Source organism: Gambusia affinis, linkage group LG01 (assembly GCF_019740435.1).
Source record: "Gambusia affinis linkage group LG01, SWU_Gaff_1.0, whole genome shotgun sequence".
In the NCBI taxonomy this organism is placed as follows: Eukaryota; Metazoa; Chordata; class Actinopteri; order Cyprinodontiformes; family Poeciliidae; genus Gambusia; species Gambusia affinis.
In genome coordinates, this window is record NC_057868.1 from 23,585,296 (window position 1) to 23,646,243 (window position 60,948).

Here is a 60,948-nt window from a genome sequence, read left to right on the forward strand (position 1 = left end):
AAAACATGAACCACCTTCTTCAGATCCTTAAAGGAGAGATAACGCTTTTCTATCTCTGGAAGTCATTGCAGACCTCCATAAGTCTGGTTTGTCCTTTGGTACAATTTCCAGACACTTGAAGGTCTAACACTCATCCATTCGTACGGTTTTATTCTGCCACCATGGGAATGTCCAGCAGTCTGTCCAGACAGGAGACATGTCCTGTGTCCCAGAGAGGAACGGCTGTGGGTGGGAAATGTGTCAAATCAACACAAGAACAAAAGCAGAACACCTCCTGAGCTGCAGCTGATGAGATTCTATTATTCTGTACTGACATGGGCTGAAAAGCCCTTCAGCAAAGAAGAAGCCATTACTCCCAAAACAACACAAAAAGTCAGATCAGAGTTTGCCAAAGATACTAATCAATGGAGAAATGTCCTGTTATGTCATAAAAGTAAAATTGAAGTGTTTGCTCATGATGATGCTGTGGGTAAAGGTGTGCTTGAGCAATGTGGCCTACAGAGCTGACTCACTTCCTGTCTGGAGGAATAAGACTAAGTTGCAAATATCCAGTGCTAAAAAAACCTATGTAAGCTTCTTAATTTGAAAAACTTAAACATAAATCATTTTTGCAAACCTAACGGAACAAAAACAGAAAGCTTCGTCTGTGTTAATGTCAAACAACTTTCAAGTGTAAATGAGACGAGGGATATGTAAAAATAATGGAGGAAAATAATCTGAAAGCGTGAAAAAAACCCCCCTAAAATTTCAGGTTCTCTTGTGAAAAAGTGAGAAAAAGAGACAAAAATGACAAAATGCTGATGAAAGCCAGAACTAATCTGTGATGGAAAGAGGAGCGTGTTAATTGAATCCAGTGGTCTGTATCTGGTGAGCATCTGTATAACAGCATCCTGTTCTATTACAGGATCATCTCACATGCATGTGTCTCTTATTAGCCAACATTAACTGAAGGAAAGGTCATTCCATTAACTCACATTTTGCTCCAGCTGGAGATGTGTTCATATAAAGGCACTAGGCTAAATTTAGCTTGCTTCCTTTCTTATTTGATATGACTTGTTAGTAATTTTGCTTATAGATTATTTTAATTGTAGTTAATTGTGAGTGGACAAAACCTACATCCTGCTGCAGTCCTATTTTATAAATATTTCTCGTACATGTGCTGCTGGTTAACCACCAAATATCAGAAAAAAATGGGCATTTGGTTCAAAATTGTTTGGATAAAATTCAAAATTCAAAGTCAAATTTTTTTTCTTTCCAAGCATGAAAAAGCTGCTTCTGTGGCTGCAGCCGTTTTCAGTAGGCTTGTTGTAAATAGATTATGACTCAGTGGCTCTGGTCTTCAGTGCTGTGCCCATGGGGGACTGGGCTGCTTGATACCAGAGAGTTGCCGGGTAAAAGGTATGGATAATATTTCACCAAGGAGGTATGACTTGCTGCAGAGCAAAGGGATGGATGGATGGATGGATGGATGGACGGATGGATGGATGGATGGATGGATGGATGGATGGATGGATGGATGGATGGACGGACGGACGGACGGACGGACGGACGCTCTCAGAGTTAACAGTAAATGGAGGCTTACAGCACCAACAAATAGTTGACGTGAATAAAGTCAGCACAGGAAGCTTCTTCAATACTTAATGTTATCATTTTATACATATAGAATCAAACACTTTCAAAATGCATTCGGAGAGCAGAGTGCACCCTGAGAGCCTGTGAGGATCTGCAAACAAGCAGAGGAAGTGTTCCAGATGAACCTGGATATTCCTCAGAGACTCTTCTGGATAAATTGGGAGATTGATTTTTTTATTTTTTATTTTTATTTTTTACCACTATTAGGTTTCCATTAACAGCACAAAGATGCAAAGCAGAGACTTTTGTCAACCTCAGACGTTTTCTGTCTGCGGTGTACCGTTGTATTTTAAATAGTTACTAGTTAGTCAATGTTAATTTTAGTCCTTTAGTAACCTTTCTGAAGTTTTACATCTGATGTATAATAAAAATTCAGTTATTCCATCTCTGTTTATTTGCCACTTTGCCACTGTCCATGATGCACAGCTCAGTACTAGAAGTTAAGATGTGAATAGGTAATTTTTCAATTAGATTATTGTGCTGATTATTTTCATGCCAGGTCTGAATGAGCCCTCTGAGTATTTTCTATGGAACTTTTTGTTCTGCTCTGTCACAAAACCAGAGATCTTAACTCAAGCCAACATAACAAAGTAATAAACAAATACCGGGTTCTTCAAGTGGGTGAAGAAATTGCACTGCAAAACTACAAAATCAAAGTATTTTTGGTCAAATTTTTAATGCAAACGTCAAAATACACTTAAAATATAGGAGCATATTTTAAGAGAATAATTCCTTATTTTTTATTTTAAATGTGTTAGTTACTGGTAGATTATTTCTCTTTAACAAGACATTTTTCCCATCTATAAGTGAAATGATATGCCAGTGGATCTAGCATCAATATCAATATCATCAATATTGAGGAATTATTGAGTTAAAACAAGCTCTAATATCTTGCTGAAAAGTTACTTGTGACATCGTTTTTTCTTATTTCAAGAGTGCTAACATGTTTGCACTAGAACTGTCACTCAGTTCATAAAGTGAAACCCAAATTATATAAATTCTTTACACATTAAGTCATTTTCTCCCATGTAATCTTCAGTGATCATGGCTTACAGATAATGAAATCAGGACCTTTCTCTTGGGCAGAATCAGATACCTTTTGTTTGTGTTTCTCAACAGAAGGCTGTACAGATATTCTCGGTACCACTGGAAGCTACACCCAGCCGGAGGTCACCACTCTGACCTAACCGAGGAGGAGGAAACGTGAAGTCTGCTGTCCGATCCCTGCTGTCGAAAGAAACCGCAGAGCCACATATTGTACATCAAGATGAATCATTCCTGTTTCCTCCTGTAACATATCTGATCAACAGTAGATATGTACAGTCATATTTGCGAAGCACTTTGCATGTATTGCATGACCTAACATGGTACTAGAGTTATACCAGATACACTTACAACGAACTGGACAATATAGCTCCTTCTAAGGGCCCTGAAGCCATTTTTTTCTGTCTATTTATGAGCTACAGGCTCATAAAACCATCAGACAGTTTCCACCTCCAAGGGGAATTGTTCTATTTCCTTTTTTTACAGCTCAAAGTGGTAAAACCCCAAATTTTACTATTCCTGTTGCGAGAATCATTTTCCTCTAATACAGCAAGCATTACACAGTAAAAATCTAAATCAGAGTCAATTAAAGAAAGAGGAAAATAGAAGCACCAAAGCTATGTAAGCAATTTTGTTCTTCTTCTTTCAGCATGGCAATACATCTTATTCTAAAATGTGATATTACATAAGTAAATTAAGTAAGAGGTCAGCTGGCCGCTAACTAACTAACTAATTTAGGTCTTAAATCCAAGCAAGAAACTTAGTAAAGAACTTTGGATTTGTTTAAAATAATTTACAATACAAATAAAAACTGTCCTCACAGTGACTATTTATTAGTTTGTGATATGTAGTTAAAGCTTTTTTATTTATTTATTTAGATAGGTAGTCACTGGGATAACAACCATTACAGAAATATGAGCACACACACCTATCATGGGGATTTCATCTATTATTCATTTTGGATTTTTTATCATTTATTTGAACTGTTATGTTTTTTTGGTAGAGTGACGACACAGCATACAACTTTAGTTATTTCTAAAAATAAGAATTAGGAGCACAACTATAAATTTATTTGGGCTTTTCTAACCACCAGTAGTCAAAACTAATACAAGCAGCTCTAATACATTCATGCAGCACATCTAATATTTTTCTACACGTCTTTTAGCAGATAAGTCGCCCTTTTCTGCATCCATCAACAAGCTCTGGGTTCCTTTCTGGTACAGAATCAGATTTTAACTATTTTACTGGCTTGAGGTTGAAAATTTTAAAGGAGTAATTTGCAAACTTTAAACTTTGACACAGTTACGTTTTCCAGAGATAATATTAGACTCTTTTAATGGTATTGACAACAATGGTATTGAAAATGTCTGAGTTATTTTTAAAAGTAGAGTCAATATCCAGACACAAAATTAAAATACTAATATTAAGGCGGGATATCCAGCCAGAAACACTTCATGCCTGTTGATGGCTTCAAAAGGTGGAGGCGTTTATCTGAAACTTAGCATTGATTATTGAACCAAATCATTGGAGTTGTATGTTGCCTTATCATTTCACAGTTCAAATAAACCAATAAAAGCCTAAAATAATACTATGGTGATGATAGGTTTGAACAGAGCCGTAGGTGTTATTGAGACACCTTTGAGCATAGATTATCATATTTTCCGCTGTTTGCCTTCTGCTGTGTCACTGCCTTCTAATTCTGCAGAATGTGCAGATCTGCCCAGAAACAATGCTGCTTAAGCAACATGTTAACTTGTAAATGCTTATAAATTAGGACAGTTTGACAGAAGCTGGAGAAAATAAATCGGCGGAGCAGTATTGTCTGATCATCATATTAGCTCAGTGCAGTCGATGCATCGTTACTGGTTGACTCTGGACCAAAATGCAGACTCTATTAGATTAAGTGGTAGATTTTCTGTACGTGCTGGTAAAAATACATACGGTACAATGCCATCGGTTCCGCTCGTGCCTCATGGTGAGTAATGGCGTTTAGATGTCTGTAATGTAATCAGCTTTTGTTTCTCGCTGCTTCCAAGCCCAGAAGCAGCAGGAAAAAGAGTTCTTTACCCGTGTTTATAATGTATTCCTCATGCTCTACCATAGTGGCCTTATGTTTAATAAAGCAAAAGGGAAATTAATTTATGTCCTTAAACTATTTCTATACTGATGCTGATGTCTGTAACGTATAAGCAGCTGTAAGTATGTAGCACAGTACATGATAGATGATTAATTACCTGTAAAGTCTGTTTATGCATCATAAAATAGCTGTTAACCAACAATGAGAGATCATTATTTTGAATATTCACCTTTTTACCCTTATTTGTTGTATATATTTGACGTTATCAGACAAGCACACTGCACATCTGTTCAACATTTGACCTGAACTGATCAAAAAGGAAACTGTGGTGAATTTTAGCCCAGTTTAACTGTCAGATGTATGTGTGTGTGCGTGTGTATGGGAGGGAGTGTGTGATGCTATACCTCCTAGGCATGTATTTCTATGCAGAAATTCAAATAAAACCCATTTCCTCCCCCTGGTGTTGAAGATACGTTGGTGTCGTCTCTGTTTTTGCTCCTCATAAGCAGAGGAGTTTTTCATCAGCGTTTTCTGCTGTGCAGCTATTAATAGACGAACCAGCAGACGGCTCGTAGCGCCTGCTCGGAGCACTGCAGCGGCAGTCGCAGCTGCGCCTCCTGCTCTCTCCTGCCTCCCTGATTATGTACCAAAAGGTGTAGATGGCACGCAGATCACGTCTCCATGGAGATCAGAGATGACAGGCAGCACCAATTAACGCTCGGCTACACGCGTCCCTTTCTCTCACTGCTGTTTATCACATGCAAATAAACGCTGCCTGCATGCTCTGGTTCGCTCAGACGATTCGCAAGCTTTCACTTCAGCGCGGCAAAATTAGCAGCGGATTAGCTCCTTAATGAAAAGGTTTGGTGTTCAGGGATGCAATGTGGCGCTGAGATGGAGGGAAATGATCAATGAAAAGAATAGGTTTTTTTTTTAGGAAAAGCTTTACATGAACTTAGCCAAGGCAGACAAACCAGGATGACAAAACAGAGGAATAAGCTTTGTTGGTGTAATCTTGCCTCCAATAAAGTGTAACTTGATATATTTTTTGTTTTACCAAGCATCCTGGTGAGCTTTGTGAATATGCAAAACCTGCAAGTTATTGATCAATAATTTGCAGATTTTGGTTTCCGGTTGAAAATATTTACCTCACTACCTGAAGAATATTATTTTTAATACCGTTACATTCACCAGTTTTAGAGATATACAGAGGACGAAAGAACACTAACTTTTTGAGATGGAGTAAATTATTTCTATTTTCTAAATGCCAGAATAATAAGAATGAGGTTTTTTATGTTTTTTTTTTTTTGATACAAAATCAGTCCAAATGTATGGCGGACCAAAAAGGATATAATTAAAAATAAAAGCAGGAATCTATATTTTTTGTTTTTTCTTTTCCTTACACATACCTTTTCAATAAGAAATGTATATCTTTGGGTGTTTCTTTTCCTTAAACACGTGTTTTTGTCCAGGAATTGAAATATTTCCTTTTCCTTTTCCCTACACATGCATTTTCATCAAGAAATGTATATGTGTGTTTTTTTTTGTTTTTTTTCCTCATAATTGCATTTTTGTCAAGATATATATATATATATATATATATATATATATATATATATATATATATATATATATATATATATATATATATATATATATATATATTTTGTATGGAGGACCAAAACTATATATATATATATATATATATATATATAAAGTCCCTTCTCACACACCGCGGGTGGTGATTCTTCTTCCTCTTAGCTCGGGTCCTCTACCAGAGGCCTGGGCGCTGGAGGGTTCTGCGCAGTATCTTGGCGGTGCCTAGGACTGCACATGTCTGGAGTGAGATGTCGGATGGTGGTCCTGGGAGCTGTTGTAGCCACTGTTCCAGTTTGGGGTGACTGCCCGAGGGTCCCGATGACCACAGGCACCACTGTGGTCTTCACCTTCCAGGCCCTCTCCAGTTCCTCCCTTAGGCCCTGGTATTTCTCTAGTTTCTCATGCTCCTTTTTCCTGATGTTGCAGTCACTTGGTATTGCCACATCCACCACAACGGCTTTCCTCTGTTGTTTATCCACCACGACTATGTCTGGTTGGTTCGCCCTCACCATTTTGTCTGTCTGGATCTGGAAGTCCCACAGGATCTTAGCTCGGTCATTCTCCACTACCTTCGGGGGTGTTTCCCACTTTGATCTTGGGGTTCCAGTCCATATTCTGCACAGATGTTTCTGTACACTATGCCTGCCACTTGGTTGTGTCGTTCCATGTATTCTTTCCCTGCCAGTACCTTGCACCCTGCTGTTATGTGTTGGACTGTCTCAGGGGCCTCCTTGCACAACCTACACCTTGGGTCTTGTCTGGTGTGGTAGATCTGGGCCTCAATTGCTCTGGTGTTTAGGGCCTGTTCCTGGGCGGCCAGGATGAGGGCCTCTGTGCTGTCCTTCAGTCCAGCTTTTTCCAGCCATTGGTAGGATTTTCTGATGTCAGCCACTTCGGTTATTTGCCGGTGGTACATCCCATGCAGGGGCTTGTCCTCCCATGATGGTTCCTCCGGCACCTCAGCTTCTGTTCCCCATTGTTTGAGACATTCACTGAGCACATTGTCTGTTGAGGCTTTGTCCCTGATGTATCTATGGATCTTGGATGTCTCGTCTTGGATAGTGGTTCTCACACTCACTAGTCCTCTGCCTCCTTCTTTGCGGTTCGTGTAGAGTCTCAGGGTGCTGGATTTGGGGTGGAATCCTCCATGCATTGTTAGTAGTTTCCGGGTCTTAACATCTGTATATCTGTATATATATATATATATATATATGTATATATATATATATATATATACATTTATATATGAAATATTGTCTATCTATATATATATATATAGATTTTTTTTTTTTTTTTACATGCATTTACATAAGGAAATTTTTATTTTTTGGTCTTTTCCTTATACAAGCGTTTGTTTTTTTTGTTATTGCCTCTGCTACTTTTTCTTTTACTTTTCCTTGTGCGTGTCTTGTCATCAAGAAATGTTTAAATGCAAATAGTGGGCGGTGTCATAAAGCTGCTGATTGGTTGGTTAGCTTCACACCATTTCGTGACAAAAACACGTTTAAGGAAAAGAAAAAGCAAAATATGTACATTTCTTGTTGAAAACGCGTGTATAAGGAAGAGGAAAAACAAAAAAAAAATAAATTTCTGTTTTTATTTTTAATTATGTCAGTTTTGGTCCTCCATACAAACGTTGTTGGATCAAGATGGAGTCAGATGTATTTGGGTGCTTTAAATCTCATGATGTGTTGTTTCACCCAAGAACTTTTTTATCCAGGTATTCATGATTCTCAGAAACAAGCATTTTCACCTTATAATTTAAGCTTTGTTTTTGGATAGTGGTGTTCATTCCTCCTGGGAAGTGATGATCATTGTCTGTATATGATCCTGTAGCGGTCCACCCCTGATGTCCTCTGATGCTGTCCAGATCCACATCTTTATGTTCCCAAATGATCCAGCATCTAACTATGAGGTAACTTTTTCAATTAAAAGGGACGGTTGACTTTTAGTTGACTGTCTTTCTTCAAGAAAGATTTTGAGTACTACAGGGTCCATCAAAAATATGTTTACTCCCAAGTATGTCTATCTTTTTATTCAAATCTCTTATTTTATTTAATTTAAATTTCGAATACTCCATGGTGTATTTTAAGTCTACATTCACTGTAGCTTCTGAAAAAGCTTAAAAATAGTAAAACTGTTATGAAAACGTTTCAGTAACAAAGATTTATTAAATATGATCAACAGCGTTGATACTTTGTCAGGCGTTTTTTGTCGAGCTTTTAAAAGGCGTTCATAACCTTCGAACTGTTGGAGAAATTCTGATAACAAACTAACGTGTTTGATGGGATTTAAATTTTTTACAGACACAACTAATAATAAAAAAAAATCTGTTCAGATTTGAATGCAGTCCCCTTTACCCTGATTATCCTGAAATAAAATCCAACACTCCCAATTGATGAAAGCTGTTTCTTTAAATGTAACAATGAATGAATGAATGAATTAATGAATTTCAATGTCAAAAGCACCTTTAAATTGATAAAAACAAACTGTGGTTGAAGAGGAACAGTAAAAGTTGAAGGGTGATGGAGAATCTGCCAGGGCTTGTCCTGTCATCCATGATTACTCCCTTTTATTGTTCCTGCTTGTTCCCTGCTTTCCCCCCTGCCCCCCCTCTGTAAGAGGTTGTCATGACAATAGTGAACATGGTTACCATGGAGAGGGGCTCAACCAGAGTCATTCTGCTGTCTGAGCCACTCATACTGTGTAGTCTTGACTTATCCCGAATAAACTTATGCCAGTCCTTCAGTCAATGAGGATGTAAAGTTACATGTTAATGATGAATCGTTGTTGACTGGAAACATTATTGTGAAAGCATTTAGATAAAGAAACGACATGCTGAACTGAATCTGTTTTTTTGATCTTGCTTCATGCGAGTCAATTCAAGATGAGCTAAGCTGAACGAACAAAAAACAATGTAGATGTGAAGCAGCAGTCAAAATGTCAGAATAATTTGGATAATTTTTTCAGGACCCACAGTCCAGCAGGGACAGATAGAAGAAAATAAAAGAGGAGAGAGAGCTCTGGAGCTGCCCTCCCTCGCCCAGGTTTGGTTTTTGTTCTGCAGGTCCAGCAGAAAATGTTTCAGAGCTCTGATCTGAAATTAATTGCTTCTGAAAGTTGTTGCTGCTGAACCCAGTTTACAGCTTATTAAAAAAGTTGATGACCTCTAGTGGTCCAGTTTTGCAAATTTTAGCTTTGATCATATTTTTCTGTATTCCGTATTAACTCCTCCAAAAGGTCTTTTTCCTCTCGTTAAAAGTGTACACCAGAAGGATTAATCAGTTTAATTTCTTTTAAGACATTTTAACATAAATTCACGGCTAAAAAACATTAAAATAATCCAGGTCCAAAAGCTGCAATATGACTTTAAACCACATATGTCAGGCCCTGGGATGATCTTGATTTATTATTAGAACTCTGAAAAAATGCGATCTTCGATCCGTTCGATCCTCACAAGCCCCGTTCGATCCTCTCACAACGCCCCCCCTCCGTTCGATCCTCACCCTCCCGTTCGATCCTCTGGCACCTCCCGTTCGATCCTCGCGCACCCCCACCCCCGTTCGATCCTCACAACGCGCGCAGGAAATTTACGAAGGCTTGGGCCGGTCCGCTGCACTAGACCAAATGCGTCATTTAAAAAAATCTCAATGAACATTCGATCAGTCCGGCCCTCGGCTTGTAGCAAAATTTTTTATTTGGCCCTCCGTCCATTTGACTTTGACACCCCTGCTTTAAACCATCTTAGAAGCAGTTCAATTTGGTGTCTTTCTTTGGAAAACCAGTCTAATTCCTGAGGCTGGAAATTAGGAGGCCTTGTTATCTTGAAACATTTTATAAAGCTACAAATAACAATGCACATTTAATGATTTCAGATGTACGAGCTGTATGTTTTAGAGTGCGATAAATGAAAATAATGCTAAAAAATCTACACAGATACTGTGTGTATCGCTTTGTCATTTGGGTGTGGAAAAATATCTTTTCACAGGAAAGGTTAAATCTAGGTTCATGATCACATCTTTCATCCATTTGAGTTAAGCTGAAAATACAGAGAAACAGGAATTCATGTCCACTTATCACATTCTTTCAATAAATCTTTCAATAAATAATAAATAATCACTTCTTAAATCAAAGATTCGCAAGGCTTAAAAGAAAATGGCTGGTTCTCACGTCTGACTCCTCTCCACTCTCTGATTTGGTTTCATAAAAACTTCATAAAGTTCTAATACGACCATCCTAAAATTAAAAGTCATTGAATAAAACACCAGACGACAACACCACAGGAGAGACGGAGGATTAACTTTGTTTGAAAAGACAGTCCAAGTCCCGTAAAAGACATTCTCCCCCACTTCAGAGGCTGCAGAAGCCATACTTCCCTGGGTGTATGTACGCTCACTGTGTTCCTTTGTGTTTGTGAGAGAAAGAGACAGAACACTGATCATTCCCTTTGAATGTACGACTCCATCAGCGTTGACCCCGGCGGGCAGTATGTCACACCGACTCCCCCGCTCCTGCCACCCACCTCTGCGTCTCGGCCTCTGCCACCCCCACATGATGGTCGGCTGCACACCGAACACCTCCGCAATCAGGAGTTATGTTGGATTTCATTCAAATTAGCCTCTGAGTCGCCGCTAACCAGCTTCAAAGTCTGGCTCAACTCATCCTCGGCAAAGCACAAAGTAAAGTGTGATGACAGGCAGCCGTGCTAACGAGCTATAAGCCAATAACGTCTGGCAACATCAGAGTACCGCGTGAGTCAGCCTTACTTTGCACATCAGACATTTTGCTTTGCATGCCTTTCTCTTTAGGACTGAATGCTGATATTTTAACGTTGTGCAGAAGCAAACTACTTCATGCACGTATAGCTGAGACTTTTCATGTTGGCATTTTACATCCTCAACTCGCCTGCTGAACAGAGCTGCAGTAAAGGCTCAGGGCAGGGTGGTGTACTTCAACACTTAGTGACATTTGTTGACATGCAAAAACAAGTGAGACACAGCACCTATTATTTAAACACTTCTTTTACTGATGAATTTATCTGTCTACTCCAAATCAAATCTCAGGTAATTAGCACAGGTTAACAGGTCACTTTGTGTTATGACCAAGAGCTACTTTGTCAAAGCAGGTTTAAATAATCCTGTAAAATACACAGCCACTGCAGTCTTCAGAAAGTCCATCAGTCTGTAATGTGATGTTACAAATCCAGCCATTCTGTGAAGGCCTCAGAGGTTCCTTAGAGAACATTAGAGAACATCTATTAGTTCTTCAAGACATTAATAAAACTTTTAAGAAAGAATGGCGAGGAGAGAACAGAAGACAGAATAGTTCCTGTTTAAAATTTGCCACAGAAGAGCTCTGGTCAGCCGAGATGATCATTTTTGGCCGACATAACAACCACATTGGGTGTGGGAAAATATTCGGTAAGACTTTATTTGATCTCTGAATGGCTGCAATTATCCCCTTTGATGAAGCCAGCGCGCATGAAAGGGCAAACGCATTGGAGACGACGCGTCCCATAAGACTGACATGACACTGTCATGAACATGAAGGAGTCTTCATGAATGTCTATGAATGTAGTCATGAAGTGTCATTCGGTAAATAATGACACTTTTAATGCAAAGTTGACACTTTTAATGGACTTCTAATGCAAATTTTAGGGCAACTTTGCATTAGACAACAGTCGTAAACATTCATAAAGACTCCTTCATGTTCATGACAATGTCATGTGAGTCTTATGCACACCCCTTTAATTAAAGCGTCACCAAACGTTCCAGTACATAACATGAGGTTGTAATGGAACAAAATATGAAAAAGTATAATTTCCCTGTACAGATTGAAAGTAGCACCTTAAAGTTTAGCTGTTTCATTTCCAGCAGTGTTAGTTGACCAAATGTCTTTTTCTTCTGTATTCATTTTATTTCTGGTCACTATTACTAAGTTGTTTGCTAAACAACTGGTTTTTATAAAATGTTGTTGGGTGTCAACAATTGTTCAAGACACTATATCAGTAAGATAAACATTGATGCAAGTCCTAGCTGAATTATGAGGCAGAAACATCCACACTCTTTCCCCGTACAACTATAAATTGATTCAACCTTCAAGCAGCAAAGACTTGGTCTGAAGTCTGAGGTCAGCCAAAGACAAGTGAGTTCTTGATACTGCATGAAAAGCTTCTGGACAACTTAAAGCTTTTAGTTACCATCATTTCATGTTAGATGAGATTCTTCTCAGAGTGAAAGGATCTTTTGTAAAAGTGTAGCCATTATCTCTTAAGACAGGCGGGAAATCACTCAGCCATTACCGTGTGCATTTGCTTCACTTGCCAGTCTCCTGAAATACTGGCTCCTCTTAAACATAGTTCAACAGAAAATAATAATGATAAACAATTAGGCTTTTTTTTTAACCATATCTTTATTTAGATGAACCATTTTTAAAGCAAAAACACCTTTAAAAACAAGAATGTAACTACATTAGCCCTAAGGTGGAGCCCGTACGTTTGCATAGCAACAGTTTTTTTTACTTCGTTGCGATACCAATGAGAAGGCGAACATTCACTCCTGCTCAGCAGTGGCCTAATTAGCCGCCCGCTGCTCTTCGGCTGTCACTGCAGAAAGGCTTTTCCGGCGCTACTCTCCAACAGAATCTCTGAATGGCTGCAATTATCCCCTTTGATGAAGCCAGAGTGCATGAAATGGCAAACGCATTAGAGACGACACGTCCCACACCCACTCCCAGGTAGGAAGGAAACCATTAAGGCCAAAATGCTTTTCATCAAGGAGCCTCAACATCTCCATGTTCAATGTCATGTTGTTAAATATTGATATTTCCGCTTACTAATTGCTGCTCAGTCGAAGAAAAGCACCTCTGATTGCATGTGAGTAGATTCTATGACCACACACTTTGTTTTAGGATGTGACAAGTAAAGGCAAACCTGTCGACACGGGACCAGAGCATCAGAATCTGCTGCAGAAACAGATAAATATTGATGCCGTTTGAGCTGATCACAAAGAAATTCCATTTCCATTTCCATCTTTTACGAAGAGGACAGCTTGTATTATCAAAACATGTATATTTCCAGCTTTCATGTGCTTTAAGGAAACTCTTTCACAGCTTTGTATGTCACTGTCTTTCTGAAGATAGTTTTGGTGAGACAAATAAAGCATGAGAAGTGTTTTTGTTCTCAGAAACTGTGGCTGCTTGGCAGTGGATGTCCTGGTTCTCAGAGATCTAATTGAAGCCCAGGAAGACGAGGAGCATCCAGTTCGTAAACAGCTGAGTGTTTGGAGATAATAAGCCCCAGCTGTTCACTTCTTTTATCTTCAAAAAGGGGTCAAAATTCAATGCAGTTGCCCCATTACTGTGCAGTACATCTTCCTTTCTCTAATGGGAGTTTCTTCTGAACTTTGCCCCACTCTGGTGTCAAACAGCTGACCTGAAGTTTTCCTGCTGGAGCAGGAAAAAACAAAGTGAGGCTACACAGCTGCAGCTCGTGACCTTTTTCCTACCTGGTTTTCTGCCTTTTTCCTGATAATAGACGCTGTGCATTTTCACCTCAACATATCACTACGCATTGAAATAGCGAGTTATCTGTTATGTAAACAACCGTTCTCTGTGCTGGTTAAAGTCACTTGCTAGAAGTTTGTGACAATGTGGGTTTGATGGTATAATTTGATGAGCAGGACTGACAAATAAAAAGAAAAAAAAAGAAAAACATAAAGACGAATAAAAACCTTCAGCTAGAAAACATTGAATGAGCTAACTACTCCCAATGTGAAATGACTGCAATTAGATAGGGAATGTTAGAAGATAAAAAAAAACAGTAAAATGGACATTTTAATTAACAAAACATGAGACTGCTTGTACAGGAACGGCCCGTATCATAAGACCTGACCTCATCTGGGACTGTGGCATGCCAGAGTCCACCACCGGATTTCCAGAGGGACACAGTGAAACGCCGTCTCCAAGTTCGATGTTTCTAAATGTCTTTAAAGGGACAGTATTGTGTAAAATTGACTTTTTTAAAACTTTACTTCATGTTATAATGTTATTCCCATCATAACAGCTACACCCGGAGAGTTGCCTTGATTCTTATATGCATGTATTTAATCTCCATGACAACCGTTAAGCTGTACAAAACGCCTGGGTGGACCTAGCCCTGCCTTGGAGCTGCAGTGTCAGCTCCTTCAGACTAGTGGCAGCAATTAGCAAACACCTGGTGGATCTGCACGTCTGCTGAGCTCATTACACAGATGATAAAAATGTTGTCAAGGGCTCTTGTGATGTGTTCCTGAAGGTGGCGAAAGAGATACAGGCCCAATTTTAATTAGATATAATTGAAGTTGTCATTTTTCTGACAACTGAGGGTGATGTAGTTACTTGATTTTGCTACAAAATGGCACTATGTGGCTGGAAAATAGATAATACTGCCACTTTAAATAATCAACATCAAGTCCTTGCATTTGTTTTTGTTTTGTTTCTTTGCTTTGCTTTTTTCAGTATTACTTGTAGGTCAAACAGCACTGGCCTGTCCTCTCTGAACATGTTCCGTTATGTGTCTCTGCTGTGGAAAGGAAACAGCAGCTGGAAGAGCCATGTGAGAATATGACTGATGGATCTTTGCCCACACAGACCCTGTCTGCTAGAAAAATGCCTCTAGAAGTGTGAAAGCTGTCCATCAACAGTCTTTTCTTAGAATAGGTGACGGGGCGGTGGGAAATTAGGAAGCAGCCGCCTTGGCTGCGAGCGCTGCTGTGAGATAAATATCTGTAGCAGAACCTGCAGGTGGTGTTCTCTCTCTCTCTCTCTCTCTCTGCTTCTCTCTGGACATTATCAGGTCACTGCAGTCTGTTTGTGAAGTCCTTGTGTTGCACTGTGATGGGAAATTATTTGTTTACAGGATACAGACAGGAAAGACACTCTTCTCCCTGACTGTTTTACACAGTCAAGAAAAGAAGCGTGATGTTTGACACACACTCACTCGTGACCAATAGTAGCACAACAACACTTGGAGAAGTCGTCTCAAAGTGCACGTTCAGTAGCATAACAGGATGCTACATGAACTCGGTGTTTAGTAAAATTCAAGCCATTGTTATTACACTTTCAAAAACAGCAGAGTACTAGAGTTTTATGTGGTATGCGGTACTGTCAGATTAATTGTGCTCACTGAGAGTAGCAGTACTTAAACACAGTAAAAAAAATACATTACTCAAATAAGAGCAAAAAAAGTATTTAGTAAAAATGTCACTCAAGTACTGAGTGACTCATAAGAAAAGCTGATCAAAGCCAGACAGCCAGAAAAATGTAAAGCCACGTGCAAATTCTTGTGTTTATTCCATATATGGAATAAACACAATAGAAGAATGAAATTTACTTCCACTAACAATACCTACTATTGCTGCATGTTTACTTTGCTTCAAAGTGGCTCAGCTGACAGAAAATAACATTAACACAACAAAGCTTGTGCACAAACAAGGAGTCTCACTTTGACATAAACTGTAGGCTTGTCTGCATCTGGTGCACTTTTGGTGACAGTGTGCTTCTTCTTCATTCAAAGGAGTTGGTCATTGTTGGTAGAGAAGACAGAAATTTTACTCAAGTAAAGGTAGTGGTACATTACAAAAATATTGCTAAAGTAAAGTGCAATAAAATTACATTTAAAAGTTTTTTTTATTTATTTTATTTTAGAAAAGCTGTGGATTAAGAATCAAAATCCATTTTTTCCAATGCATCATCAAGCTGGAGGATTTTCTTCAATGGAAAATTTGAGCAGATTATTCTCAGGAAAAGATCCTTTTCATAAACTTCTAAACTGAAGTGACTTAAACAGGAAACTTCAGTCTGCATTATTGTCTGATGATAAAGAGAAAAACTTTTCCAAGCGACCTATTGTTGATATTAATTAGCTTATCTAACACCCACACAAAATGAAGACTTTGAAATTCTTGTTTTATTTTGTTCTCTTTGTACTTTGAAACATTACAGTTTAAATAAAAAAAATACATTTAAACGTTGGAATAAAACAGACACACAATACACTCTGTTCAATAAAAGTGGTTATTTTAATTTCCTCTTCCCTCCACAGTGTTTTTACACTATAGTCACTCTATCCACCAAATTAGTTAAAGTTCCTGTCTTATTGTTACAGTCATACATGTCTTCCTGATTACGTTCCCAGTTTTGCGCTGGACTTGATCACAGTTCGAGTGAAAAACACAGAGAAGAGATTGCTTAAACGTCAGTGGTCCCGCTCCACCGCAACGACATTAGATTTCATGTACTGGTTTTAGATAAGCAGCAGACAACACTGAAGGAGGAGAAAAACACAGAGCGAAAAACACCAAAAACCAACACATATTTTCACTTCACACACACGCTGCTCACTCTCGCACATAAACACACACACGCACGCAGACAGGCGCTCGGTTTTTATTATCAACAACAACCACACACATAAACACCTGAAACCAACAGACACCAATGTAACAGTACCGACAGTACAAAAAAATCCAAAAAATATCTGAGAATATACAAGTATTTACAGCTCAAGTATACACCCTGTCACTCTCACCATAGATACTCAGTGTGAATTTATCAGAATGTACATCAATATGTACAGGTTAAATACATCATCTTAAATACTATAAATATAACTATATTTGGTCACATGAAGACTATTCGCACATTTAAGTAGATTTATTGGTACTATGTCTTTGTCAGCTTCTTGTTGGTGACTCAGCTGAGATGAACTCCAGAAGTTGCAGCGGACATGTGGACAAGACGAGGAGACCCTGGAGTCTTTGCTTTCAATCCTATTCATTATCAACAACAGATAACAGCTTTTTCTGCCTTAGACATCTTTGTAAACGTGAAGGCAAAATCTACATACGTCACTGGTTAAAATACCATCATCAGTGGCGGGTAGCTGGGACTGTGCTCTGATCAATATTAAACATTAGAGGGCAGTTTTATTACTTTTATTCATGGCAGTGCGTTTTATTGTGAAGCTGTGCTCTCAGTGTTTTGCAGGATGCCGGATTTAAAGTAGACAATCAAAATGTCCATTCACCAACCTAAAATTTCACTCATCGTGACACAATGACTCCTGCAGGCCCACGGTGCTGTGCTATCCTAAAATGTGCTTTGACCTCAAGCTAAAGCTGCACTTTCAGATGTGTGCCTTGGTTTCAGGTGCCATTTAGAGAAAGTGTGCCTTGTAAGTTGTCTGAAATTGTCGGAAAAAGAACCACAAGCAAATTTGATCGCTCCATTCACATGTCATAAAAAGGTATTATTATTTACCCTGGTAGATAAAGATAAAGAAAGTTTAAGGGGAGTCCTTTGAGAAACTTTAGCATTTCATTGTGTTGTAACAGGATAAGTGGCTTGGAGTCCATGGAAATGTTGCAGATGTTACAATTATTCTGCAAAAACTCCATTATTTTGGCTTATATACAACAGAAGTTAGAGCTTATTGTGACAGAATGGTAAAGAAATCATAGTTATTATTGAATGTATAGCATCTATTAACTCTACGCTGCTCTATTTTTAAACAGGCAGGTATGCCAGGAGCTCTAATTCAGCGGCAGACAGCACACAGACATACAAATCTACGTGTACACTGAGCTCCCGTGCCTGTCTGTTTCCTTAAAGCAGAGGCTCATCCACAATCCTAAACCATTCGTTAAAAGTCACGCCGTGCTCAATGAGGAGGAACATCGTTGAAAAGACAAGTGCTAAGGCTCAGAGATGCTCTAAACATGGCAGGTGTCCGTGGATCTGTGCTTGTAGAAATGACGAGGGGCTAAGGTAACCCCTCTTTCTTCTCTATTGCAGCGTGTACGCATGGGGGGTCTCCAACTATTGCACAACATATATATACACTGTTTGAATGTACATTAGAAGGGGAAATAGAGATAGAAGGAGATTTGTGATTCAATGAGCTCTGATATTATTGCTGATGCGTGATAGGCACGAAAAACTCCAAACTATAATGTGCTTGTAACACTACCAGAATCTCGCACTACATATTGTGACAGATGAATGTTTGACCACTTTTGTTTCCTCATGAAAAGTTTCCTGATACTTATCAGGTGAAGGATGATTTTTTTTTTCTAAGTCTCCTTCGATCCTATTCCCATAGCAACAATCCTCTTCAGTGAACCAGCAAAAGCACAAACTGATTCCTGAAAGCATTTTAAGTTCTGTGCCAGTCTAAGCATTGTAGCATTGCCCGCTGCTTAACCTCAGAGAGAGTTTATATAGAGATGCACCCATCTGAATTTTGTGGCTTATTTCCACTCAGATTTCAGCTAATTCCCATTTCTGTTCAAGCACAGGATATTAGCAAGTAATGGTGCTAGCATAAGAAAAACAGTCTTCCTCTTGTGGGAAGACTGCTTTTAAATTCCTTTAGGGAATTTAAACTCTTGACTCTTAAATTTCCAGGCTGTCAGTAATTCCACGTGTGACATTTCATGACTGAAAGGTATCAAAAGATTGAAACAGAGAAACATTGCAGTACTCTGTGAATCTTTCCAGGTCTTCTACATAGAAAGTTGTACAATTATTTTTAAATTCAGCTTAATTTTTGTTTTTTCTCTCTTTATTTTTGACACCTCACTAATGCTTAAATTGTAACTCACCCCCCCAGGTCATTTTTGTTGCCGATAAACTGTCTAAATAGATCATTTAGGGTTCCAGCTTTATGTTTCTGTGCAAATTTAACAGTTTTGTGCATATTTTTTCAGTTCCGTGTTATTTAGCCTAAAACCACCTCAGTGCAGATCCCTTTTGGTCAAACAGCGCTTCAGCAGTTGAATGACCCTCTTTGTTTATAGCGGTATGGCTTTTCATCACACAACCCTCCGTTTGGGTATAAAACCATCTCACTCAGACACACAGCCCCACCTGGTGGTGAGTTGGGAGTTGGAACAGTGCGGCGAACTTTGATAAATAGTTACTCAGATTTGAGATTGTGTGATTCATGTGCAACAAAGACACAGAGTGAAGTGGGTCTCCTCTGCTCTGACCACTGGTGATGGTGTACTGCAGGACAGTCTTTTGGTCTTTTGATAAAAAGTTGTTATAGGTGTCTGGAAAGTCACTAAATATAGTTTATAAGTTAACAACAGTGCTTCTTTTGTCCTGACCAAAACGCCGCTAACCCCCTCTGCTCATTGCCACACTCGGCCCGCCTTTCTGTGTCTTTTGGCTCGGACCACTTTGCCAGAATTTTTCAAAAATTGTCAGGGGCGGGGTTATGCTAATCTTCTTCCCACAGTTACAACTTCCACACTGAGAAGTGCTGTCATGGCGTGTTCACTGAGCAAAAGATCAGACTTGATTTTCAGACTGCCATATCACGAGCTGTTTTCTGTGTGCTTCTCTATTTTTACTTCTCTGGAGGTTAAGGTGTGAGGAATGCTGCAACTGAATTTTTTCCACCTTCTCTATTTCCCTCTCCTCTAGCTGAGAGGGCTTCGTTTGTAAGCGGGAGGACGTTGGAGCTCAATAGATCATAGCTCAGACTCGGGCGAGCCAATGTTCTGGTATCCAGTCTTGGTGCTGGTGCCATAGTTGGTGTTGGTCATCTCTTGGGTGCCACCGGGCCCAAGATAAGCGCGGTGGGCTGGCATAGGGGAGGGAGCCTCGCTGGGGTTCTTGCCGAGGATGAAGCGCTGCTCGTCCTGCTCCTCCAGGTTGGAGATATCCTTCATCATGCCTTTACGGTAGGAGACCGACAGCTTGTTGGAGCCGTCGGAGACCAAGTTGAAGTGGCGGGCGATGAAGACGATGGGCAGAGGCAGCATGGCGACCACGATGAGGGCGTAGGCCATGGCTAAAGCCCATGGAGGGTAGCTGTGGAAACGCTCTGAGCCCTAAAGGTAAAAGAGAAATGGTAAAGTCAAACAAAACATATTTTGGGTTAAAATCCATGCAAGTTTTTGAAAATTATGTTTAGACAAAACCCACATAGGTAGCCAACTACAATTACTGGGACCCCTGGTAAACATGTGGACAGAAAGCTTTATTTCATTAACATTAAGGAGCCATCTTGGCCCCGAGATGCAACTCGTAGCTGTACTTCTTTAACCAGCAGTGAACTTTGAAAAGTATTTCACCTCCTTTACCGTCTTGCTAACTTATGCCCTAAATATGGCAAACATTTACAACAATAATATAGAAACATGAAATCAAATCAATCCAACTGTTTTAGATGCAGGTAAAGATGGTCCAATTTGATGATAACTGTAGTAAAATACATTCACAGCAGATCATTTCCATTAAAAAGATCATAAACTTAATGTCTCTTCCCTCTGACTGTAGGAACAGCCACTGTTTTTGTTTCTCTTACGAAGTAAGTGCAGCACATAAAATAAAGACGAACAAATAGGTTAGTGGATCTACGTAAGTCGACTATTCATGCATGAGAAGGTTTGAGGTTTCTAGACATTTTTACGCATCTTTGGAATGAATACCAAGAAGACGGTAGCAAAACTTTTGACAACAAGGAAATTGTATATTAATAAACCTAGTTATGGTATCGCCTTTTTTCCCCCTAATATATTCTGTGGAATAAAAAGTGGCAGGCAGGAGGATCTGACCTCTTCCTCCACCCATGCGTTGTATCCTGCAGGACTGACAGACATCTCTATGACGGTTGCAACGATGAGCACCACCAGGATGGCTGGGGACACGTATCTCCACATGTAGTAGTAGAAGGCGTATGGTCTGAAACCAAGCATATCCTCCAGGTCCTGCATGAATCTAAAAGTTCAAAAGAAGAATCAAGACACGACAATTAGGTTTTGGGGAAAATGTTTACTTGCAATCACTTATTTTCTCACAACACACACAGTTAAGCAGTGGTTTCTAGCCACGGTACCTCTTAGTGCCATATATCCAGGCTACAGAGATGTTCTCCAGGATCACAACCACGGTGAGGGGCAAACCAGCGGAGTAGTCATCAAACATGGTGACAAAGTAGTTCCCTGAACGCTGCACAAACAGCAAACCCAGCAGGAAGGCTATTATGCAGCAAACCACTAAAGTAGACGCAAACAGGACAGAAACACGCCGTTAAAATCCGATCCCACTCGCCGATTCTGGAAAGCCAGAATGAGGACTCACCGCACAGAATCTCCTTCCGGATCTTGAAGGCGTCCAGTATGGGCGTGGTGATGCCGGTCATGGTTCCGATCATGCTTCCCAGACCCAGGTTGATCAGCATGAAGAAGAACATGACAGACCAGAAGGGGCTGGCGGGGAAATGTGTCATGGCCTCGGTGAAGGCGATGAAGGCCAGGCCGGTCCCCTGGACCGCCTGAAAGGGAGGAAGATACTGGAGATGGTCACAGCGTTCAAAGGTAACAACTGAGCTGCTGAAAAAAAAATCAAGAAAAGGACTCAGCTATCGGTTCATTAATTATATTGTAACTGGAAACATTCACTGCGTGTAAAGTAATTGTGAATTTAAACTTCCATAAAAACACACCAAAAAACTAGAAGTAATGAAAAGGAAATATGTTCAAAAAGGTATTGTTGCTCTTGCAATCCTTTTCCCTTTACCCATTTTTTATTTCTCTACTCGTATGTTTGGAAGCAAAATCATTTTTGGTGTGACCTTATTAAGTTCGTCCTCCAGGAGGCAGGGGTCCAGACCCAGCTGGCCAAAGATGTCCTCCTTCACCGTCTTGATGACTCCGTACATCTCTGAGTAATCCTGAGCTGTCAGGTGGGAAAAGTTGATGTGAGGAGGAATAAGCTCCTTACTCAGCACACCTGTGTTCAGGTAACCCAGAATCTTCTCTGTGTTCCTGGAGAGATAAAGATAGACGTGTTAATAATGAATAAAAAAGGAAATCGTCTCCTGAAGAGGGACTTTTTTTTCTATAAGACATACTCACTCGACAACACACTTCTCATTCATGATGTTGGCTTTGAAGCCCAGCACAGCGAACACCACCAAAGTGGCCAAGATGGACGTGACGAAGTTGATGACGGAAACCAGAGCTGCGTCGAAGTGGCAGTTGTTGTCCCTCTTGTTGTAGCTGGAGAACGCGATGACGCCTCCGAAGCCCAGGCCGAGGGCGAAGAAGACCTGCGTCGCTGCTTCCCTCCACACCTGCGGCTCCAGCATCTTCTCCAGCTGGTGAGAAGAGGAAGTGACGAGATTATAGACCATGTTCACTCACCACGACATGAATATAACTCTGGACAGAAGCTTACATGCACTCAGTGTGGATGTTGATTTCTGTATGAATCCTGGGCTTGTGTCGATGTGTTTAATTGTTCTTTTACTAGTAAGTTAAGAAAAAATATGCATTTTCTCTGCAAATCACTCAGAGTGATTAGACTAATAAAACAGGCGAGGTGTTTGTCAATTTATTTAAGGTCGAATCTTTAATTTTGCTGGTGTGGGGATTGGCAAAACCAATTACAATTCTCAATTTTTAAATCCTTGAAGGGTGGCTGTATCCACATTTCAACTTGAAAAGATCCAAACTAACATGACATTTATGCAGATCAGTGGATGTGAATGAATCTTCTGAAACTTTTTATCATTGAATTTTACATTATATTTACAATAATGATTCTTTTTTTTGTTACTGCCACATTAATTACAGCTAGTTTTAACCTGCAAAATGCACAAATGAAATAGCTGTAGACCAAATCTCATGCTTTAGAAATAAGTGAAAAAAATTGTTCTAAAGATCTGTCAAACATTGCAACACAGACAACATATTCAAGCGTAACTTAACTCAACTTTCACTGTTTCAACCTATAAAGAGGTCACTGCATTTACAGTAAATCGAATGTATCTGTTACTGTGTTTTGCACCCAAGAAGGTTTGAGTGTTTTTTTCAATCTGTCTTGTTTGAAATAAAGTTAGGAAAGTGAACAGGTTGCTGCAGGTGATGATAATTTGTTACTCAGAACTAAAGGGAGTGTAGCATCTGCATGCAAATACAGATTAAATCATTTCCATTTCATTCTGATTTCGTACCTTGACAAATTGACTTAAAATAGTTTTCTTTACTCATTTATATATTTGTATTTTAACTCCGTGGTTAGACATTTTGCTGAAATGTGGAATTAGTTTGAAACTTGTCATTGCATTTACAAAAAACAAAACAAAAAACCCCCCAACAAAACATTTTTAAGGCACAAACGCGTACAAAAAAAGCTGTAAATACACAAAAACATATTTGACCTCAAACTTCCACAATCAGATCGTCAATGCTGAAAAATCTCTTTAGAAATCTCCTCATTATAATAATTTATCTGCATTCTTTAAACTGTTTTCTGTTCCTCTGAACATGCACTCACCACTAGAGGGCGACGCTGCTCCTTCTGACCGCCCCGCCTGAGTATTATTGACATTTTCATGAAATTGGATCTTAATGAGTGGTGCTTGAACTATGAGAGCTGCTGACGTAACCGCACACTCAGCTTTGACAGGAGAGGGTTTATTCTTTTTCTTTCTCAGTACAAAGCAAAGTTTTGTGATTTTGTCTTTTTACTAGGTTGACGTCAAGTGTAATTAATCCTGGAGTTTCTGCATAGCGATTGCTGCTTTGGTTTGGAAAAGTATCGCCTATGCTCTCTCACCTTGGGAGTGAACATATGAGCGATGCCGTCCACCGAGCCCTTCAGCATCAAGCCTCGCACCAGGAAGCAGAAGAGCACCACGTACGGGAAGAGAGAGCTGAAGTACATCACCTAAAAGAGGGAGAGAACGTCAACCACATCACACACTGTTGCCATGGACACGCTTTTCTGAGACCTCACACGTAGAGGGAGAAGTGCAATCAAACCCACATCCACACACGCTCCCAGAGCTGCTCTGTGTTTGCTTTAAACCAAATCTGTGAGATGAGCCCAGGAGGCTAAAATCCTTCCCGCTGCATCCGACGGACTCGCTAAAGAAATGTGTCAGATCTGGACTGGATGGAGTGCAGTGATATGCTGCATGACTCATAATTTGGCTCGAGAGCACAGCGTGTTGAAGCTACCGACTACACAGTTGAATCAGTTGTTCCTTGGTTCGGCTTAAGCTTATCAATGTTGCATGTCCCTGGCTTCCATAATCTAGATGAGGTCCAAAAATAGATGCGTGTGGATGAGAGGCTTAGTATTTTACCTTTGCCCAAGTCAGAAAAGCCCTCATGGATATGGACAAATCAGTGATTAAAAACCCAAACGGAGAGCTCTGGCTGAAAGGATTTGATACCATGGTGTGTGAAGAAATAAATGAAAGGAAAGAATCTGTGTGTGCAGGCTGCAGGTTCAGCCAGAAGAGCTGCCCACCTTCCCAGAGGACTGGATGCCCTTGATGACGGCCAGGCAGACCAAGATCCAAGCCACCAGCAGGGACAGGGTCATCTTCCAGTTCAGGCCACCGGTTTCGTCGATGGTGCTGGTGATGTTCAGAGTCTGGCGGTACCAGAAGTAGGTGGTGGCTGAGCTCTTCTCACATTCTGGCTCCACAACTAGATCATCAGCAAGGAAAAGGAGACAGATTGACCTCTGGACGTCAACTGGGACAATTTACCATCCTGACCTAAACTGTTCAGCTCAGTTTAGATGAGGTCTAAACTGAGCTGAACAGTTTAGACCAGAACAATTTCTTCATGATGCTCTTTGTTAGGTGACTCCATAAGGCAGCTGGTCAGAGGTTTAATTAGGGAGTATCAGAGTAAAAAGCCAAAATACAAATGCATGGCAGACTTTTCAGATATTATGAGAGTAAGAAACCTTTTAATCACTTTCCTTGCACATCACGCTTATGTGTAGCTTGTGCTGGTTTGTCACATAAGATCCCCCAAAAATACATTGAATTTTCCTGTCCTTAACATGGCAGATTGTGACAGATTTAAGGATTATGAATAATCTTGCGAGAGCAATCTACGGCCGATTCTAAATTAGACTCCAAGGTGACGCTGAATTTCACAGTGTCAATAAGGAGTCTTGGCATCAGCTGCTGCCACCAGCTGGTCAAAGTGCCGACCCAATCAGCTGGGTCAAACCGGCTAACGAGCCTTCACAACAGAGCTGTCCGTACGGTGACCTGCAGAGCGGCCTCAGCCGCTGCAACAGCTCCGATGACTCTCTCCTGCAGAGGCTGCTACAATGCACACATACAAACATGTTCTGCAGCGTTAAGCACAGCAATGGTGGGTCTCTCTCTCTCTTTCTGCTGAGTCTAACTGCAGGACAAGAAAAAGCTCTCAAGGACCCATTTCTGTTTCCTTTCCCTCTGTTTTGTGCTGACAGCCTCTCAGGGTGAGGTGGGTGTTTGAAACTCACTGGCTTCGGTTCCGTTTTTCCTGATGGGGCATTCGGCCCATGGCAGAGGATACTGAAACGACTGGAAGAAATAGAAGATGCTCCAGCCGATAATGACGTTGTAATAGAGGCCAACAAAGCCGCAGACCTGCAGAGACAACAGAAAGGCACGTTCATTTAACGGCACGCAGCGTGTCGAGGTGAGGCAGGGCACACAGACACACACACAGCAGCAAAGAGCAGCTTAAGACGCGGCGCGTATGAATTATTGAGCTGCTTGCTCTCTCTGCCAAGCCTGTGGTCCTCAAAGAGGCGGTATTTATAGACGCTGGAGCTCCCTCTGCCACATCCGAGCTGCCACACGCCTCGCTGCCCTCGGACACGCATCCACATCCCCTCGTTTGCATTAGACTGATGAAATTCGTGTCGGGATGACTGGCACACAGAGGAGAGTCGCTGCCTGAGAGACTCGGGTGCCGACAGGTTGTTATAAGCGGCTGATGATAATGTGATGTGGACAAGACGGGTCAATACTGCTGATGATGAGGAGGACAGACTGTGGCACAGATCAGACCTGGAGGTTTTCTTAAAGCAACTAGAAGTCATTTGGCTCAGAAGGAAATATTCTACAGCAGGATTGATGACTCTGTTGTTTAAACACAAAAGAAAATTGATGTCTTTATAATATGAGGATCTTTAGGTGATTTAAAAGTCATTAATAGTTTTCCTATTATCTGACAAATATTATTTGAACTAATGATACTCTTAGACTTTCTGGCTGAAAAATAAGATGAAGTAATTGATACATATATATTGAAAATTAAATATAATTGTCACTAAAACCCATGTTTATGTACTTTTATTAGTTTGATGTAATATTCTAATTTAAAATATAAGTGGAACATTTTTAGATCTAACAGAAACAAAGACTTACAAACATCCATCTGTGAGTAATTAATCTCTATCGATCGGGTTTCACTTGGTGACAAAGTTCCTAAAATAAATGGGCTTTTAACATTCTGATTTACTGAATGGGTCTGTGTATTTTAGCCACTATGAGTTTTGTTTTCAAAGGTTAAAAATATTTTTGCCAGAGTTCAATATTTTGTAGTTTTATTTTGTATTAATGTTCATTTTTCTTCTTTTTTTTTACTCCACTATTAAAAAAACGTGCATTGTGACCCGCATGCTGCAGAATGACCCGGTCCAATCCAACCTGGGTAAACGTGAACTGACGTGATAAACTCACCATGAGGCTGGAAACGCCGATGCCCCCCAGCTGAGGGTAAACGTAGTTCCACACCCCGATGCTGCCACGCCTGATCCGCTGACCGACTGCCAACTCCAGGAAGAACAGGGGGATGCCGATGAGGAGGAGGAGGATGAAGTAGGGCACTAGGTATGCACCTGACAAAGAGAGCACAGTGGGAGGAAACATGGCAGCATGTTTATTTATATAACGGTTTCAATGTGGTGAAATATGAAGCCTCTTTTAAAAGCAGCAGAGGAAACAATGTCTGCTCTGTTCTCTCCTCTCCCTTTTATTTGCTCTAATATTTGGTTTTCTCCCGTCCTCTTTCAGTTCAGCCTCCTCTCAATGCTTCATCATGACCCTCTTTTTCACAGAGGGGGGGGGGGAGAGGAAAGCACAGACTGCAAGTCACATCCAGTCCTGCTTACGTCAAGAAATGAAGAGGAACCATGGCGACAGAAGCATCTGAAGCCAGAGACATGGTTAACAGTGAAAAAGACTTCATTCATGTTTTACCTGATGCTGACAACAGGATCAGCCTGACGGAGAGAGCAGGAACCAAAGCGAACAATGAATTATGATATGACAGCCATGTCTCTAATACAGAATCTTCTTTCAAATCTCTACTGGAAAGGCATAATGAACAGATGCAAGGTAATATGTGTCAATAAAAAGATAAACTACAAAGATCTTCTTACTGGAAGCCATTTATCGTCAAATCCACACATAAATTAAATCACCTCAGGTAAGATACTAGTGTTAGAGGTTGGTTGAATACAAGAAAATAGTCTTTCAGACAACCTTTTAATCTACTACAGAATATTTTGCTTCGATTTGTACAAATTTAAGCAAAAAAAAACAACAACTTCATTTTCTTTACTTCAACGCTGCACAATATTCTCATCGCAATATCAATAAGTGCAATACCGTAATGACTTATTACATCTTGGCTGCAATGTTACTGACATTCAAAGTAAATCTATGCTCTGAATGCCCATTAAATGCTGGGTCCGATGAATGGACTCATTTCTGCTACTTCAGTTCAATTTTAGCATCTACGACACGGAAACGCCTGGAGAGTTTGCAGGCACTTTGTGACGATCACATCAAAATACAAAAGTAAGCAAAATGTGGGTTAATCTTAATGTCACACACTATTCAGAAAAATAATCACGGTTACTGGTTTTACACATTATTCAATGTGGTTACATGTCACCATAGAGATCCACGTGCTAAAAGTTGCTAACAGTGTCATATTTTGCGTTCTGGCACAACCCAATGCAGCTGAAGTGCAATATTTTACTGCCAAAGTTTGGAGAGCAGGAGATTCTGACAATGACTGGCTAAATGGAGGGGCTTAAACACAGAGGAGGAGGATCAGCGGAGAGAAATGTGTGAGTAATTGTGCTGATGACAGCTGTGACCTGACAAACCAGGGCTGATATGACAGAAAACTGACACAGAGAACATTATCTGAAAAAAATAAATAAAATTACTCAACACAAACTCAAAGAGCCTGATATAACATAAGTCCCAGGTACAATATGAGACTGCTGACGTGAGATTACAGAGGGATAAAATACTCAAAATCTTGAAGATCATGAAATATAAATGCTTTTGTTTGATCAGTTACACTCATATTAAGAGTTGCCTGGTCCAACCAAGGATCGGGATCACAAGAAATGAAATATAAAGTCTTTAGAAAAATCACAGTTTTATCAGGATTTTCTGTGAGACTTGAGCACCTGTTGTTTCCATTAAAAATGTACTAAATCTCAACTATCAGTGGAAATAACACCAACAGAACTCCAACAGAGGAACCAAATCAAACCACGAGAGAAACAGAGATCTGGGTAAAACTGACCTTTTGCCATTTCACATCTGTTAATATTTCGTCCCTGTAAGCAAACCATTGATGAACTTCTCCATGTCAGTTTAAGACAAAACAGGGTGAAATGAAACATTATTGCGTGCTTTCTTGCAGCGTCGTCCTGACAGTCATAACAGAGACAAAGACAAAATAACAGCCGCAGGAAATTGATCAAATCTAAAAACTCATAAAATGGATCAGATCAAAATGTAAAATAACATGAAATGTCCAAAACTTTCATACTTCTTTGTTGTAAGATTACTTTAGAGGAGCATCAGCAAAAACAATTCTCTATTACAAATCAAGTTTTGACATATTTTTGGTGAAAATAAGCTGCCTTGCTAAATGGTAACGTACTTTTAAAAGTACTTAATATGTAGATTAATTTTAATTTCTGCCATAAAGTTAAACTGAGCGTCAACTTGACTACAAACAGGCATCAGAGAATCACCAAACAGCACAAATTGTTTTCCTTATCAGCTGAACCAAGGAGGACAATAAAGCTTCATAAACTGAGTCATCCTTTAGATTGGATTACCCTTAAATCTGCACAGAAATACATTCAACGGCTCAAATCTGTACACATCAGGCTCTAAGACACATTTAATGCAAACCCTTCCCACACAAGAAATCAACAATGTCTAAAAGCCCAAAGCATTTGTGTTTATTCTTGAACTTCCTTCTTAGTCATCATCCACCTTCTCATTTCATTATAATAATAGTAAATCAAGCTGCCAAACACAAGCTGCTGAGAGAGCTTAAGGAACCATAACAGACTGAGGCTTTCTCAGCTAAAATTTCTCTGCTTCCTCTTCTCAGTGAGGACTGAACGCCTAATCCCATCGCTGCTGAGGGCGCATGTCGACTAATTCAGACAAATGCTGCAGAGCCTGCAGCTCTGACTTGGTAGGAGAAGTTTGCTGTCTGTGTGTCAGGTGTGATTTCCAACACACAAACAGCCAAAATGGTTCCTGTTGACTTTGTCTGGAGCAAAGTCTTTTTGCATCGTGTTACAGCGAATTCATGCAGTCTCTTCTAGGTCTCGGTATTAAGTGAACTACCAGCTGGACGCCTGAACTTAGACCCTCAGCGACTGAGAAGTCTGCTTCTGCTTCAGACAACTTAACCAACATCACACTATTGGATCTGTAGAAAACACATCGGTCTCAAAGTGGAGGCTTCAAATGTAAATATGTTTAACTGTGAAGTTGCGAATACTGTAAATTACATCTTTCAACTAAGTCAGTTTTAACAACAGTGAGACTTGCAAGCGCCACAGACTCCATGCACTGAATGAAATGCAATAAAATTGATTTTTGATTGATTTTTAGCTGATTAGGCTTATTTTAAAATTCACCAGTCGTCATTAAGCTCATTTAGAAATCCTTCATTTCATGTTTTGATGGATCTGACACTCTTTTTGTACTCGATAAGTTATTTGCATTCAAACATTTTTATTTAGTTGTTACTATTTTGTAGAAATGAATTTTCTGTCATGAAATGGTGTTGTGGTGGTGGTGAGGCAAACGCAGCAGACCCAGATGATGTGAGATGAGGAGTTTAATGGAACCGAAAAAACACAAAACACAGTCCACAGACCTGGCAGCACTGCTGAGCGGAAGGCTGAAGCTCACTACAGGTAGCAACAGGCGATACGAGGACTCGACATACACTTACGTACACAGACTGAACTCAGACGTAGCAAGACGTAGACGCAGACAAGGATCCGACGAACACAGACACACACAGGTGACGCTAAATACACAAGAGGGTAATCAGGGAACGAGACACACCTGGGAACTAATCAAGGGAAGACAGGACAACACGGAGACTCAGACACACAGGAAACTTCAAAATAAACACAGGAAAACACAGAACACAACAGTACCCCCCCCTTAACGGGCGGCTCCCAGACGCCCAAAAACTGAAACACAACAAGGGTGGGTGGAGGGGAGCTGGACGGGGGGCCAGAGTCTATGGAAAAAGAACGAAAAACAACCTATCAAATAGGCGGAGACACGAGGGTCCAAAGTCCAAAAAACAAAAACAAAACAAACCCAACTGGGTGGGTGGAAACGCAGGAAGCGGGAGCCACGGAGGAGGTCAGGGGGCCGACCTCGGCGCAGGAAGCGGGAGCCACGGAGGAGGTCAGGGGGCCGACCTCGGCGCAGGAAGCGGGAGCCACGGAGGAGGTCAGGGGGCCGACCTCGGCGCAGGAAGCGGGAGCCACGGAGGAGGTCAGGGGGCCGACCTCGGCGCAGGAGGCGGGAGCCACGGAGGCGGTCCGGCGGCCGTCCGCGGCGCAGGAGGCGGGAACCACGGAGGCTGTCCGGCGGCCGTCCGCGGCGCAGGAGGCGGGAACCACGGAGGCTGTCCGGCGGCCGTCCGCGGCGACGAGGAGTCTCTAGGACCGCACGGCGGCGGCGGCGAGGAGCACAAGGAGTCTCTGGGGCCGCACGGGGGCGGCGACGAGGAGCACAAGGAGTCTCTGGGGCCGCACGGGGGCGGCGACGAGGAGCACAAGGAGTCTCTGGGGCGCCACGAGGCGGCGAGCACAAGGAGTCTCTGGGGCCGCCTGCAGGCGGCGGCAAGGAGCACAAGGAGTCTCTGGGGCGCCGCGGGCGTGAGGAGCACAAGGAGTCTCTGGGGCCGCACGGGGCGGCGATGAGAGCACAAGGAGTCTCTGGGGCCGCCGGGCGGCGGCGAGGAGCACAAGGAGTCTCTGGGGCGCACGGAGGCGTGACGAGGCTGTCTCGGGAAGCACTAGGAGTCTCGGGAAGCACTAGGAGTCTCGGGGAAGCACTAGGAGTCTCGGGAAGCACTAGGAGTCTCGGGAAGCACTAGGAGTCTCGGGGAAGCACTAGGAGTCTCGGGAAGCACTAGGAGTCTCGGGAAGCACTAGGAGTCTCGGGAAGCACTAGGAGTCTCGGGGGAAGCACTAGGAGTCTCGGGGGAAGCACTAGGAGTCTCGGGGGAAGCACTAGGAGTCTCGGGGGAAGCACTAGGAGTCTCGGGGGAAGCACTAGGAGTCTCGGGGGAAGCACTAGGAGTCTCGGGAAGCACTAGGAGTCTCGGGGAAGCACTAGGAGTCTCGGGGAAGCACTAGGAGTCTCGGGAAGCACTAGGAGTCTCGGGGAAGCACTAGGAGTCTCGGGAAGCACAAGGAGTCTCGGGGGAAGCACTAGGAGTCTCGGGGGAAGCACTAGGAGTCTCGGGGGAAGCACTAGGAGTCTCGGGGGAAGCACTAGGAGTCTCGGGAAGCACTAGGAGTCTCGGGGAAGCACTAGGAGTCTCGGGGAAGCACTAGGAGTCGGGTGCGCCCGGCTGGGCGAGCGGCGGCAGGAACGAGCTGGGTCGCCCGGCTGGGCGAGCGGGCGGCAGAACGGGAGCCTGGTGCGCGGCTGGAGCGGCGGCAGGAACGGGCTCGGGTGCGCCGGCTGGAGCGGCGGCAGGAACGGGCTCGGGTGCGCCGGCTGGAGCGGCGGCAGGAACGGACTCGGGTGGCGGAAGCGCTGCTGGCGGCTCCGGCCGCGGAAGGTCTGCTGCTGGCTCCGGCTGCGGAGGGTCTGCTGCTGGCTCTTCAGGCGACGGAACGGGGGTGGTGGATCGGGAGGACAGAGTCTTGGGTCTGGGAGGCAGCGGTTCTCCAGCCATGACAGCATGCGCTGCCTCACGCTCCCACTCTGCCTCCCTCTGCAATGCCACCAGCTCAGGAAGCGGAAAACGTGGAACCCAGTAATCCAGCAACAGACCCAACCGGATGGCGAATCCAAGCCGTCTTGTAGCAGCGTACGGCTTGGACATGGCAGCCTCATACTCGCGTATGGTCTCCGTTAATTCTTTTATTTCCTCTGGGTCCATGATGGTAATTGCGTGCCTCACCGTTCAGCTTGGTCGGATCCTTCTGTCATGAAATGGTGTTGTGGTGGTGGTGAGGCAAACGCAGTAGACCCAGATGATGTGAGATGAGGAGTTTAATGGAACCGAAAAAACACAAAACACAGTCCACAGACCTGGCAGCACTGCTGAGCGGAAGGCTGAAGCTCACTACAGGTAGCAACAGGCGATACGAGGACTCGACATACACTTACGTACACAGACTGAACTCAGACGTAGCAAGACGTAGACGCAGACATAGGATCCGACGAACACAGACACACACAGGTGACGCTAAATACACAAGAGGGTAATCAGGGAACGAGACACACCTGGGAACTAATCAAGGGAAGACAGGACAACACGGAGACTCAGACACACAGGAAACTTCAAAATAAACACAGGAAAACACAGAACACAACATTTTCACTTTGATATTGATTTTTTCTTTTTTTGGATAATTTCTTTTGTCAATAAAGGTCAAATTTTGTTGATGGTGACTGATTTCTAAAAGCAAAAACAGGCTAACACATGCAGGGTTTTCCAGGTACACATGCTTTTAGTCACTGTAAGACGTCTGATAGAATGTTATTGAATATTACCAACTATTTCATTATTGATTACTATAACAGATCAATAACTTGCTTAACTCCAGTTGAAGATCCAATTTCTTCAGTTTCTTTCAAAGACATTCATTTTAATAAGCACCAGGTTAGCTTATTTATGGTGACATCCTAGTAAAGACGCCGCCACTAAATTGTGAATTAATTGTGATTAAACACATTTTTGGTTCAGTTTTATCAGACACACCTGGGCTAAATCACTGCCAATCAATAAATTCTTAAAATAGAACAAGTCCAACAACTTAAGGAAGGCATCAATCCCCCCCCCAAAAAAAACAACAAACTCAATCTGTCCCACCGTAGCTGTAACGATCAGAGCTGAGGACCCGAAATTTCAGTCAGACACAAAGTTAAAGAAACAAGCCTTTAATGAGGAATCAGGATATGGGACCGGCAACCCCCAGTAACAGGACAGGAGCTTCTTCTAGAGGTGTAGTGGGAGGGAAAAACACAGTCTAGGTAGCTTGTGACAACAAGCAGTCCCTTGGGGTTGATCTGGGAGAGGGGTCAGGATGAAAAGGCAGTAAGAGGTAACTTATCTGAGGAACAGGCGAAGATCAGTGGTCAGGGTACAGCAAAGGGTCCAGCACGTGCAGGCAATTTCAGGTGGACAAATCCAGGGGCGAGGCAGAGGCAGAAGTCAAAAAGCAGAAACAGGGTCACGTCCGGAAACCAGAATCCAGTAGAAAATCCGACAAGGGCTAGACAGGGCAGTAAACTCCGAGAGGCAAAAACGTGGTCAGGTACAGAGGAAACGCTGGATATCTACTCACACAAAGGCTTTCAAAAATCTGGCACCGTCTGCCTGCCTGAGGGCTGAATATAACTGCTGGTGAACAGGTGGATGACATGAGCCTGATTGTGCAGCAGCATGCAGGTGAGCCAGATGAGCTGATTGGAGAGGTAAGGGCTGAGGAGGAAAACAAAGCAGGCAGATGGGCCAGAACACATGACAGTACCCTCCTAAGGTCCGGCTCCCGGCCGGACCTCTAGGTTGGTCAGGGTGGCGGCGGTGGAAGTCCCTCAGGAGGGTCTTGTCAATGACAGCGTCCAGGAATCCAGGTCCGTTCCTCTGGTCCATAGCCTTCCCAATCAACCAGGTAGTGGAGGCCCGTCCCTCCTCCTGGACGGAGGATGCGGCGAACCGTGTAGATGGGGTCTCCATCCAGGAACCGGGCGGGAGGAGGGGGCCTGGGCGGGCTCAAGGCGAGGCACGGTGTAGGGCTTGACCCGGGACACATGGAATGTAGGGTGAATTCTCATGGAACGGGCAGCTGTAGGCGGATCGCTACCGGGTTCACAATCTTTGAGATTGGGAAGGGACCAATGAACGAGGTGCCAACTTCCGACTCTCCACCCGTAGGGGAGATCCTTGGAAGACAGCCAGACCTTCTGGCCAACCTGGTAGGTTGGTGCAGGAACCCGGCGATTGGCAGACCTGGATTGCACCTCTGATGTCTTGATCATGGCTTTCCTTGCCCTTCTCCAAACCGTTGGCACCTCATGGCCGCAGCATGAGCAGAGGGTACTTTAGCCTCCCTCTCCTGAATAGTGAACACTGGTGGCTGGAACCCGTGGACAATGTAGAAGGGTGAAAGACCAGTGGAGCTTGAGGGAAGAGCATTTAAGGCCTGTTCCACCCATGGCAGGTTGTGTGACCACCTTGTGGGGTCAGCGTCACAAAGGATACGGAGTTTGGTCTCAATCTCCTGGTTAGCCCTCTCGGTCTGTCCATCAGTCTGGGGATGGAAACCTGACGACAAACTGACGGATATGCCAAGCATGGCACAAAACTCCTTCCAAAAGCAGAGACGAACTGAGGTCCCCTGTCTGAGACAATGTCCGTAGGAGCCCATGGAGGCGGAACACCTCCTGTGCCAAAATCTCCCCCATCTCCTTTGCAGAAGGGAGTGTCTTGAGGGGGACCAGATGGACCATCTTAGAGAATCTGTCAATGACGGTTAACAAGACAGTGAAACCATTAGAAACAGGCAAACCAGTGACAAAGTCCATGGCAATGTGTGACCAAGGGCGGGATGGGATGGGAAGGGGCCGCAGCAGTCCTGAGGGTGGGCGCCGAGATGACTTGGCTTGACAGCATTGATGACAGGCCGTAATGAATTCCTTAACATCCTTGGTTAGGGAGCTCCACCAGAATTGAGACTGAACAATCTGTAAGGTTTTACTGATGCCTGGATGACAAAACAGACGGGACTTATGGCAGAACTTGAGTACCTTGGGAACCAGGTGTTCTGGGACAAACAGTCTGTCCGAGGGGCATGAGGCTGGAACCAGTAGGTCTTGAGTCGCCTCCCTGACCTCCTTCTCCAGCTCCAACATGGTCACCGTCAGCCTTACTGAGTCAGGGAGGATGAAACCTTCTGCACCACTTGCCCTCAAATCAGAGGATTCACAAATTCTTGACAAGGCATCTGGTTTTGTGTTTCTGGTCCCAGGTCTGTAAGAGAGCGCAAAATTAAACCGTCCAAAAAACAGAGCCCACCTCGCTTGTCTGGGATTGAGTCGTTTTGCTGCCTTCAAGTACTCCAGGTTCTTGTGGTCTGTCCAAACGAGAAATGGGTCTTTGGCCCCCTCCAGCCAGTGTCTCCATTCCTCAAGGGCTAACTTAACAGCCAACAGTTCTCTTTCCCCCACATCATAGTTACGTTCAGCGCTGGATAAAGTCCTAGAAAAGAAAGCACAAGGATGAATCCGACCATCAGAGGTTCTCTGACTAAGGACAGCACCTACCCCAGTGCTAGAAGCATCGACCTCCACAATGAACTGCCTTGCAGGGTCAGGGGACCGAAGAATAGGAGCAGTGGTGAACCGGGACTTCAGTTTAGTGAAGGCCTCATCTGCCTGTTTGCTCCACGTAAACTGGACCTTGGACGAGGTAATGGCATGAAGTGGAGATGCTACTTGGCTATAGTTGCGAATGAAGCGCCGGTAAAAGTTTGCAAATCCAAGAAATCTCTGCAACTGTTTGCGGTCATTGTGCGTGGGCCATTCTGCAACAGCCGAAATCTTAGAGGGATCCATGATCACCTTGTCGGGTGAGATTATGTAGCCCAGAAAAGAGGTGGTAGTAGTGTGAAACTCACATTTCTCCGCCTTAACAAAAAGGTGATTCTGGAGAAGACGAAGAAGAACAGATCGAACATGGCACTTGTGGGAATCCAGGTCCCGAGAGTAGATAAGAATGTCATCCAGGTAGACAAATACAAACTGCCCAACCATATCCCTCAAGACATCATTGACCAGAGCTTGGAAGACCGCTGGTGCATTGGTTAACCCGAAAGGCATGACCAAATACTCATAATGACCAGTGGGGGTGTTGAATGCGGTCTTCCATTCATCTCCTTCTCTGATGCGAACAAGATGGTATGCATTGCGCAAGTCTAACTTTGTGAAAAACTTGGCTCCCTGAATCTGATCAAAAGCCGAATTCATGAGGGGAAGAGGATACCGATTCTTAACTGTAATGGCATTAAGGCCCCTGTAATCTATACATGGCCTTAGAGACCCATCCTTCTTGCCAACAAAAAAAAACCCTGCACCAGCAGGAGATGAGGATGGCCGAATGATTCCAGCCTTGAGGGAGTCCTCGACATATCTCCTCATTGCCTCGTTCTCGGGAGCAGACAGTGAATATAAACGCCCTTTAGGGGGTGACGTACCTGGAAGGAGCTCAATGGCACAATCGTAGGGCCTATGAAAGGGAAGCGCAGTGGCCCGGGACTTATTGAACACCTCCTTCAGGTCATGGTAATCAGATGGCACCCTGGATAAGTCAGGGTAAGTCTCCTCAATGGCATTGTCTGGAACAGAAGGGGTGCAAGCGGAAAGCAAACAAGTGGCAGAGCAGGACTTTGACCAGCCCAAGATCTCCTTGGCCTGCCAGTCGATGTGAGGGTTGTGTTTCTTAAGCCATGAGGCCCCCAAAACAATGGGTAGTTGTGGTGATTGGATAATAATAAAAACAATCTCCTCCTTATGATTACCCCCAAGCGTCAGACTGACCTTTTCTGTGATGAGGTGGGACGGCTAATAGGATGTCCATCCAAAGCCAGAACATTATGGATCGATGGAGTAGTGAGGAGTTTGATATTTAGGCCCTTGGCAAAAGACTCATCCATAAACTCAGTATCAGCTCCTGAGTCAATGAAGACTGATACCTGGTGGGGGATGGAGGAGACCACAATGTTAGCAGAGAAAGAAAATGATGAGGAGATGGACCAAATACTATGGCTCAGTAGCTCTCTCCTCTCATCTACTGAGCCTGACCTTTTAACGGACATTTGGCAGCCATGTGACCCTTGCCTCCATAATAAAAACATAAATTAAACTGCCTTCTGCGAACGTTCCTCCATGGAAATCTTTGTTCTCCCCAGCTGCATCGGCTCAGGATCTGGTGCTTCAGCTGAGGGGAGGGGGAAGCTTGGTGCTTCGGAACGGGGGCCCGAGTAGCAGAATGGAGCAGATGAGCCCCCTCTGTGACGCCTCTCCCTTCTCCTCTCAGTGAGACGAAGATCTATCCTAGTTGCCAAGTCCTCAAGGTCCTTGAGAGATTTAGGATAATCTCGAGTGGCCAACTCATCCTTGATATCTTCACTAAGACCTTGCATGAACACATCCATTAATGCCTCCTGATTACTGTCAGCAGATAACAAGTGAAAGTCAATGATATAAGAAGCCACGCTCTTACTTCCCTGTTTTAAGGAAAGTAGGCCCCTAGCTGCCTCTCTCTCAGGGAGGATGGGGTCAAAAACCCTAATCAGTTCCTTAGAAAATGCAGAGTAGGTCAAACAGGAAACTGATTCATTCTGCCATTCTGCTGTACCCCACTGTTTGGCCTTGCCGGACAAAAGTGAGATCACAAAAGCTACTCTTGAACGTTCAGTAGGGAAAGAGGAGGGCTGCAGCTCGAAGTGAATCTCACACTGCGTGAGAAAAGCACGACACTGGTCAGAGTCTCCCTTGAACAGCTCAGGAGGGGTCAGACGAGGCTCCTTAACAGCAGCAGGCTGGAACGCAGGGCCCATCGGAGCTGGCTGGGGAGGGGCCTGTGGTTGTGCCTGCTCATGAGAAGGAGACATGTCACGAAGCATGGTAATGATTTCATTCATGCCCGCATTAAGCCGATTAATTGAATCGTCAACATTGGTGCGCCACTGTTGTGCTGACGAAGAGTCCATCTTTAATGGCCAGATTTTTCTGTAACGATCAGAGCTGAGGACCCGAAATTTCAGTCAGACACAAAGTTAAAGAAACAAGCCTTTAATGAGGAATCAGGATATGGGACCGGCAACCCCCAGTAACAGGACAGGAGCTTCTTCTAGAGGTGTAGTGGGAGGGAAAAACACAGTCTAGGTAGCTTGTGACAACAAGCAGTCCCTTGGGGTTGATCTGGGAGAGGGGTCAGGATGAAAAGGCAGTAAGAGGTAACTTATCTGAGGAACAGGCGAAGATCAGTGGTCAGGGTACAGCAAAGGGTCCAGCACGTGCAGGCAATTTCAGGTGGACAAATCCAGGGGCGAGGCAGAGGCAGAAGTCAAAAAGCAGAAACAGGGTCACGTCCGGAAACCAGAATCCAGTAGAAAATCCGACAAGGGCTAGACAGGGCAGTAAACTCCGAGAGGCAAAAACGTGGTCAAGATCGTGGTCAGGTACAGAGGAAACGCTGGATATCTACTCACACAAAGGCTTTCAAAAATCTGGCACCGTCTGCCTGCCTGAGAGCTGAATATAACTGCTGGTGAACAGGTGGATGACATGAGCCTGATTGTGCAGCAGCATGCAGGTGAGCCAGATGAGCTGATTGGAGAGGTAAGGGCTGAGGAGGAAAACAAAGCAGGCAGATGGGCCAGAACACATGACAGTAGCTTTTTATGTGGCCCTCATTTACACAAAGGAAATTGGCATTTTCAAGGTAAAGCAAGCGATTCATCATTTATTGTTCTACAAAAAGAAGAATTCAAGCCCATGTGTTGAAAAAGAAAAATACAAAAGCCGATGTCACATTTGACAAAAGAGACATTGTGATGATCTCCAGGAGTTTTGGGAAAGTTTCCTGGCGGCATTTTGAAAAATTTGTGTTGCGATTAAATCTGACGTAAAGCTATCAGAGCATTTCAGATAAAGGACGTCGTGCCTGCAGCCTTACGGTGGTAGTTTGATCATCTGCGGCTGTTTTGCTTCTTTAAGACCCGGGCAACTTACAACTGATGGACCCGCCAACGCAGTGTGGTCTCAACAGTAAATCCTGCAGGATTTCAGTTTGCTACCTTAACCTCAAGCACACCTGGATTGTGCAGCAGAACAACGATCCAAAGCAAATTTGGGAAAACCAAGATTATAAAAAGAAAATTAAGGTTGGACTTAAATCCAATGAAGTGGATTTGGAAGCACTTTAGACGGTCTGTTCATGTCTGATAATTCTCCAATTTAGCTAAATCAAAATAAAAAAATCTAAAATATTAGTGTGCTCTTTATGAGAGGATGTTATTTTCTTACTGGAACTATTTATTGATTGGCTTAAGTCTCTTATTCATGGCTTCTTTCCACAGATATCTATTTTCACTCATCATTCATGGGAAGCCCTGACTAAAAACTCCATTATAGTGACATTTAAACAAGAAAAATATCTTGCACCAATCAAAGGAAACAACATTAACAATTCTCTAAATATTAGTCGTATGGTACGTCATAATTCATAAACAGAGAAAACAGTTTTAAATCTGTGGATTTCAGGAACACAGTAAAGGTCTGTCCTCCTTTAAGTGAAAAGAAAAACTCAATCCATCCTCACACTGGCCCAGTTCCTGCAGGATTGTGAGAAGAACAACTTAGAAAGTCATATTTCAGATTTTCAGGACAAATATTACATATTGAATATATTTCAAATAATAATTTTGTTATGCAAGATCCTCCAGAGGTAAAACAGATCACATTTTTAACTGTTTGGATAAATAAAAAGACTTTCAGAGTAGATAGGAAGTTGTTTTCTGTTCTGGTTTTGTATAAAACAAAACTTGCAGCGTATAATTATCCTGTTTTAGTTCATCTCAGTAATATCAAAACGTCTAGTTTGTGCTTGGGTTTCTTAATGGTGACTTTTTTTTGTGTGTAAACAGTTTATTAAACAAGAGTTACATTTCCTGTAGTTATTTAAATGCCTCTATGATCTGTTGCGAATTACCTTGTAAAACAAATCAGCAGATCATTGGATTTACCACTTGTCATAAATATGTGAGCATGTTAAATCAAATCAAAGCAGAACAAACAGTTTCAGGGCAAAGATGCAGCACTTTAAGGAATTAACCCGGAGATTTAACCAGAGAGTTAAAGTGTTGTCTATGGTTGAATCTCGTTCAATTCATATTAACAGCCTTAATTTGACATAGCTGGGCTCTTTAGAACCTGAGCCAGAACCAGAAAGAACAAAACTACAGTCTACTGGCTAGGTTTGCTTATTTAAAACAGACGACAAACTCTCACACATGCAATCATCCATTTACCTCCACCGTTCTTCTGGCACAGATAGGGAAACCTCCAAACGTTTCCCAGACCAACCGAGAAGCCGACCTGAGCGAGGATGTACTCCAGCTTGTTGTTCCACGCCGGCCGGCCGTCCTCGGCGTCCTGCTCGGGGAGCAGAGACCTTACTGGGGCGGTGGATCCGGGACTCAGACCCATACTCATCTGACTGCTCTTATAGTCCATGGGGTGCTCCAGGGACAGAAGGTCAGCCACGGACTCTGTGACCGGCTCATTGCTGTGCTCCCGCTGAGTCACCTTGGTGTTTTTTGGCATGGCTGCTGGAACAACAGAGCTCCTTCAGATGGGAGGCTGACGACGGGGAACGAAGAGGAGAACGTCCAGCAGCAGAGCAACCAAGTCGGAGTGTGTAGAGATGAGAAAGTTGTGCTTTTCCTAAATCTGTGAAGAAACATCAGAGGGCACAAAATGTTATATTTTGCACAAAAAAGTTTATTTTTAAGAGGTTTAAGTCTTATATTGCTAATTTGAAAGTAAACCAGCATGACCAAACCTTTGAGCTCAACTGAGACATTTGCTGTACCACTTTATCTTGGAAAATTCCCAGGTTTTACAGTATTGCCTTTTCTTGAGCTCGGTCAGACTTGACTCCAGCTAGAGAAAAGTCTTCCCACATCACCATACTGACACCATCCTGTTTCACCATGGACAAAGCACATTCAGGATGTTTGAGGGCTTCAAAAAACAGCTGGACTCATGCTGAGACTCAGAGACACGAAGGTGGACTTCATTGACGTCTGAAGACAATTAGCTGCTCTTGCGACATGACACAAGGTATGGAAAAATGATTAAATAACAAACAATTACAAAAGACCTTCTAACACACATATGTCAGAGTCAAGGCCCGCGGGCCACATCCGGCCCGCGAGAAGATTTTCTACGGCCCCTGGGATGATCTTGATTTATTATTAGAACCGGCCCGCAGCAAGCCGGCACCCCGTCTGAAAAAATGCGAGATGCACCCCCCCCCCACCCCCCCCCGTTCGTTCCTCACAACGCGCGCATCCGCTTACGAAGGCTTGGGCCGGTCCGCTGCACTAGACCGAATGCGTCATTTAAAAAAATCTCAATGAACATTCGATCAGTCCGGCCCTTGGCTTGTAGCTAAATTTTTTATTTGGCCCTCCGTCCATTTGACTTTGACACCCCTGTTCTAACATAAGACATATCTTTCACAGGAGATCAATTATGTCTGAAAGTCCAGGATATGTGTTCTTATTCCTAACATTTCCTCACCAGATCACTAATTTTCCAACCCCAACTCGTCAATATATGACGAGTCGGGTGTGAGAATGTGTTGAATTTTCTGATGAACCAGTGATTGGGTCTGTCTCATAAACATTGCACAGCTGATTAATGACTTAACATCTTAAAATAAAATATGTAAAGTATAATCCTACTTATGAAAAAATGTCTAAATGAAATGAAATGAAAAAGCAGATTTTGACTGAAACAATTTAAATGAACAACAAGCAGTTACGTTTCTTTTAAAATCTGAATTATTTTTAAATGGCAGCACTTTCTGTAATCCACTTCATTACAGCAGATGAATCTCCCAGACTGAATTACAATCCGCTCCACAGTAAAGCCCATTATACCAGAGTTGAGTCATGTGAACAGCAGTGAATGGTCTGTGTGTCTTTCAGGAGAATGCAGCACAACTCAACTAAACCCTCTGAGCACAAACTTAATCAGCTATTAAAGACATTATGTTTTTCTTATCAGGAGCTGTTACACGTTGTCGACAGGTTTTTTTTTTATTATTACTGTGTGAAACAATGTGACGTTCTGGAGTAATGTTGAATGTCTACGAGTTGAGAAAAGCATGATGGGTTTTCCGTGGTATTTGGATATAGAACCTTATCTACTTAACAACAAAAGAGACACTGTAATCGATTAGTTTTACTGTCCTACATATATGAGGATTTCACAGCCATTAACTGATTAAACCAGTAATCCACTGGTTTAGCATTGGTCTTTCAATGGTTCCTACATTCATTCATTCATTGTTGCTTTATTATGTTTCTTTATCGCTCTATATTTTGGAGAGACAAAAAAAGGAAAATTGAGAATCATTTTACTATTTGCACAGAACCACATTTAACAAAGTAAATGTACCGTTAACAAAATCATGAAAACGTTGTCCAGGAGTTTCTGTCCCGGTCTGAGATACAGATGGCTGCTCTGAAAGGAGGGTAAAACCTGACTGTTCACAGATTGTGGTATTCAGGCATGTTATTGGAAAGTTTAGTGGAAGTAAAAATCTCCTTAAGCATCAGGAGAGACCGATAAAGAAAGGCCATTAAAGATTGTAGAGGAGACTGACAAAGTGAGGACGGAGTTGATGCTTTGAAAGTAATCACAGCATAACATAATCAATGTGTTTAGAAATTAAAGTTTCAATTTTTACACTGAATTGGTGAAATATGTTTTTGATGGTGTTGTAATTAAATAATATGCGCCTGTATATTCTAATTTGGAAAATAAAAACAATAATATGAAATGAAAACTGGGACAAAATCATTGCAGAAAATCTATGGATTTCCACTGAAAACAGAAACAGAGCTTTTGTTCCAATGTCTCCTCTCATCTGTCGTTAAGCTTGTGTTAAAACTCACGAAAGAACCCGAAAAAAATCCCAAGCTCCAAAATATCAAATGCACATGTTCAGCTCCAACATTATACATTTGAAACAAGTGTTTGAAATGTACAGGGAGCCACAAAGAGTAAAGCTGAGGCCTCGTTTGGCTGTGAGACGTTTTGCTCAAGGGCAGAGGAGAAAAGTCAGAGGTGTTTGATCTGAAGACAAGGAGCTTAATTTGAAAACACATGCAGCCGACAGATATCTGAGCCCAGATTCCAGTCAGAGTCACTCCTTCAGAACGGTAGCCTGACGTTTGAGGTCGTCTGAGGGGCTGAGCGAGCAGCTCACGCATCACATTCCTCAGCAGTCACGACACGCACGTGACTGCGAGGCAGGGCGCACGACGCACAGTCCAGGACTGCAGCCCACAACTACTACACTGATTCATCCACAGGATCCACGTGAAGAAAGAGGCTCATATTTTATCTGTGCATTGTTCTCAGACAGATGAAAAAATCAGGAAAGTGGGCCACTACCCATAATGTAGAGATTGGGTATGAATTATCAAGGGGTCCTCTAATTCAGAGGTGTCAAACTCAGTTTCATTTTGACTCATATCAAAACTCTGAATGTTCTTAAAGGATGATTTTAATGATAAAACCCACTAACCTGTTAAAATATCAGGTCCTCCAGAATTTTGTGATTGTTTTTGGAATCAAAATCACAGTTAGAAATTTTTGCAAGGAAATCTTACTATATTTGAATTAATCTATGATGTTAAATGTGACTTCTTATGACTCGCTGTATCAATCATGGACTATAACTTGGCATCAAGTAAGACTGAGGCAGCAGTCTATTAAACCCAATGTCTTTGACCAATTTTGAAAAAAGATTTGCAGTAAAATAAATAAAAAAAAGAAAGTGATATTTGCTGATTTTGTGTGAATTTTGCAGATTTGTAAAAAACTGAAGTTACTTATTGATGTGATTTTGAGTCTACAGGGCCACATAAAAAGCCACGGCGGGACAGATTTGGCCCTGGGGCCTTCAGTTTGACACATGTGAAGAAAAATTGAATTATGTTGAACAACTGAACAGGAAAGAAAACAGAAGGTCCAATTCAAGCAATGATAAGTTTCCAATTTCTCAAGTTATTGTGCAACTAAAGACAATAAAATGCATCCCATTGATGTTATGCACCACTGTGCAACTTGCACTCAATATAAACATAGCTTATATGTTGCAAAAGCCTAAACTAAACACTACACAGTACCCTGAACGCACCATCCCAAGTTGACACATGGTGATGGCAACATAATGCTGTGGGGATGCGATGCTTTGGCTGGAGCAGGGTCGATGGTCAGAGGGCACATGCAGGGTAATCCTTGTGGAGAACCTTTTAGAGAATGTGGCTTCCAGCAGGAATACAAACCCAAACATACAACCAGAACCAGGAAGGAATGCTTTGGATCGAAACATATTAATGTCTCAGAATGGTCAAGGTGTACATGAGCAACGCTGTTAGAAATATACCCCAAAAAGCTGTTAATGTAGAGAACGGTGGGTAAAAAATTGACAAAAGGGAAAGAACTATCATTTTCCTTCCACTTCATAATGATGCACTACTTTTTGTTTATCTCATGAAATTCCTCTAAAACATATTGAATTTGTGGTGCTAACGTGACAAAATAAAATTTTAAAAATAAGTAAACAACAGGATATAAATACTTTTGCAAGCCCCCCAAAATGTTTCATCTAGAGGGTGGAGAGGATTGTGCCAAGGACTCCAACAGGCTGATGTGCCGCTTCATCTTCCTTCAGCTACATCCCCGAGTTTCCACAGACGCCCCCTGGAGTTGATGACGCAACCAAACAGGTTCCTCATGACGCTTTGCTCCACTTGCATCTGCTGTTGTTGCCTAGCAATTTGCTCTTTCTGAAAAATTGAAATCCCATCTTCGCAGCATCAAAGCTCCTCTACGTCTCTCTCTCTCTCTCTCTCCCTTTCCCACCTCTCGTTATCTCAAACGGTCAGACAATGATACATCCCCCGAAGAATGGCCGCAAATAACAAGAAGCTGCATATGACAAAAGTGAAGTGTGTGTGTAGGGGTGTGCGTGGGTGGGTGGGTGTGTGGAGGGGGAACGTAGAGTAGGTGATGGATCTGCAGTCGCGTCTTTTTCCAATATCTGTCAGGGAGGCAGCCATCACGCACGGCCCATCTCATCTGTTAGGCTTTTTTAGATGTGAACCAACTCCAGGTTGAAAATGGAGTCAGTGTAAATCAGACTGTTTGATTGGATGCTGAACTGAATGTTAGAACAGGACAACAGCTGACTGAGAAGATCCAGCCGTCAGTCAGGCGAGTGCTGGAGGACAGATTCCGTACGTGGAAACAACCTCCGTCAAGGTCAAAGTAAGCCCCTAACAGCGATGCAAGTCAACATAAAACTGAGCGTCGGAGAGGGAGAATTGATCAGCATAAGCGTTAATGTAGTGGCCGTATAACTGGGCTGTTCGTCAGGTGAGGAGCTGAATGCTGCCACTCCTCTGTCTATTGATATGACCCAAAGCGCCTCGCGAAAACTATAATACACACAGAAAGACTAAATGATGAACAGAAAATAGGAGAAAATGGAGCACACTAAAGATGTGGATTAGTTCTTACCTTCTTTGCGGTTTGCGGATCGGGTCGGTGTGGCTGCATAAATCCTGGGTGAATGTATGCTGCGTTCATTCATCCACCGTCTCTGCATGCAGCATTTCTACGCGCTGCTAGATGCGAACTCAACAGAGAGCCTCCAGCCGCGCGCAGCACACGGTGCGTAAAGTCTGACGCAGGAGCTCAACGCCAGCCACAAGTTCCCTCGCTTAAAACTGCGATTAGCCGGCCGATCGCCTCAGTTTGTCTCACTTCTCCTGTCGGATGATGTTCCGGATGCTCTTCTAACGACTTTCTCTCACTCGCGCCTCTGATTTCCACGTGGTGTTCAGCCGTGTTGTGGGGCGAAATAATAATAAAGATAAAAAAAAACAAAAAAACAACATTACTATGGAAAGTCACGACGAAGTCTGACGCAGGTTTGACTCATCCGCCCGTGCGCACGTCAGAGACTGATCCAAAAAAAAAAATCAAACAAAAAAACCCGTCTGCAGTGTTCACGGGATGTTAGGATAATGAGAGGATCGCACAGGTAGTCTTAAACCAGGTGCTTAAACAGTCAAAAATATTCTCTCCCTCAGATCTGTTACGTGCTCATGATGATGTCTGAACGATGTATTCATGTACCCAAAAGGCAGGCTTGATAATCTCCAATATAATAAGCCTGGGTGGTAGCACAACTTAATGGCCGTTTCTCAAGCAGAGATAATACGTGGCAAAGTCATTTTTCTCCCTGACACCATGCCCTTGGCTCTGCACACTCTGCCTGATTTATTAGACACATGTCTGCAAGGACCCGTTTCACTAAATGTTTTTGTTTTTTTCCCCCAGATATAATCATCCACATCATGGTGATCGTTATTAACTACAGTGCTGTTAGTCAACCTCCTCACAGTCACTGCAACCACTCACACTTTCTAAAGTCTTTTCCAGTTACAACTAACTCCAGTTTATTTTACTGGAATTTTTGTGATACACCCAGACAGAGTGATGAAAAGGAAAATAACTCCAGATTTGTAGATTTTTTATTTTTTTTTAAAGAAGAAATCTTACAAAAGTTTGCCTGTTTCTATGTTAATCTTTGAAGGCCTCTGAGGTGAAAGCTGGTGTGAAAAAAAATTAATCCCCAAGTTTTGTTAAAAGCCATGCAACGGACACAGCAACTATATAGAAAAAGGTTCAATAGTCAGATGAGAACAAATTTGAACTATTTATGGTCTTTAATGTGCTTAATAGTGCTCATCAGCCTGAACACACCATCAACCAAAAGAAGTATGGTACTGGCAGTTTTTCTTTTGGCAGGGGCAAGGAAAGTGGGTAAAGTTGAGTTTGGATGGAGCTAATTACAGGGTGAAGCTGGAAGAAAACCTGATAGAAATCTTGAGACTGTAGTAGAAGATCACCTACCAGCAGGACAAGGAGTCAAACACACAGCCAGCGTCATGTCAAATGGTTAAATGCATGTTAATGTGTTAAGATCTTCCAATCAGTCACAAAACTGATGTTCACAGATTTTCTTCATCCCATTTGACTGCGGTTGAGCTACTTTGTACCACAGGGACAAATAATTTCCAATGAATTAGTAATAAATGTGCCTTGGGCAAAACAATGCCTACATTTCACCTTAGGAGGACAAGAGCCAGTTTATTGAAACATTACTGACCTTAGATTACGTAAGTGTGTTAAAATGTCGCAAAAGCAAAATGTGTTGAAATGCCGAGGGTCTGAGTTTAATATTTGAGCCGAAGTCACAAATGCTTGAGATGAAGAGTAGAGAAGAAGAGTGATAATTTAACATCTGCTGAAACAGGAGTGATCATTTTCTTTGTTTTTTAATCTTTTTATAAGCTTAGCGTGCAGATGACATGTCAGATTTTTTTTTTTATTTCTGCTTTGTGCCCAGCTACCTCAGTTACCTTTGCATGCATCACAAGATGCTTCCAAAACACACACACGCACACACACGCAACACTGCATGCATGTGTGCATGCGAGGTGTGCTTCCTGTCTCCTTCAATTCGCCCATGTGACTCACTTTTCCACAAACTGCCTACTGGGATCAGTTGCTATAGCAACCAGCTGATCATATGATGGTTACTCACTCTTTGAGCTTTCTCTCTTTTTTTCCCTCATCCCTCTCTTCTTCTTCCTCCTTCCTTCTCCTCGTGAGCACCTTTTTACCGCCGTTCGTCTCCGCTGTCGCGAACGAGTCACTAAACTTAACGGTGCGGCAGCATCATCCGTCCATTTCAGCAAACTCAGCACGCAGTTGGTTCACCCGCTGGTGGTTTTGTAGCCCCTGGTGTTTGGTGACTCACAAACACAATGGTTATCACACCTTGAAAATTATGCAGCGCCAACCCGATGTCCCCTGCCTCCTGTCAAAGCCTGGATTCTGGTGTAGGATTACTCACCTTAAAGCTTCATGGATACAACACAGGCCTCATCCTCAAAGTGAAAACCCAGAAATACTGAGACAGGCATTAACACTTCACATTTTATTCCCGAGAAATTGGCAAACGAAGCAGAAAGATTGTCCCGAAGCAACGCTATGACTTCCCATCCGCACATTTTTCATCTCAAACGCTGCTTCCTTGATCCAGGAGATTTTATTTTTATTTTTACAACGCTGTCAGGTCGGTTAAAGAAGTAGAGGCGGTGAGGTTCTTGGATGCATTCCTAATAGTTCACACTCTGTTAAAGTAGGCCGCAGAATGGAGGGCTAATGAGGCATCAGAGTGGGCCGTGATTTACAGCTCTCCGAAGGACCATTTATTGAGGCTTAGGTCTGTGAAGTCGGACAGCTAAACACCCTGTAAACAGAGGCTTATCTGAAGTCTTCTCCAGGTACATAATAAATTCAAGAGTCATGCATTGTCCTCTCTAAGTCTGTTTGACATTTTGAAATATGTACTTTATAAATCCAGTTTGAATTCAGCTGCCTGTGAGTTGGTGCTTTGTGGAGTCTTTTGGGCTAGGTCTCTGCCAACTTTGTTTTTATATATGTATATAAAGTAGGTAAAGCCAGTGGAGAATACCTGTGAACATAATTTTTTGAGTATTTTCCCACACAGCATCTTAGGTGGTGGACATTATTGGATAAATCTGGAGGCAATATTGATCAAACAGAATTTGATGTAGCAGATTTGAAAGGGCAATACACACCTTTAGGATTTTATTTAAAAAGACAAATAGAAAAGAACACACTGCTTTGTGTTGATCATCAAATCCTGATGAATGCATTGGATTTTGTGGTTCTAACATGATAAAATGCAAAAAAAGTCAAAGGTGAATACCTTCACAAAGCATCAGAATCACGTCATGTGAATGCAGTCATGACATTTCTGTTGAAAGAATATCTGACATTAAAATTGGGATTGCATAAAGAAAACACAGTTCACTCGGATGGAAAGTTATCCATCCATCCATCCATCCATCCATTATCTGTTCACCCTTGTCCCTAATGGGGTCAGGAGGGTTGCTGGTGCCAATCTCCAACTATGTTCCGGATGAGAGGCAGGTTCACCCAGTCTGTCGCAGGGGAAAGTTACCCTTCAGCTTAAATTCAATTAAGAAAGGAGTTGTTTTTATGTACATTATATACGTATCGCAGGTGATACTGATACAGGATGTTGCACTCTCCATCTGCGAAGTATCAGCCCCGACCCTCCTGGTCTCAGGAGAACCAGGTTGCCAGGTCACAAATTAAACATGCTGACGTACCTACGGGCAAAACCTGTTCGTCGTCTCAGGGGGTGTTTCTGTGCAGCTGAACCTCGTCGGCTTTTTATGGTCCGACTCATTCTCTCTGCTCCCCCTTTAGCCACCTGCTAGTGGCTTGTTCCAGAATCCATCAGTGTGCTGCCACCTTGCCCACCCCCCTCTGGGCATATGAGGGCAGTCGCTGGAAGAAGGTGGATAAATGAGGCGGGTGGGGGATTTTATCAAGTCCCACAACTGTTTTCTGGATTCTTTTTGTTGAATGACAGCAAAGCTGTAACCATCAACTCAGTTCAAACCCGTAGAAATATACAAAATATATATTTTTTGGAAAAAGCATGCTGCATTCACTCTCATGTTCAAGGACAGCTAAATCATTTGTATTCCATTCCTCTCCTTCCTCTGTTTCTCTTTAATAGCCCGTCCCGGCTGCACAGCTGACAAGAACCTCATTAGCAGCGGCTAAAGCTGCTCTCCGCTTCCTCAGATAAAGAAATAAACACAAAAGTCACGATCAGGAGAGCAGAACCATTAGTATTGACACCTTTGATGTATGCGCAGTCACAAAAATCAATGACGGGAATTAGGAAATAAGGTGGCAACGCCAGAAGAAAATGATGATTCGATTTTTCTTTAAACTTGGCTGTAAGGTTGTTTAAAAGAGACACAAGAATAAGAAACGGCAAAAGCAAAACTTAGATATTATAATTCTATTGAGCCATTGTGTTTCTGAGACGATATCCCCATATTTACTCAAATCCAAGGCAGAGCTTCACATTATTCCTTATAGTTGTTGCGCTGTGTGGTTATGGATGTTTGCGGACGTGTGGGAAGTAGCAGCTGAAAATAGATCAGAGGACTTATTACGTCAGCAGGATTACCACATCAATGAATCTGTTTTTCTCTTAAATATACTATTTACATGTGTTGTTGTTGTTGTGTGCGTCAATCAACATTATTGGCCAAACAATCGCTGGCAAGCGTATTAAAATTTGACAGAAATCTTAATGACTTTAATGAAAAATGCCAATTCTTCTGTTTGTGTCTTTTCACTTCCCATGGCATTTAGGCTCCTATGAAGAGATGCTCCACTGGCAACAATTATGTGAAACACGGCTAACGGCAAAGTTCAAGAAAATGAACTTAATGAAAACTAATCGCCTCCACAAACGTATCCACTTTCCATCATCACATCATTACAAGCTTCAAAAAGAGAGATTCAGCTGTTGTTGGTGAAACCTTCAGGGGGCCAAGAGTGTGAATCTGTGGTCAATCATTGAACAACAAATGGACAAAGTGTCATAGACTCACAGCAAGAATGTTCATCTTTAAGCTGGATTTGGACTTCAAGCTGATACAGATATCCAGCCTAGTTGATTTGGTCCCATGTCAAATAAAGTGTTTAGCACACTGACAGAAATTAAAGGCTAAAAAGTATTAAATGCAATAACAAAACATGCAGCAACATAAGCACACACCTTGAGCAAAAAATATACAAACCTGAATAAGATTAAAAATAAATAAATAATAAACAACAATGAAACACTTGTCTCTTCTAGCAGCCATTGTACAGTGCATTCATCAGTAACACCAGCACCGAGAATGAATGCACAGACTTTTCTGTAATTACTTAAAGAAGCCTGAATGAAACACTCGCACTCTGCTTGTTGTGACCCTGTCTGCTGGAATTTCATCAAAAAACCTCCACTGGCCTTATAGGTGTGTGTGTGTGTGTGTGTGTGTGTGTGTGTGTGTGTGCGTGTGTGTGCGTGTGCGTGCGTGTGTGTGTGTGTGTGAGACAGAGACAAAGAGAGAGAAATAGATGATACTTTGTACAGCCTTACAACCAGACTTGCCTTGTTTTTAGCCTCTTTATGTCTTCGTTAACCAGCCAGAAACTCACCAGATGCTGCAGAGCTGTTATGAGCAGAAGATGTAGAGATTTCAGTCTGTATTGTTGTTTTGTAAAATGTTTTGAAGTTAATTGTATTCGGGTTTCCCCCCCCCAGCTACCTACACAGTCCTATTTTTTTACCCTCACAAATTCCTTCAAATTATGTTTTTAACGTTCCAGTCTGGAGCCTGACCACAAGCTGACTGAAGTTTGTTTTTTCATTATTTGTTTTGGATTTTTCCTTTCCACATTGGTGTATATTTCAGATGCTCAGTTATATAATAATAAAAACATGTGGAAAAACAATTCAATAATTCAGATTTAATTTGTCACTATGTAATTTTAATAATTTAAAAAGAGGGAGGGCATGTATCAGTCAGAGCCTCTGTGATGTTGTAGTGCCCCCTACCGGGCAGAATTGTTATAACATAGCAAAATGTCCACCAGGTGTAGGTGTTCAGTGAACGTACATTTGGGGAAAAAAAAGAGAGGGAAACAATTGGATACAACTTAACATGGTAAATACTTTAACACTAAAAGAGTTGAGTATAAAATGGTTTATTTGGAGCAGCATTGACACGTTTATTTCGCATTGATTGGTCCCTTTTATTGGTTTTTGGTTTGAAAGCAAACAGTGTGATAATCCTCCCTCCCACCACCACGTCCTCTCCGGCTGTCGGCTCCGGCTGCTGAGGCCTCTGCTGTCGAGGGAAAGCTTTGCAGCCATCTGGGCTGCAGCAGGGAGTGGCAACCAGGGCAGCAGTACAAAATACTCTTCCAGCCTTCATGGACAGAGGAAAATATCAATTTGCTGTTTTATTTTTCACAAATTTTGCAACCATTTATGGAATAAAATATGGACTTTATTCCATAAATCCAATTGCTCTGTGAAAGAATCACATGTTTACTAGGTTCACAGTTGAGACAGGTCAGGGAGAAAGTTGTGAAGAAGTTTAAGGCAGAGTTAGGTTATCAAACAACATCACCAATCTTTGAACATTTTCTATGCACCACTTTATCTATCATTTAAAAATCCATAGGGTCGCAGCTCAAGTCTGTTGACAGACCAACTAATAGTTGTGCAATCAACATCTCTGACTTTTGTGAAAAGTATCAAAATGAAAGCTGTCGTTGAAAGAAAACTGCATAAAATCCTGTTTCTAGAGGACAAAAGGAAGCAAGTCTATCGACATATTAAGATAAATCCAAGCGCTTTACAAGAATATTGGAGAATACAGATTTTAAAAAAATCCCAAATATACCCAAACTTTGAAATACACATAAAAAAACATAAAGTTTCAAATAAAAGAAGAAAAATATGAGACGTAATCACACAAAGAAGAAAGAAAGAGCAAAAGAAACAATTAAAAACCACGTAGAGGGAAAAGTAATCATTGGTTTTAACGGATTATCTGCAGTAAAAAGAAACGTTTTCAGAGTATCATAGAAATCAAAATCTACTTCCTCTTGCCCAGTTCTGGTCATGCAAGGACAAACAGGTAAACACAATGAATGGATGGGTTATAATAATAATAATAAAAATAATAATAATAATAATAATAATAATAATAATAATAATAATAATAATAATAATAATAATAATAATAATAATAATAATAATAATAATAATAATAATAATAATTTAGACCTCATCAAGGCATCGTCAGCTCAGTATGTATCTGCTCTGCTTATCATGTCTAAGTTTTTCCTCCCGTCTAGATCCTCGTCTTCATCAAGGCCAACTATTACTGTGACAAATTGTACAGGGTCTCATCTGGCAGCTCCGTCAGCAGACAGGCCCATCTGTAACACCACTATTCTCCCCAACAAGACAAACGACCCGCTCTCTACCATCTCCCTGTGGCCCTCATCAATTATCGCTGGCCTCGCTCTTATCTCTCCTCCTCCTCTTCAACCTACAATTCATTTGTTTTCCTGTTTTCTTCACACTCAGTTTCATTATTGATTCCAGCACAGGATGGCCGGAGCATGATGTCTCTTTTAAAGTTTGCTCTTCCTTTGTAAAGCCAAGCCAAAGTCTTCCTGCACAGAAAATAACTCTTTTTATTTCTCAATATGTTTTTGGTAAGCTGATCGGATGAGCCAACTGACGTGACAGGAAAGTAATTCTTGCAATAAAAGGGAGTATTTTTGAGGTTAGCAGCTGCTGAATTTATGATAGATGACAGTAAGCTGCCACTGAAGCCATAAACAGCAGCCGACCTGCTCATAAAACGAGGCTTGTCTGCTGGCTTGATTAACAGTTCTGGCCTCCATAAAGCTGCCTTCACTCTGAGCTCCACAACCGTTAGCTGAAATAATTATTGGCATGAACAGTAAAGCATTTCAACCTATGAATGTTTTGCTCCAAAGTCCTGTCAGTGACTAGCAGGGAGACCAAATGATTGTCTTCGTAGCTGAAAAATCAGACGGACTATGACTCACGAGGCCTTGGCAGGGAGAATAGTTTAATGAAAGATGGCTAAAGATGTCTGTCTGGGAGGCTGTCTGTCTGACTGCATAAGTTCGTAACTGAGTCATCCTCTAGACTTTCTTTGTTGTTTATCACCCTCCTATGTCCATCCTGGACCTTGCTTCTCAATAAATCTGACACTTGCTGCTGTTGGTAACTATAGCACTATTACCGGAAACAGTAACTCCCACACAGTCACATCATACAGCAGGCATCATTCTGAATACTTCTGTCTGCGCATTGCAAGAGTAAAAGCTGTGGTGTATTTCTGCACGCAGCCACTAGATGGCACCGTCGGGATCACCGACGCTTCAGAGTGTCCACAGCATCCTGACTATTGACACCGGGCTTTGGGTCTCTTGCTACACTGATATCGTGGAAGCAGAGATGGAAAATTATTAAATGAAGACGTCTTTGTGTCTATCAGCAGGTTTTTAAAGCATAATAAAAACTTTTTATTTATTTACCTCCAGGTCTCTCACACCAGTGACCTCCACAATTATTCATCTATAGACAGTGCCACCAGAAAGTATTCACTTTCCTCCACTTTAATAATAAAAAAAATGCTTATGTTTGTGCACTTACACAAGTGTCTTCACTTCTTCAGAAGGGTCATTCTAATGTGTTTATTTAAAAAAAATCATACTAAAATACTAGAAAATGGTTTTTTTTCTCTTTGTATTTATGGTATCTGTTCTGTGTTGTCATTTTATTGCAGAAAACGTGAGTAAGATTAAGTCTGTAACAAGTCCAATATATTGTCCGTAGACCTTAGAGATAGGTTTGTGTCAAAGCACAAACTCTGGGGAAGGATACATAAAAGGTGAGGCTGTTTTATTTCTATTGCAAGTTTTAGACGACCAGGCAATTCAAAGTACCACACATGATTGGAACGAAATAAAATAACAAAGAAGAAAAAAAACATTACACAGCAGGGACAAAATAAGGGAACAGACAACAGTTCACGATGTTCAGGTTGTTATTGAGCAAAGACAACTTTTCACAAATATATATTTAGCTTTAATTTAAAGAAACTCAGTGTTTCAGCAACTTTGCAGTTTTCTGGCCATTTGCTACAGATTAGAAGAGCTTAAAAGTGAATGTTGCTTCTCTGTGTTTGGAGACCTGAGCGGTCTGGAAGGTTGATGCAACAAGAACAAGAACAGTTTTTTAATGTAATTTGATGCCAAGTCATTCAGCGATTTATAAACTGAGAGCTTCAGGACTGGGGTGATGTGGATTGAATGTTTGATATGTTGAGTTACACAATGTTAGACATAACTCAATAACAGAGTTTATCATCTCTATTACTTCTCTGTGGTTCCAAACTTCTGCCACCTGGAACAGGAAGAAGTTTGGAACCACCAGAACTCCAGAACGTGCTGAGAAAAGAGGAAGATGTTTTTGTTCATACCTGTGGCCTTTTACCCAATGATCCCTACGGTGAAGCTCTACTGTTTCCTCGTAAAGAAAGGAGAGTCGTCCAAAATGTCTACCTCTGGTATTGGATTTCATCAGTCAGGTCTGTATGGCAGGGACAGACAGGAGTGGCTTCAGACAGAAGCCGTCTGCTTAATTTCTGTCTAAACACGCACTAGAGATAAACTGACCAGAAAAGGTACATTTTTCTCAAATTACTGGTGAAGAAGTTAAAGTTAATTTTTCTGTTCTGAGCTCTACATATATTGTCTGGAGAAAATTAAGGTACTACTTGACAAACTTCTACCATCCCTTCTTTGAAGCAGGCTGGTGGTGGTAGCATCATGCTGTGGAGATGTCTTTCAGGGACTGACCAACCAGTTCGCATACCAGGTGAGAAATACAGAGCTGGTTGAAGAAAATGTGTCTCCTGAGAGCAGAAGAACTCAATCAAATCAACAAAGGAAGAGTCTGGATTTCTATTTAATTGAACAAATCTTAAAAGAGCTAAAAGTGGCTGATGTAATCGCTCCAGCCTGGCTGAGTGTGAATAGATGTGTCAGCTTTAAAAAGACACATCAAGAAAAGCTAAAGCTGTGATTGCTACCAAACATCCTTTGACAACATATTTAAGCCAAAAGCATGAATACCTATTTACTGCTTATCCATCTTTATATTTTTTTAATAAAAGAAAAAAGATCAGAGAACGTACTCTATAAAAATGTGAGAGTAAGCTACATTTTTATTTAGAATAAGTTTGTGATTTAACAACGTGTGGAAAAGTGAAGGAATTTTAATACTTTTGTAGGTTGAAAATTGGTTCATGGGTGCGTTACATGCTATAAAAATACTTCAACATATGAAACCTTCCAGGAGAACAGTAGGAAGATGCAACAAGTAAGACAATAAACATTATTAGGGTCCAAAAGGAGCCTGGTCAAAGCACCATGAACACACACTGAGTTCAATAGGACCGGGAGTCTGTGGTACGAACAGAGTCTTCTGCTGTCGAATCTTTTCCTTTCAGGTCAAAGGTAAAGACCTGACCTGAGAGCTACATGCCCCAAATAATTAAACAACAAACAGTGACCTTCTCTCAGTCAGAGCTTAGACTTTAATCAACCTACTTTCTTCTTCTTCTACATCTGAAATTAGGGATAAATGTGTGAACTTAACAAGCAGATTTTATTCATGATTGTCTTACAGACAACAATCATGCTTGAAGAAATCCTGCATCCATGAGTGCAACAGTGGAGTCTAATAAGACTTTATTTACTGTTTGCCCACCATATGTAATTTTCCTGAGTGTTTGAAATCTAAGATCAGTCACAGAAGGGGGGTCCCATGGCTCCAGGGACACCTAATACCCCGCATGCTCCAGGGCCGGGGAGAAGGGAAAAAAAGGGCACAATTGGATTAGATATGAAAATAGGGTCAGTGTTTGTTTTAATCAGTCTGGTGACACAGGGAGCTCTTGAAAGGAGTGTGCAATGAGAGCATGGAGAGCGAGAAAATCAGAGGAAGAGAGCGAGCACAAGGGCACTTAGGAGAAAGAGAGAAGGAGAGGAAGAGGGCAGCCGGGGTGATCGGTCCCCAGGCAAAGGCTGCATCACGGACGGTCAGGACCAGAGGGGAAGCTGTCTGGGGGGCGGCCGGTCGCTCAGAGTTCATTGTCAGGTCTCCCATTATCCCAGATTCTCTGAGCAGGAGTTTTGGCCAATGTGGTTGTGGGCCTAAAACGCAGCATCAGCTTCATCATGTGAGTGATGATTTATCTAAAAAAATAAAAAGCCACATTTTGGAGTGGACCAGACAAAATACTGACTTGAATCTGATAGAGAATCAATGAAGGGAGCTAAAGATTAGGGTGATGGCATGGAAGCCTTCCAGCAGCAAAGACTTGGACGTCATGGTCAAAAAACAAATGATCCAAACGCCAGTGGAAACATCCTGAAAGCTGCAATTATAGAAAGAAATTCATTGATTTACTGCCAAGAAAGATTTTCCCTGTCTATTAAAAGAGTTATAAATATTTTTCCACTTTTTTTTTTAGAGAAATAAACCTTTTGGTTGAGTGAAAACTATTATAAATGTAAATCTCACAGAGGAATGTATAACTTTGTCCTTAACTGTTCATCAGGAATGCATAAGGAAGACAAAAAAGATGTTTATATGTACTTTTAACTGTACAATTTATGAACAGTGAAGCAGCTTTATAATAGAAAAGCTTTTCTTTTTCACTATTCTGTCATTAATTTTACGTCTGAGATCAAATTTTGTTTTATGCCATAAATTCAAATTTTAATTCAATTTTGCTGACCTAGAAAAATAGCAATGTGTACATTTTAATGTATTGCTAATTATCTGTTTCATTAACCTACATTTAGGACTTTGTGAACAGCAGTTTTATTTTACAAACCTTTTATAAAATCATTTTACCTGAGAAAAGATTAATGTTCCCTTTAATGTGGTGTGTGCAATGCATTTCATAAAAATGCATTTCTGTCATGCGGTGGAGTGTTGGTGGCGGTGAGGCAAATGCAGTCGACCCAGATGTGGTGTAGAGGAATTTTTAATGGAGATAAATAAACAGAAAACAGTCCACAGACCTGGCAGCACTGCTGAGCGGAAGGCTAATGCTCTCTACAGGTAGCAACAGGAAATATTCTATGGACAAACTGACGTGACATAGACGCAACTCAGACGTAGGACCCGACGAGGACACAGACACACAGGTGACACTAAATACACAGGAGGTAATCAGGGAACGAGACACACCTGGGAAGCAATCAAGGGGAGACAGGACAACACAGAGACTCAGACACACAGGAAACTTCAAAATAAACACACAGGAAAACACAGAACATGACAATTTCAGTGCGTTGAGCTCGCTCCATCTTGATTTAACTTTTCAGACAGAACTGTCTTCACTTTCTCCTCCGTCTCAGCCCAAATCTCGTTTGACGACTCAGTAACTCCGTCGATAACAAGATTGTTTCTCCTTGATTGTCTCTCCAGGTACTCCAACTTATCGGCGATTCCCAACGGGCTATCACAAACTTTAAATACGCCAGACTGTACATTGAGGTTTATTTTTTTTATTATTATTATTTATTGATTTACTCGTTTTATCTTTTTTATTTTCTTATTTTTAGAATCAAAATTTTTTCCCTAATAAGGAGGAATGGGGTGAATATGATGGAAATCTGTGTCTGTATACAGTGCAATTAAATATTGTTATTTTGTTGTCTGATAATTAAAAAAGAAAAACAAAAATCAATTCAAATAAGTTTATTTATTGATGCAACAGTTGTACTTATTTTTAATATGTGGTGTGATTTTTTATTATACGGTAATACCCTATGACTTTATTACTCTGCTACGTCTTTTGCCCTCTGTATAAATCTGTTGTGTTGTCTGCCTGCAGTCAGATCCCATTCTGAGCTTTAATCTGACCTGTTCATGAGATTTTGAGGCTCTCATCTCATGAATGATGTTAAATAAACCCGACTGAGTGGTTTTCACCTAACCATGCTTGGCAATAATTTTCCCCACAACATTTTCCTGAGTTTAAAGACACTTTTGATGAGAATTGGCCGAGAGTTTCAAACAATACATCTAGGAGGGGAAACGTTTAAGTTCCCTCCTTCAGCTTAGTTTATGAGTATGAGTTGTTTGTCTGTGAAACTCTAAGGGTCAAATGGATCAGAAGTAAGAGTCCTAACTCCTGGACATCCTTCAGACTTCCCTGGGTTGCTTGGTGAAAGCATCCTTTGGTCGGAAGTGCAAATGTGTCTGCTGTGAGGTAGCCCTAAATTAGATTTGCCTGAAACGTGGTGCAGACTTAGTCACACCTGTGTGTCATTTATTACAGAGCTCAGGCAGCATGTGCATACACCACCCTCTTACTATCATTACCAAAATCCACAGACTTTGCTAATCCGTGGTTATGTATAAATTATCTCAATTAAGCACCCTGTTTCATCTGGTGCAGACCAGAGCTCCTTTCAGTGAAGGAAAAAGTCAGTTTTAGCAGAACCTTTATCTGCTCTTTATCTGCTTTAAAGACGTGGAGAACATGTTGAAGACATTACAAACTATGCTTTTGCGCTCTGAGCCCAGAGCTTAGTGTGATGTGTCTGCTGAAAGCTTTTTCCATATCACCGAGAAATCAACTGTGTGCACTCAGAGTTATGCAGCTGCTTTCTATTCCTCGATGTGCAGAGTAATTCCAAACAGTTTATTTTCTATCCAGCCACTTCAGCCCCCAAGGTCATTTTGCTTCTTGCTTTTCCTAAACAGCCTGAAAAGCTCAGATATCCTTTCTGTGTGGAACTCCTCTCAGTCCGATTCGCCATGCTTGTCTGGTTCCACCCGGCAAAGCTGTGTCGCTCAGACGGGTCTCTTAAAGCTGTCAGCTCGTCTTATAGATATCCTCGTTTTGCCCTGATTAAGATTAAGAATGAGGAGTGAAGGCAAAGCAAAATGATGAATTCTGGAGATTCCTTCATTTCTAAATACGCAATTATAAAAATAAGAAAGTGAAGCGTGACTCAGATCTTTTGAGGGAAGTCAGTCCAGTCCAGTGTCTGGGTGGCTGTTTGATGAGGGGCGGGGGTCGCACTCTGTGCCCGTCCCCTCAGGGCATCGGTAGCAGGATGAGCCGGAGCATCCGCTTGGAGATTGACCCCAGCTATCTCTGCTGAGTTTGGCTTGTACAGCTGTGTCTGATTGGACAGGAACAAAGAGCTGCCCTGCACCAGGGGGTTTGGCATTCAGCGTTCAGGAGAACAAGAAGCCTCAAATTCACCCACATCTAAGATGACGATCTGCCTCTCAAATGCCCAGGATGGAGCAAAAATGTATTCCAGCGAGGCAATCCCGGGTAAAATTTAGCTTATTTTTTGCACTTTTTAATTTGCATGTATCTAATCACAGTATCCGTACAGAAGAATTCGAACCCTGTTATTTTTTTATTTTTATTTTTTTGTCAGCATCGTGTTGTGGGAAGCCTTTTCTTCAGCAGAGATAGCAGCTGAGAGGTGATGGGTGGATGGGGCCACACTCTGGGCAGACCTGGAAGAAAACCTGTTTGATGCTGCAGAGATCTTGATGCTGCAGTGAAATTCATCTCCCAGCCGGACAACGGCCTTAAATAAACAACATGAGCTACAACTGAATGACTCGAGTCAAAGCACTTCCACGATAGCTCAGTCAAAGTCCATGACCCAAATTCAATTTATTATATATTTACTCGTTATAAGGCTTAAAAATGTATGTTCACAGATGCTCTCTATCTAATGTCACTGAGCCAATTTGGAGAGAAACAAGCGTTTATACAGACAGTTACTGAAATAATTCAAATTTTATATTTAC

The 60,948-nt window shown here is 42.0% G+C and overlaps 2 protein-coding genes across 4 annotated transcripts in view; one reads left to right on the forward strand and one right to left on the reverse strand.

Annotated features, from left to right (window-relative positions):
• Positions 1-5,223, forward strand: part of kcnc4 (potassium voltage-gated channel, Shaw-related subfamily, member 4) — a 25,998-nt gene extending 20,775 nt beyond the window's left edge. For all 3 annotated transcript variants that reach the window (XR_006371696.1, XR_006371697.1, XM_044127272.1), the window contains one exon: positions 2,752-5,223. Coding sequence is in view for 1 of the 3 variants with exons in the window: in XM_044127272.1 (XP_043983207.1) it covers positions 2,752-2,819 (68 nt within the window). In the remaining 2 variants the exon portion in view is untranslated. The remainder of the gene's footprint in view (positions 1-2,751) is intronic.
• Positions 5,224-17,888: 12,665 nt separating this feature from the next.
• On the reverse strand, positions 17,889-46,518 carry slc6a17 (solute carrier family 6 member 17). Its single transcript, XM_044127292.1, has 12 exons — positions 46,074-46,518; positions 40,781-41,201; positions 26,889-27,046; positions 25,661-25,787; positions 24,662-24,843; positions 23,963-24,073; positions 22,258-22,499; positions 21,975-22,167; positions 21,482-21,674; positions 21,237-21,396; positions 20,956-21,118; positions 17,889-20,229 (listed from the first exon to the last, which is right to left on the reverse strand). The coding sequence occupies exons 2-12, from the start codon at positions 41,073-41,075 to the stop codon at positions 19,867-19,869; spliced, it is 2,187 nt and encodes a 728-aa protein (XP_043983227.1). The 5' UTR covers positions 41,076-41,201; positions 46,074-46,518; the 3' UTR covers positions 17,889-19,866.
• Between the last annotated feature and the right edge of the window lie 14,430 nt (positions 46,519-60,948).

Coding starts and splice junctions, on each gene's coding strand:
- slc6a17 (XM_044127292.1), bottom strand. CDS start 41,075: ATGCCAAAAAACACCAAGGTGACTCAGCGGGAGCACAGCAATGAGCCG. Junction 24,074..24,661: donor GCATCCAGTCCTCTGGGAAG/GTGGGCAGCTCT, acceptor TCCCTCTTTTAG/GTGATGTACTTCAGCTCTCT. Junction 20,230..20,955: donor ACGCATGGGTGGAGGAAGAG/GTCAGATCCTCC, acceptor TTTTACCTTTAG/GGCTCAGAGCGTTTCCACAG.